The following is a 72089-nucleotide window of genomic DNA, read 5'->3' on the forward strand; positions in this document are numbered from 1 at the left end:
TGTTGCATTAAATTGTTATATGCATGCCATTTTGTAGTTCCTATGTATAGATTCATGTATGAAAGCCAATTGTTATATGTATATCATGCTTTATTGGATGGACTTAGCCTATGCTCATCTCCTTTGGTAGCTCTTTTGTTGATGGGAGCCAAGGAGTTGATCATAGTGTTTTGTAGCTAAGTCCCATGATTTGTAATTAAGACATGTTACAATGATGTAATGTTGCAATCATTGGATATATGTAAATGAGGAAAAAGGGCATGCATGTTCCTTTAGATGTGTTTGTATTATGCAAGAACTAAGAACCATTTATGGAGAGGAATTTATATGATAGATTTGGACCGTGGTGTATGTATGGAAGTTGTAGATATTTTTCTTAGCTTTCCATAGAGACCAATATTGTGTAATTTGGACAAGTACAACTCTAGTTAGAGGTAAAATACTAAGACTTGGTGAAACCTTCAGAACTTTGGCGCACTTGGCGCCGTTGTTGGCGCAAACCGCGCCAAGACACAGTGGGAAAACATCATCTGGCGCACTTGGCGCCAACCTTGGCGCACATCGCGCCATTTTTCTCGAAAGCTTATGTTTCGTGGCGCAAATCGCGCCGGTGTTGGCGCAAATCGCGCCGGGATCACCATCTGGCGCCAACCTTGGCGCACTTCGCGCCATTTTGCTTGGAAGCTTCTGTTTCGTGGCGCAAATCGCGCTGGTATTGGCGCAAATCGCGCCGGGACCAGCAGGTTCAACGCTGGTTTCGTAGAAAACCCATAACTTGGGCTACAGTGCTCCGATTTGAGCGCGGTTTGAATCTACGCGTAGATAACGGAGAGATTTATAACATAGTAGGAGAGAGAACTATAAAGTTAGTATAGAATAAATTTGGTAATGAATGAGATGTAGACATTTAACGACGTGTGGTCTAATAAACTAAGAGTATGATGTTAAGCTTAATTCATTTTATTCCGCAATGTAATATGGTTATGATCACGCAATTGGGCATTATCAATTCGGAATGTTTTAAAATGAAAAATTTAACCGGATTTTAATTGAACCCATGTGATTGTAACTGCGCTTAATATCATAATGTGATGTTAACAAACTGGTTCTAGAACGGGGCGTTACATTTTATGGTATCAGAGCAGTTTCCTCGGGAATAATTGTTAGCTATTGTTGTATAGGCTTAGTGTTTGATGCTTTATAGTTGTTTTAGTACTCTTGATGATTATTGCATTTGTGATCACTAAGTGTGGGCCTGATCAACTCACTTCTTTGTGTAACATGTGTAGTGACATGACGAGGCACCGAAACAACCCCGGACAATCAAACACCAATGCTCAGCCAGATCCTGTTTTGGCTGCTCTTGTGAGGCCCAGAAGTGTTCGTGGGGCAACGGGCGTACAACCTGATCCCGTGGCTGAAGCTCTTGCAGCCGTTCAGAGGGAGTTGGCTGCTAGCAGGCAAGCCAATGAAAATCTAATGAAAACAAATGAAGACTCGCGAAATGCTATGGCCGCGATGATGACCGAGTTAAGGACGTTGAGGGGTCCTAGTCCCGTGAACCGGCAACCCACTCCTCCTCCTCACACTGCTACGCCTTCTCCACCTCCTTCACAAGAAGAGGGTGTAGCGGGTAACAGTGAAGGTGAGGCTAGTCATCCTTCTGGAAGCCACAGTCATCACATAGAAGTTCGTCAACCACGTGTAGAGCACGTTGATGAACATGAAGCGGAAGAGAGGAGATTGACGGCTTTTAGGAAACATAAACCTCCTACTTTTTTAGGGGGGTTATGATCCAATGGCTGCAGCAAAGTGGCTCCAGGCGATGGAAAATCTTCAGGGTGATGAGGTGCCCTGACGCAATGAAATTAATCTACTCTGTGTACATGCTGGAAGAAGAAGCGAAGGATTGGTGGACTAATACCGTACAGCTCCTAGAAGCTGAAGGCCGGGAAATCACCTGGCGGTTGTTCGAGACATTGTTCTTGGATAACTATTTCCCTAGAGAGGCTAGGGAACAGAAGCAGAATGAGTACAATGACCTAAAGCAAGGGTCGATGTCGATTGACCAATACTTTGCAAAATTCAATGAGTTGGTGAAATACGCCAATTATGGGAGAGCCTTGCCTACTCCAGCTGAAATGACCTCCAAGTTCCAATGGGGTCTGAACCAAAAGATGTCTCGGAAGATGTCAAACTGTGACATTCGAGAATTTAGTAGATTTGTAAATCAGTGTCGAAAGGTGGAAGAGGTATACAAGGGGTCACAGATCAAGAAGCCTTCTGAGGCCCAGACACCGAGTGCCAATAGAGCAACGGGCTCAAGTTATTGGAAGAACAAGAAGATGAAAGGCAAGAAGCTAAATGTGAATAGTCCATTAGACTTGTTTAAAAAGCCCGGAACTCCGAAGACTTTTGTTGATAGGGGACCTCCTCCCAAGTGTAAAGGTTGTGGTAAGGAGCATAGAGGCCCGTGTTCTATAGGTGAGGTCATTTGCTATAAATGTGGAAGGTCTGGCCACTACTCCAGGCAGTGTTCTCAGAATGAAGTGAGGATTATGGCAGTTCAAGCTACTGTTGTTCCTGTCTCTGTTGTTCCACCTATGCTAGAGTCTCAGACGGTTGGTAGAGTATATACCATGGACCGTCAACAATCGGAGAAGGCTCCGAATCTAGTGAAAGGTACAATTTATATTGATAATATGGATGTTGAAGTGTTGTTTGACTCAGGAGGTACACACTCCTGTATGTCCGATTTTATGGCCGTTGGGCTAAATTTGCAAATGTACGACATTCGCCCTCCAATGAAAGTGGTTACTGCTACTGGAGAGGAGTGTTATACATCCGTGTTGTGTGAAGATGTTGAGTTCAAGTATGAAGGCCGAGATTACGTGCTGGATTTTATTTGTTTACCTATGATCAGCCTTCAAGTTATCTTGGGAATGGACTGGTTGTCAAAGAACTGTGCTATGATAGACTGCTGTGGTAAAAAGATTGTGCTTGCTGCTGATGATTCTGCTACTAGTTCTTCCCCATATCTATCTGTGTTGCAGGTTAGAAAGGCTTTGACGGCCGGGGCATTGGGATATGTCTTTTTGGGGGGTTTAGTAGGCGGAAGTCATGAGGAGATTGACACTATTTCCGTGGTGAAGGAGTTTGTGGATGTGTTTCCAGATGAAATTCCGCAACTTTCGCCTCATAGAGAGATTGAGTTCACGATTGATCTGTTGCCTGGTGTGGGGCCTATCTCTCTGGCTCCGTATCGGATGTCACCACCGGAATTAGCCGAGTTAAAGAAGCATATTGAGGAGCTTTCGACTAAGTAGTTTATCAGGCCAAGTGTGTCCCCGTGGGGAGCACCAGTTATATTTGTTAAGAAAAAGGACGGTAGCATGAGATTATGCACTGATTATCGTCAGTTGAATAAGGTTACCATTAAGAACAAGTATCCTCTCCCTCGCATAGACGATTTGCTTGATCAGTTGAGGGGAGCTTGTGTTTACTCAAAGATTGATCTGAGGTCGGGTTATCACCAGATCCGAATTAAGCAGGAAGATATTCTGAAGACTGCCTTCCGATCTAGATATGGACATTATGAGTATCAGGTAATTCCGTTTGGACTCACTAATGCTCCGGCGGTGTTTATGAATTATATGAATCGCATATTTAAGCCGTTTCTGGATCAATTCGTGATTGTGTTTATTGATGATATCCTGATATATTCCAAGAGTAAGGAAAGAGCATGAAGGTCACTTGAGAATTGTGTTGCAAATTCTTAGAGAGAAACAGTTGTATGCAAAGCCTTCTAAATGTGAATTTTGGCTTTCTCAAGTGCAATTTATGGGTCACGTCATTTCTGCTGATGGAGTGGCGGTTGATCCTAGCAAGATAGAGGCAGTGATTGATTGGGAGAGACCCAAGACGGTAACGGAAATAAGGAGTTTTCTGGGTTTGGCTGGTTATTACCGGAGATTTATTAAAGAATTTTCGGCTATGGTTTTGCCATTGACCTATTTGACCCGGAAGGATACTCCATTCATTTGGACGCATGAATGTGAAGAATGCTTTCAGAGCCTTAAGGAGAAATTGACGACTGCTCCAGTGTTAGTACTTCCCGATCCGGAAGGTGAATTTGAGTTATACAACGATGCTTCTAAAAAGGGACTGGGTTGTGTGCTGATGCAGGATAGGCGAGTGGTAGCGTATGCATCAAGGCAATTGAAACCGCATGAAGAAAATTATCCGACCCATGACCTTGAGCTTGCTGCAATTGTTTTTGGATTGAAACAGTGGAGGCATTTCTTGTATGGAATGAAGTTTGCCATATTCAGTGATCATAAGAGCTTGAAGTACTTGTTTGATCAAAAGGAATTGAATATGAGACAACAACGGTGGACCGAGTTCCTAAAAGACTATGATTTTGAGTTGAAATATCATCCTGGCAAGGCTAATGTTGTAGCTGATGCACTGAGCCGTAAATCTGTGAGCTTAGCAAGCATGATGATTAGAGATTATGATGTGATTGAGAGGTTCAAAGATATGCAATTATCTAAAATCTTTCCATGTAGAATTTGTGGCATCGAAATTACAAGCATTGAAAATGAACTGATGACCAGAATTAAAGAAGCTCAATTGCAAAATGAAAGTGCTAAACGACTGAAAGGTCAGAGTGGTGTATCCTGCAATGATGAGGGTATACTATTATATCAGGGTCGTGTTGTAGTACCTAGGCAGTCGGTGGAGGAAGTAATGACAGAGGCCCATAAGGGTCATTTCACAGTTCATCCGGGAGCTACAAATATGTATCAGGACCTAAAGATTAATTTCTGGTGGCCTGGTATGAAGAAAGATATTGCCGGATTTGTCTCTAAGTGTCTCATTTGTCAGAAGGTCAAGATTGAGCATCAAAAACCTTCTGGTATGTTGCAACCTCTGGATGTTCTTGAATGGAAATGGGAGAGTATTTCCATGGATTTTGTAGTGGGATTGCCGCGAACACAGGCTAGTTATGATTCTATATGGGTGATTGTGGATAGATTGACCAAATCCGCACACTTTTTGCCAGTTCGGGTAGATTTCTCTGTTGAGAGATTGGCTAGGCTCTATGTGAAGGAGATTGTGAGGCTTCATAGGGTGCCTGAGAGCATTGTTAGTGATCGGGACTCGAAGTTCACTTCTCGCTTCTGGGGAGCATTGCAGGAGGCTCTTAGCACTCAGTTGAGACTGAGCACTGCTTATCACCCACAGACGGATGGTCAGACTGAGAGGACCATTCAGACGTTGGAGGATATGTTGAGGGCTTGCACCCTGGAGCAGGGTACTGCATGAGATCGATATCTCCCGCTGGTTGAGTTTTCATATAATAATAGTTTCCATGCTAGTCTGGGTATGGCTCCCTACGAGGCCTTGTATGGTCGCATGTGTATGACACCTACTTGTTGGTCAGAGGTTGGAGACACAGAGCGGTTTGGATTGGATTTTGTTCAGGAGACTACTGAGCAAATCAAAATGATTAGGGATCGTCTGAAAAAGGCTCAGGATCGTCAGAAAAGTTATTATGATCTCAAGCACCGGCCTCTAGAGTTTGAGGATGGAGATCATGTATTCCTAAAGCTGTCACCGGTTACAGGTGTTGGACGAGCCTTGGGAGTGAGGAAGCTAAGTCCGAGATTTATTGAACCCTACCAGATTCTTCGTAGGGTAGGACTGGTTGCCTACCAGCTTGCCTTACCTCCGCAATTAGCAAATTTGCACGATGTATTCCATGTTTCTCAGCTGAGGAGATATGTAGCTGATCCTTCTCATGTGGTGCAACCTGATAATGTTGAGATCCGGGAGAATTTAAAGACTCCTGTTGGGCCACTAAAAATACTCGAAAGAGATGAGAAGAAGCTAAGAAATATTCCTATGGTGAAAGTCCAATGGGAAGGAATGACGCCTGAAGAGTCCACTTGGGAGCGGGAAGACGAGCTTCTCCGGCAATATCCTGAGTTTAAGGACAGGTATGTTCTTGATTTTGCGGACAAAATCGCTAAAAGGTGGGGTGACTATAATAGCCCTAACCTAATTAATTAGCAAATTACATGTAATTAAATAATTAAGCATGTTTTAGTGAGTAAAATTAAGTATAACGCTTAATTAAATGAATTTGAGTCACTTTGGAGTTAAAAAGTGTACTCAGTGAAAATTAAGGAGTATAAATGGGTGTAGGCAAAAGTACCCAAAATATAAAAATAAAATTAGAAATATTCCTAAAATAATATTCCAGACTTTTGGGTAAAGTTTGGTAATTAATGAAGTTGAATAGATAGACGAACCAATACCCGCATTAATCCACTTAACAAGTGTTAAGTGATAAAACAACAAAAAAGAACACCATTTCCCACCCCAAACCGTTGAGCAAACAGAGAGAGGAAAGAAGAAGAAGAAGAAGAAGAAGAAAGGGAGAGAGAAAAAGAGAGAGAGGAGAGAGGAAACCTTGACCGTTTTGAGTGATTCAAAAGCCTAAATCGCTTAGAATCTCGCCCTCATCATTAATCCAAGCTTGGTTCTTAGTGGGGAGCTTTGTGTGGTGAGATATTGCCCCTCAAAAATTCGACCCTTTGTGAAATTTTGGGGTTTTGAGAGCTTCAACCTCCATTGAAGCTTGAGGAGCCATCAACCCTTGGTTGTGCAACCATTGGTGGTAAGATTCTACCCCTCGAACCTTATTTTCATGGAAAATTGCATGAGTTAGGGTTCAATGAATAGTAAATTGAAGTTTTGATGAAATGTGGTTAAATTAGCTATGTTCTAGGAAGAATTGAGCTTAATGTATGTTGTGAAAAATGCTAGGAATGACATTTAATCGGTGGAAATGAGCTTAGATAGTTATATGACTATACTTTGAAAATGGCAAGATTTAATGCTTGATATTGGATTTTCTTGCATTAATGATAAATGGTTTGGTTTGGTTGATTGATGATTGTGTCCTAATGATGTCTAGGATTGAGGCATTTGGACCAACCGTAAGTGATCAACCATCGGAGCAAGCAATGGAGCTTGATTAGCTCTTTGGGATAGGTAAGTCCATGCCAATTGTGGTGTGGTATTGTTGTATTGGTAATGAATATATGTAGATATTCATTGAATGGCATGAATGATGTTGTGACACCTGGATGTAGGTGTGTGCTGTGTAAACCATAGCTTGAAACCAAAGTTGATTGATTGTGGAACCGGTTGGTGGGAACAAAGGTTGACTAAAGCTTGAGGTAAGCCTTCGGACCTTGGGTGTAATTCCCTTGATTGTTCCACCAAGCCCTGAAAGGGTAGTGGTAATTATAGTGTATATAAATGCAATGAAATAGTGTAATGCTTTCTTATACGTATATGTATGCATTTGGTGTGGCATAGGATGGTGTTTCCCTATGTGGTGTGTTGCATGACGATGCGTAAATCATACTTGGTAGTTTAGCTGGCCAGTAGGACTATTTGCATCTGAGTTTCCTTAGGACAACTTGAGAGCTCGAGGGATTTCTCCTAGAGATGTTATTGCATTTTGCATAGATATGTATTTACTGCATTATTATTGTTATTGCTATTACACTGATATGGAACTGTGGGGTGGAGAGATGCTCCAAGGACCCCTGGTTTACTGGATATATTCGTATATCTCACCCCGTGTTGTGGGGACCCCCTTTCAGGTAAGGATGCTGCAGGAGCCTCGGGTGGCAAGTGGCCATACTTGGATTAGTTGATACATGAAGATGTTGCATTAAATTGTTATATGCATGCCATTTTGTAGTTCCTATGTATAGATTCATGTATGAAAGCCAATTGTTATATGTATATCATGCTTTATTTGATGGACTTAGCCTATGCTCATCTCCTTTGGTAGCTCTTTTGTTGATGGGAGCCAAGGAGTTGATCATATTATTTTGTAGCTAAGTCCCATGATTTGTAATTAAGACATGTTACAATGATGTAATGTTGCAATCATTGGATATATGTAAATGAGGAAAAAGGGCATGCATGTTCCTTTAGATGTGTTTGTATTATGCAAGAACTAAGAACCATTTATGGAGAGGAATTTATATGATAGATTTGGACCATGGTGTATGTATGGAAGTTGTAGATATTTTTCTTAGCTTTCCATAGAGACCAATATTGTGTAATTTGGACAAGTACAACTCTAGTTAGAGGTAAAATACTAAGACTTGGTGAAACCTTCAGAACTTTGGCGCACTTGGCGCCGTTGTTGGCGCAAACTGCGCCAAGACACAGTGGGAAAACATCATCTGGAGCACTTGGCGCCAACCTTGGCGCACATCGCGCCATTTTGCTCGAAAGCTTCTGTTTCGTGGCGCAAATCGCGCCGGGATCACCAGCTGGCGCACCTGGCTCCAAACTTGGCGCACTTCTCACCATTTTGCTCGAAAGCTTCTGTTTCGTGGCGCAAATCGCGCCGGTGTTGGCACAAATCGCGCCGGGATCACCAGCTGGCGCACCTGGCTCCAAACTTGGCGCACTTCGCGCCATTTTGCTCGAAAGCTTCTGTTTCGTGGCGCAAATCGCGCCGGTGTTGGCGCAAATCGCGCCGGGATCACCATCTGGCGCCAACCTTGGCGCACTTCGCGCCATTTTGCTTGGAAGCTTCTATTTTGTGGCGCAAATCGCGCTGGTATTGGCGCAAATCGCGCCGGGACCAGCAGGTTCAGCGCTCGTTTCGTAGAAAACCCATAACTTGGGCTACAGTGCTCCGATTTGAGCGCGGTTTGAACCTACGCCTAGATAACAGAGAGATTTATAACATAGTAGGAGGGAGAACTATAAAGGTAGTATAGAATGAATTTGGTAATGAATGAGATGTAGACATTTAACGACGTGTGGTCTAATAAACTAAGAGTATGATGTTAAGCTTAATTCATTTTATTCCGCAATGTAATATGGTTATGATCACGCAATTGGGCATTATCAATTCGGCATGTTTTAAAATGAAAAATTTAACCGGATTTTAATTGAACCCATATGATTGTAACTGCGCTTAATATCATAATGTGATATTAACAAATCGGTTCTAGAACGGGGTGTTACATCATATATAAAATATCTTTTGTTTTAGCTATGTCATGACTTAATAATTAATATATCTTTAACATAGTGTAGACACTATCAAACCAGACAATGAGGTATATACTGATAGAAAGCCAATGTCAATGCTCTGAAAAGACAAGAAAGATTGTCACAAGGGATACAACAAAAATAATGTTACTAATACGTATATAATTAGTTTTTCACTAAACTCACGTTATCAACACCATTTATTTCCTTTTTATTCTTGCACAATCTCCCATATATACACATTATAAGTGCACATTACACAGGAATTGCTATGAATTGAAATACTGATACAATTCCAGATATGACTTTAGCCAATTATTCACACTGATCAGGAATGCTGCATAATATAATTATATCTAGGTTCATAGTGCCAGAAAAGAAAAATGCATAGTTCATAATCAGTGGAATAGTCCAATACTCACAATGAGAGGAAAAGGACATTTATGTCGGCATATGAGCCAAAGTTTGGACACAATGAATGTTCGTGGTTGATCAAATATCTTAACGTTGCCTCATTTTCAAGTATGTTACGATTCAAGGCTCAATAACTGCCAAAAGCCACTAAATCCTTTTTGGTTTTTGCGCTTGGAGAAATGAACTGGGTTTTCTTTTGAAGTGGTCTTAGATATTTTGAAGCGCCTATGGTAAAAAAAAAACAAAAAAAAAATGTGATTTTCTTTAACGGAGATACTTGATAATGAGACTTCTGATTCCTAGTTTGAAGGGTAGTATGATATCCGTTGATTCTATAAGTTTGACCGTCGGTTAGTACATGTGTTCATTGTTCATGCGAGAGTATACGTTGACTCTCTTTTTTATTTTGGTATGAAATTGATGTCACAGTTTTGTCCTCAAGAAATGTAATGGAGGTTGTCTCCATTAGTAAAAAACTCCAAACTATCCCAACTTTATTTTATTGCTATATGATTTCTTAAATTGAAAAGTGTCATCGGCAGTATTTAAACAGTTGTTAATGATTGGATTTAATTGTTCCACTTATGAAACCTTGGAGAATAAGTTTACTGGGCTATTTTTTTATTTTATTTTTTTGAATTACTGATTAGTGTTATTAAATAGAAATTAATTTGGAGCATATTATGCAATTGCTTTTAAGCAAACTAATATGAAAACACGGGTGATGATAAGCAAAATCATTGGCAGTTCAAATGAACCAGAAATAAACACTTTAGACTGTTCTTATGGCCTTTGCACATGAAAAATAAAAACCCTTTATCTTGTGTCCTTGAGAAAAGCAAAAGCAACCAACCCTTTACAAATAATTGTACATATAGTAATAGATGGATGAGATTTCAACATGGTTGTAACATGCAAGCAATAAAGTAGCTGCCGAATGGCCAAAACCAAACGAAACGTTGGGGTAGGAGGCACAATTGTGATTCTCTTCAAAACTATCCCCACCAAATTTCAAAGTTACTACATAAGCTCTCGGGCCATTCTATCATCAAAAGCTAGCTTATGTTGCCACTTCCATTTCCATTTCCTCATATCATATTGAAAAGAGAATATACCAGCATCGAATATTTTCAGTATTACGGAGGTATCAATTACTCGGTACATTTTTTTATTAAATATAAAAAAAAATAACATAATTATATTACTCTTACATTTATCATTATTTCCTTTTATATTCTTATTTTTTCCATTTTTAATAAGAATATACCTACATTTATTGCACCAAAAATTTTCTCCAGGCCCAGCCCTCGATAATCATCAACTTGTCCATTTTGTGATTTGATGCCCATCAACCATGCCTATACCCCCCATGATAATGCTGATTCACGGGTCAATCAATCCTGCAAATAGAATTATCTATCTTTCTCAGGGTGAATGACACTTTTGTTGCAATTTAAAAAAAATTAATGTTTTTTATATTATAGGAGATAATTTTATCTCCTACACACACATAAAAGTACATTCTCATATGAAACTATATGAAAAGAAAAGAGAAAAAAAAATATGAGCTCTACACACTTTTATTTATGTGTAAGAAATAAAATTATCTTTTACAATATAAGAAGGGTTTAAGTTTTCTTATGTTGTAGGATTGTAGGAGAGAAAAAAAGTAGAGAGGAGTTAAATGTGGGTCTTATATTTTATATTAAAAAAGAAAAGAAAAATTAATTAGTACGAAAAACGAATTTGTGTAAGAAAATGATTTACTCTCATGTAGCATGAGAATATTATTTACCATATAAGAAACACTAAAACCGTATATTTTTCCAAAATAAAATTGTTTTAAGGTAGCATGAGATAAGAGTTACCGTGTGTTTAATAATCAACTAATATTTTGAAATTATCTGACTAGTGAAGTCAAAACAAGTAAAAAAAATTACAAAATTAACTTAGATGAACGGGAAAAAGGTGTGTCATTTTAAATGACACATCTTACATCCTTTCACTCTCACAAAGATGTGAGATCCACATCTTTTAAAAAAAAAATTCCTACCTCTCTCTTTCATGATTTATCTCTTTCTCTCATTTAAAATGACACAACTTTATATTCTTTAAGATGATAACATGTTTCCCCTAAATGAATTGATATAAAAACATTAAATTCCTCTTTTACTTTTCTTCTCCTTTGTTTAATTTGTCTTCGTCACGATAGGTTTTCTAATTCTTCTTCGTAGTGTAATACTTTAGGGTAGTGTTTGGTTGGGAGCTTTTCAGCGGATATCTATGTTTCTCAAGTATGGCTTTTAGAAACACCATGTTTGTTTCAACATATTTTCACCAAAAATCCATCTATCCAATTTGTATGGATTTATGAGAAACATAGATATCCGCACTGTTTAGAAACCCAATTTGAAGGTGGGATTTTTCGGAAAACCAGTTATCTGGCTTTTAATACACTGTTGATTTCATAAAGTTACCTAATTTTCCCAGTAAAATTTTTTCCCACCAAACAACTTTTTTTTAACATTTTTCTACCTATCTCACTTTATCTATCTTTCCAATCATTTCTCTATCTATTACATTTCCCTACTATTCCAAAAAAATTTCTTCAACCAAACGCCCCCTGGAGGTTTTGTTCCCTTGAAAGAGTGTGTGATCACCTCCAAGGTTTAAGTCAATGTTTGAACTAGATATTTAGATATGGAAGAAGGGTCAAGTTATATTTACAAACTTTTTTGTTTACAAACTCTTACAAACTACACTAAGTATGATCGATCATACTTTAATCATGCAGTGTACGACCGATCGCACTTTGTGTAATTTATAAAAAAAATTATAAACAAATGTTATCCCATAAAAAAAATATGTGTACATGAGTATTGAGGCTTTTTGACCTTAGTAGGTTGATTTTCATAAGGTTTTACCGGAATAATTTCTTGATCAAAAGTATTACCTATATAATGCATAACGACGCGGTACCATGGGAATCACGTTAGGACGTGACACTTTAGCAACCGCGTTCTTTGCATTTGTTCCTGACGACTGGAACGTGATACCCTGGAAATCACGTCCTATTCCCAAGACTACTAGAACGTGATACCCTGGCAATCACGTCCTATTCCCAAGACGCGGTACACTCTCAGCCGCGTGTCAGTGCGTCCCATCCCAAAAAAAATTCAATAGAAAGCAGTAGTGTATATGTCGCGTTCCAAGTTACAAGTCAAGTCGGAGTCAAGCACATATATATGTTTCACCTAAAATGTAGGCATATTGATATATTCATTGTAAAAGAGTTCATAAAATCCAATAAATCAAATAGTACCCAATCTTATACCCCTGTTTTGTGTTTGGTCTGCTTTCCCGATTTCCAATATGTGAAAGAAACAATTTAATCCAAAATTTTAACGTGATGAGTGAGAGTTTTTTTAATGATTTATATTAAGGTAAACAAAAAAAAATAGAATCTATGCAAAATTCATACTTCAAGCCCAAAGGGCTTTCGTATGAGTGAGTGTGTAAGTGAATAACTTGTTGCTTTTATTGAATTTTTGGAACTCTTTTACCGTGAATATATCAATATGTCTAAATTTTAGGTGAAATAAATATATATGCTTGAGTCTGACTTGACTTGTAACTTGGAACGCGACTTATACACTACCGCTTCCTGTTGAATTCTTTTTGGGATGGGACGCACTGACACGCGGCTGAGAGTGTACCGCGTCTTGGGAATAGGACGTGATTGCCAAGATATCACGTTCCAGTAGTCTTCGGAATAAGACGTGATTGCCACGATATCACGTTTCAGTCGTCAAGAACAAATGCAAAGGACGCGGTTGCTAAAGTGTCACGTCCTAACGTGATTCCCATGGTACCATGTCGTTATGCATTATATAGGTAATACTTTTGATCAAGAAATTATTCCGGTAAAACCTTATCAAAATCAACCTACTAAGGTCAAAAAGCCGAGTATTGAGCCCCTGTATTTATAGTGTAGGAGGGACATGCTTTGGAACTGCCGCCTCCAAATGAGTATGTGTCAACATCCTTCGTACTTGACCATCCTTCCATCAAGTGATCTAAGCGTACTTCACTAGGGTAAGGCTGGATGTATCATGGACTTTCATGGGTTGAGCCTTCATGTTCGGGCCTTCAGATAGTCGTCCAAAATAGTGCGTTCACTAATTAAGGCTCTTGCACCGAAGATGAACGGGCTAAACGATGGAATATACAAATAATGAATAGATAGAGAAGCGTTTGGAACAAAATAGAACAAATAATATGTGATTTCAAACTATTTCAAAACTAAATTTTAGACGAAGAAAATATATTATAAAATAAATTAAATTAAATTCGAAACTAATTTTTGAGTTTGCCAAAATATATTCTACGTAGAATGAACCAGTCTACGATGCACGAACACGGACACGGGACGAGACACGACACGACACTCCGATACGTTAATTCTAAAAAATACTAAAATTCGACACGCTGGGACACGTTTTGATATTAAATAATATTTTTAATATATATAATATAGTTTACATTTAATACATATATCAACTCATAATAAGTCATATAACTAATCAAATATTCAAATTTCATAACACAAATATTAAGCAAAAATAATAAAACATCCCAAGAGTGTAGAGTGTAGACCACTCACAAGTTCAATTATTTCCATCTCCATCTTGAATAATCATGGCCTCTATCTCTAGCTCATCAAGTGAAAGGCTAGCAAATTGAAGATCTCCAACATCATCAAGTGAATCGAATGTATCTCTAGTAATATCCCACATTTGATTTGCTCCTTGTGCATAACTAGGAGTCTTTCTTGATAAGAGTCGAAGATTGCTATGCACATAAACTAAGTCTTTAGCGCGTTTTGGAGTGATTGTATTCCTCTTGATGGAATGAACAAAAGAATAAGTGTTCCAATTGTGTTCAAAACATGATGAAAAGGAGGGTTGTTGCACAAGTCTCAATGCTATTTTTTGAAGCATCGGTGTAAAAGTACCATAAAGTAGCCACCAAGATTTCAGATCCATAGTGTATTGAGTATTGATGGCATCAAAATCGCCAAAGGTTCCACTATTGCTAATAAAATCTGCATACTCCAAACTAATTCGGCTTCGATCCTCCATGCTAGGAAAGAATCTCCTTAAACATTTTTGTCGCTCTTGCGTAAGCTCTAAATCCATGTGTGGAGGAACTCGACTAGAATCTTCCTGAAGCCATTGTTGACTATAGTATATAAAGGAGAAGCAAAAAAAAATCAACAAATTGTCAAATTATATCAAGAGGAGTATTAATTTTAAACTGAATCATATTTTAAAACTTACTTGGGATTCAAAGCATGTGCCAAACAGTGTAGTGGAGCTGATTTTAGAAATTACATAATTACACATCATAATTACATGACATAGTTTTACATTACATAATCACATTTTCTCACACAATCACCTATAATGTTAGAATATAGTCATCTAGAAATTCATCAATTAGAAAAACTAAAAAAACTCTGCAGGCCAATGTCGTCACAGCTTATAAAATTTATTTGGACCTTGGAGAAGGAAACCCACTTCGGAGTCAAAGCAAAATAAGTTAGATGGGAATACTTTAAATCAAAATGATAGCCATGTCTGAAATTCTAGTATTTCTTAAATTGAAATTGATAATGAAATTAAAGTTTAAGAGTAACTTAAATGCTCCCAAGCAAAATAGTTTGTACTTTATGTTCCTTGTAACACCTCGTGTATACCCGGTTTGTTAACATGTCATCGTATTAAGCCACGCTTAATTAAATATGCGGAATATCTTTTTCTTTTCAATTATGACGGCATTATCATTACCAAGTTGAATTACTTAATTCATTTCCAAAACAATGCTTGTATGTAAATTGCAAAAGACAACTATCTACACTGAATAACCTCATATATATAAATCATTAACTGTGTCTCTAGTCACGGCACTACAACACGTAGGCCGAACAAAACCTGATAGTTTATACAACTCAAGTCTAAACAACGATACATAATCAAATGTGGCATGGATAATATACATGCTCACCAAAAAAGGCAACAAGGCCCAACAGAGTCTCAACAATAACAACATAATCATAAATATAAGATATCAGCATCCAGCATATAATCATAACAGCAAACATCTAACTCAGCTCCGGCCTCCTGCCGCCCGAGGTCTCAACCCCTAGGTTACCTGAACCTGAAATATGTGCCCCAAACGTGGAGTGAGATCTCTAAACAGAAATCTCAGTAAGACAAGGGGTCCTCAAGGATTTTCCACCCCAAGCTCACTTACATGTGCAATATAAGTTCCAAAAGCAGTTTAACAGTATAAGTTCCAAAACAGTGCAATGCAGCAGATAATCATGTCATGTGTGTTATAACTAATCTACTGGCCAGAGAGATGCAGGAATACGTCTATTACCCACATAGTACGCGCCCATGTCGTACCTGCCCACAGGAACTTAATCCCGTCTAGGCGAACACCACATACATATCATAGGCATTTGCACTTAACAGCTCAATAGCATTTCAATAAAACAATACATGAAAACACATCATGCGTATAAACCATCCCCCCATGGGATATGGTGGAACCAACAATGGCTAAACCGAGGACACGAAAGCTTACCTTGCAAGCTAACTATCCAAGCCATGAGTCCACACAAACTCAAAGTCCACACACAGCAGAATCACAATCTGTTTTGGACCAGCAATCAAATCAATATTCAAACACAACAAGCATAAGACATAAAGACAACGTCTTTCCTTTACGTTTCAAGTTTTTAGGCTTCTCACAAAGCCATAAGCCCTTACCCCCTTAGGTTCTGACTTAAATTAATCATACAAAAATCCACATTAAACCCACAAATAGCATTCTGTATGAACAGTACCTCACTGTTCTCAAAAACTCAGAATATCCGGATGTCGGGGCCATATCCGGATATCATATCTGGATATCCATATTCGGATATCTCAAGACCCCATATCCAGATATCAATATCCGGATATCATATCCGGATATTTCGCGACAGAATACAGTTCTGCATTTCGCGAGATATCCTTCCCAAAGGTGGTTCTTTTCACGGTTCTAGAAGCTTAAACATGCATTTTTAGGTGTGTTTAACCTTACCCAACCTCAAGTTATTAACTTTAGTTAGTTACATGCATCAAGAATTCATTTTTAACTAAGAAAATCATGCTCAAGGTTGATGACACTTACCCAAGCTTAACACAGAGCAAGAAGGTGCTCTTGGAGCTCTCTCTTCAACTCCACAGGTGCTGACTTTAAAGAGCATGGAAATATCAACAAGATGGGTCCTTTCTCTTCAAATGTTACTCCTTGGAGCTCCCATAACCAAGGAAATGGTGACTTCTTCACTCAACCAAAGCACCAGCACTTTCTCTTCCCAAAACAGTGACACAAACTCAGAATGTGGCTGACTCAACCCTCCCAAACCACTCTACCAAGTGTTTACAATGTATAAAGGGGAAGAATCAATGGACAAGAGATGACTAGAGAGCTTTCCAAGCAAGAAGGCCATGGAGAAGGTGACAAGGAGGCTGCACACAATACTCAGAAAATCCACGTAGAAGAGGCTGATTATGGCCTAGGGTTTTGTGCAAAAGTTATATTTATAGCCGGTTTAAACTTAATCGTATTGTATTAGCGCTAATTGCTACGCTTAGCATTTTAATCTCAAACTTAGGATTCTGAACCTACTCATTTTTCTAAGATTTTTCATATTTTTATTTTATTTTTCGCAGCACCTTTTCGGTACGCGCTTTTACATAGCCAGTATCAGTTCTGGCACCAGTTCTCATTATTTCGACTTGAAACTTGTTATGCCAGTCCTATGTATTATTATAGTGACATATACACACTTTTCATAATTTTCCGGGATACTTCACCGGTACGCATTTATACCGTGAGGCAGAACCGATATCTGCATTTTTCGTCAGAAAAGCAACTTTCAGCATTCTTAATCACTTACCATAATTATTTAAGCCTTATTATAATTATTAGGATCAATTATGAAATTATTTCATAATTCTCATATTTATTTAATTAATTTCCTAATTTAACGGTGAAGGTCCTTACATTCCTGGTGCCTGGCTTGATATAGTTGAAAGCATAAGTATGTAATAGCATTGATGAGCAGAGGAAGTGAAACACACTGAGGCACCAAACAAGAAAAGAAGAAATCCCTTCATTTATATGTATGTCATGACATGATAAGCACCATATTATATGCCTTATAATATAGTTCGCCATCTTATAAACAATATAAGTGGATGAGAGAATGTTAACTAATTAATTTGCAACTGATTGAGTGCTGACAAATGCCATCATTTTCTTCTTAAGATTTTGTGGTAGAATAATATAATAGATTAAGAAGTATAGCATTGGAATTGGGCTTAGTGGCTAACAACGGACATTTGGTTGTGTAGATTAATAATCCACTTATCAGTCACACAGTTTATTGCTGGCTTCAAATTCTTCAATAAACTATGAGGTTGGTGGTGCTAAATGTATGTTACACAGGGAGTTCATAGCACCTCGAACATCTGCTTCCTTTATATGCTTAAGCTTATCATTGGCTATATTAAAAAGTGAGCTAATGTTAGGTCACCTAGATATCGAAGGAAAATTGAACTCTGCTTCAGATAGGAAATGAGTTCTTTTAAATCTGAACTTATATTATCCAAGCTTTTAACCACTGATATATTATGGTGGAGAGGTCTTGCTCAAATTTTGAAAGTTAAAGGATACATCAGGGAGGGATATATGACAAGGTATAATTACAAAATATGTTGCTTGCTAGTAAAATTTTCTAAGTTAATTACAAAATTAACTTAAAAAAAACCAGAGATTCAGCTACTTCATATTTATGGGGGGGACATATTTTTGAGACCAAAGCCAAATAACATACATCAGCAAAAATTAAAAATACAAATAAGAAGATGCCACTGGTGAAATATATAATGGAAGGACCAACAAGCAGAGACAACAAACTATTGAAATCAAAATCAAGGATGAAACAGTTGAAATCAAGATCGAAAGAGACTTACCTTAAAGAGTTGCAATCAAAATCAAAGGAAGGAACGGTTTTTGATTCAGACCGAAAACGAAGACGACGAACAGAGATGAGGCGAGAAACAGCGGGTCAGAGATGACGAAGAAGAGAAGGAGTAGCAGCGTCGTGAAGACAGAACATAGGGTTCTAAACTTTTTGATTTTTATTAAATATTTTTACTTTTTTTTAATTGTAATTTTTTTTATTTTTACAAAAAATGCCAAAATGTGTCCAAATACGTTGACCGCGTGTCGGATTTGGTCAAAATCGCATGTCCCCCTAGTCAACGTGTCCCAAAAAGTTGACCACGTGTCAGACGCGTGTCGGAACGTGTCGGTGTCCGACACATGTCTGACAAGCATTTTTCCCCAATAAAGTCGTGTCTATGCTTCAAAGGAACCAGTAAAATGTGTAGGAAAATGGCATAGCTGGTGAGTTGGTCAAAAAGTTTCCCTGTGGGTTTTCTCAAATTCACCTAAGGTTCCTATAAGCATAAGAATATAGCACTATCAAATATTCTATTGAGGCAAACAAGCGCCAAGATAAGCAAATTTCATCATTGCTTAACGAACAGAGATAAAAATGACCTAAATTCAAACAATGTGGTGTAGGAAGCAAATGGCACCATGACCAATCTGTAGGCAGAGATGGTCACTACTACTCACATGAGTGTCTATTCCTTCGAAGTATTGTTGTTGATCGGAACTGATTACATGAAGCATTATATTTCGGTACAAAATAAAAGCGCGATGGGGATGAATTTGCACCGGTGTTAGCTAACCTATGCCTAGCACGTGTGATACAATGTATGTTGCATCGACATCGAGATGGACACGAGATACGATACCGACATGGGACATGAAATATGATACGATATTCTAACATGTTAATTCTAAAAAATATTAGATTGGGACATGTTATAACACATTTTGATATTAAATAATATTTTTAACTTATATGGTGTATATTATATTTGATATTCAATAATTTAACAATAAAATAAAATTAAACTTATAATATCCATCAATTTTGCAAAGAAATATAAGATGTAAATATTTACTATTATATTTTCAAATTAAAAATCTCTTATACATTCCAGTGAGATTTATTCAGTATCCATTTTTAATTTTATTATATGAGTTTGTTAAAATATTGATCAATCTTTTCATGATATGTAATAAAATTTCAAATATTATAGATGTCGGAGCGTATCAAAGTATCGAGAGTGTCGGAGTATCGGAGAGTGTCACAGAAGATACGTCCAAATTTTTGAAATATAGGTGCAAAGTAGGATACAATGACTTGCAAATCCAATAATGGAAAAGCTAGTCTCCGACATCTTAAAGTTAAAGGATATATATGTTGGAGTTATTGGGTCATGCGGAAGCGTTTAGACCATTGCAGTTTGGATGTAAAGGATCATCATTATTTATAATGACCTCTTAATGCGTAGATATCGTGTAGAATCTTCCCTTGTATAATTCCTCTTCTTGAACTACTCACCTCAGCGTCGTAGCACGAACAACCATCTTGAAGCTGGACTGTGGCAGATTTTCCAGACTATGTCTCAAGGGGAAATAGGAAGTGAGTGGGCACTCTCTCACTTTCAGGGAGATGACATTACCTCAGCCTCTACAACTGCCAAGTGAAGACTAGAGAGGTTGATGACTATAAGTGTAGAATATATATGGGTTCCAAGAAACCCTAACCCTAAGCTGAATGGGCTTTAGGTTTCTTGGGTTTTTCTTACATACTAGGCCCTATTGGCTTTAATGAAAGAGCAAAACTCAACAATCTCCCACTTGCTCTTGAGTACAAACTTGAACCCAAAGCCCAAATCCATGTATCCCACTAGTCTTCATCAACTGAAATTACCCCATCCCTTATCTTGAGCTAGCCTGGGGATCTACCATTTGTTATTAATCAAGGCTCTTGATAATCAACGAATGATTATCTAATTCGGTGCTACTCCACTAAAAGCCCAAACTTGAACTCCAAGATTAATAACACTTATAACACGAATATGCATCGCCCCTTTGTAGAATGTCTATAATTGATTGACAAATTTTATGTAACTCAATCAATTATTTATTCACTTGACTATGATAGTTTCTCTAATGGATTACATGCACTGGCCAGTGTCTTTAATATCCAAGCACCGAAACATATCAAGGGGACATATCCTACAAATTCCATGTTGTTTATCTCATAAATATCGATAATCAAATAATCTCACTCCCAAAATACCGAGTTATTGGCCATCAATAGATTGAACCTCACCTGTTGGTAAATCAAAGAATGAAAATTATTTGATTACTTATTTATAATAAACTCAGGATTAAGAGTAATCACATAACTATAGCTAACTGGAGAATTGATACCTTATGATAGAAAAACAACATTAATCAAATCTCTTCTTGATCCTTTCAATGTGAATGTTAATTCACACCAATATTTTACAATGATTCGGACAAAACCATTTCGTAAAATATTGCAACCTAAATAAAGTGCCTAACTTTATTTAACTATGAATCTATTCATCAATTGTGAGAACATATGATCATGCCCTCCATGAACGTATTCATATGATCATATACTCCACAATTGATCCGAACCTTTATGTTTTGTAAATAGTGCACAAAATAAATAAATAATATCTCATTTATAAAATTCAGAAAATGATTACATTATTTCATTGTCTTACTCCAAAAGCACAATGAACCCAATATCTCTTACTCGCTTAATGCAAGTCTGGGATCCTCCTAAGACCCAAAGAAGTAACATACCTCTCGAACACAAGTTCAGGCAAACTCTTAGTAACTGGGTCTGTAAGATCCACCTCTAATGCTATCTGAGTTTAGTGAAAAACTCATAGCTCGAGGTTGATTTCTTAAGTGAATATCCACTTGAAATAACTGAATGTGAAAACTCAGCTTTTTAAGACTCCCACTAAAATATACCAACATATAATCTCTCGTTCTCCAAAGATACTTAAGTACATGCTTAACAATAATCTAGTGTTCCTCTAGGTTCAGAATATTACCGTCTCACTACTCCTACTGCGTGGCAGATGGCTAGTTTAAGGCCCAACAGGATATGCATGAGACTACCTTTTGCCAAAGCATAAGGTATCCAACTCATGCATTCTTCCTTCTCAGGAGTCTTTGGTTACTCCTTAGGAAGATGAATTCCACATCTGAGAGTTATAATTCTTCTCTTAGAATTCTCATATTGAATTTTGGCAAGAGTTTTGTCAATGTAAGTAGTCTAAGGTGATGCCAACAACTTCTTCTTCCGGTTTCATAAGAGTTTTATACCAAGAATATAATTGGCTTTCCCAGTACTTCCATACCAAAACACTAACTTAGCCAACTCTTTATGCTTGATATTACCTCCACGTTGTTTCCAATAAGAAGCATATCATCTACACAAAGTATCAGAAAATCTACTGTCTTCTGTTGGATCCTTTACATATAAATACACATCATTCATCAAGGTTCTCTCAAAATCAAAATTTTGATAACCTGATAAAAAACTGATGTTCCAAGACCTGGATGCTTGCTTAAGTCAATGGAATAGACTTTCACAACTTGCATATTGTGTGTTCCTGCCCATTTGCTATAAACCCTTTTTGGTTGTTGTATGTAGATATCCTGACATCCAACTCTCAAAATAAAATCTCATAATTGAGACATATAGCAGCAACTAAGAGAATTTGGCTAGACTCAAGCATGGCTTCTGGCAAAAAATACCTCCAAGCTAGCTTTGAAGGTTTTCACCTTCCTGTCCATCCTTTCTTTACTTTTTAGGTCCACATGCATCTAGTGGGTCTTATCCTTCGTGATGCCTTTACTATGTACCTAACAAAGTTGAAATACAAGTATTACATCTCATATTTTATAGCTTGAGCACACTTGAACAACTGAACATGATCTTCACCAAGTCCAAAAATATTTGATTATTGTATACTACAATTTCATTCAACTAACGTGTTCTTAGAGTTTATAGTTATGAAAACTATCCCCTCTTAAATACGGTTAGACCTGAACTTACCAGACAAGTAGCCAACATTTTAGTCAGATCAAAGTGCTTTGATTTGAACATCTAGATGCTTTTCTGCCTCAGACTCAAACCTCTTGGAAATTTCCAAAAGCTTTAGACTTATGACGCACTAGATTCATCTATCCAAATCCAGAGTAAACATTCATATAATGAAGTACTCGTCACCTCTTCTGGCTTGAACGCTAATTGGTCCACATACATTAGTATGTACCAGTTCCAATTCAATAGTTGTGCAAATCCTTTTGACCTTGTAGGATTGGTTTGCCATTTTACCTTCCAAATAGGACCAACATATACCTTTTAGTTAAAAGATTCTTGAACTTTCAGTCCCTCTTTTAACTAAATCATGTTTCCTATTTGAGGTAATCTGACTCAATTATAAAAGCCAAAAATATGTTTCATTTGAAACTTTTATTTATTTGGTGAATGTTCTTGTTCATCATCCTTTCCATTCAACATAATAAATTTAAGGGGGTATAAGACATAGGTAATAAAGACTATTTAAACAATATACCAAAACAAACAAGACGAAGATGAACTTAAAAATGTAACTGAGGAATCAATTGCATTGTCAAACCATGTTTTAACCAAAACAACTAACAATAATTGAATTCTTCTTGAAATCCGGAACAAATAAATAGTTACCCAAAACCATAGTATTTTAAATAACTTGTCCTACTGCAAATGCAGACACAAGTTCCTATTTCAAGCCTAAAATATCTTTGTCCACTGCTGACAGGCATGCCATATTTGAACTACTACAAAGAGTAACAAACATAATCAGTGGTTCTTAAATCAATGATTCATTCACTAATCAGGCCTTAATATACCCATGTCTGGTTCTTTTCATCACCTTTGGGCAATTTTCCTTTCAGTGTCCCTTCAGTCTGCACTTGAAGCACTTGCCTTGTGGCTTCTTCATAGCAATTGGTTTGACAACTAATAACCAAGTTATTTTGTTCTTGTTACCACCACCATTCGGTTTTCCCTTTGATTTAACAAGACTTTTAGCAAAATCTGCGCTGACTGCATTTTGTCTAGCAGATCTGCTAGACGCAACAAACATGTCATTAAGAGTGTGAAGCATCTCCACTCCACTCTTAACCATGTACATTTGCTTATGCAAGTGTTTGGAAAGACTGACAAGAACATAATAATGAACTATCATATTTATCTTTTCCCAATCTGAGTATTGCATCTTTGTTTCCGTAGACGCATCCTCTGCAGGTTGCTATGACCCTCGTATTGTTAGGACAAATTTTAGCTTTCATGTTTTAGAAAAATATCAAAATTTGTTTTGCACTTATTCATAGTTGGTATCATCTAGACATTTTTGACTCAAAATCATTTCTAAGATATTTTCTGAAAAGCATATAAGGCAAGGCACACTATTACAAACAAATAATGCAATAAACAAAATTTTAAGTGCAAGTAGATTCTCATAACTACTCATGTTTATTGTTAACAATCCTTCAGTTTTCTTAACAAGGCTTACGATGGGCAAGTCACTTGTAAAAATTAAAATTGTTATTTAGACCTTCAGTGCCATTGCTAGAGCCTCGATGGGAGGGCTAACAATTTTACCAAAGTTGAATGTAATTAACCATTGTTTAATTTCAAAATTATCCTTAGTGTCCAAGCATTGCTGACGATGGGCCGTACAATAATTTACTAAAATTTTGAAATTATTAAGATTTAATCTAGTGAAATCTGATTATCTTTATCCGATGGGGCTTCAGCAATAACCAATTCAATAATAAATCCACAAATGGAGCCCGCAGATTTTAAAATTAGTTAATTAATTTTTTTTGGTAGGCAATTAATTAATTTTTAAATATTTACTCATTTAACATTTTTATTTGAGAATTTTTATAAGCTTTGTCGAATTAATTGTTTAATTTTAAAATTGTCTTTAGTAAATTAGTATTGCCGACGATGGGCCTTACAATACTTTATTAAAATTTTAAAATTATTAAGGCCTATAAAATTCAATCACGCTTATCCGTTGGGGCCTCTCATGATTATTTTATTGATAGGCCCACAATACATCTGGAGGTTAAATTAATTTCTTAATTTAAATCTCCTTCCATTCAACATAAGCAATTTTTTCAATTTTCAAGAATTGTTTAAATGAGAGTAACCTTTGTTTAATTTCAAAAACTATGTAAGCAAGAGCGCCGATAAACGTGCATCACTTAGCTTATCTGAATTTTGAAATCATTAAGGTCCTAAAATTCGGTCATGATAGGCAGTGTGTGCTTCACACAATCATGATACCTAATTGTGGTATACAGCGTGTGTTTAACACATGACCATTTTAGAAGACCCACAAATTACTCACAAAATAAACTATTCTCTTAGGAAATTTTCTTAATTATTTTTCTAGATTTAAATCATCCAAATAACTGATTTCATTATTAATCTAAATCTCAGCAATCGTAATAATTATCATTTATGAGGATAATTTGAAATCAAAATAATTTCCGTAACGATCATTAAATTATTAAATTCATTATGCACATATTTCAAAATTATTTCTCTAGATTTAAATCATAATTGTTGGAGTTATTGGATCATGCAGAAGCGATTAGACCATTGCGGTTTGGATATAAAGGATCATCATTGTTTACAATTACCTCTTGGTGCGCAGATCTCGTGCAAAACCTTCCCTTGTATGATTCCTCTTCTTGAACTACTCATCTCAGCGTCGTAGCATGAACAACCATCTTAAAGTTGGACTGTGACAAATCTTCCAGACTATATCTCAAGGGGAAATAGGAAGTGTGTGGGTACTCTCTCACTTTCAGGGAGATGACATTACCTCAGCCTCTACAACTGCCAAGTGAAGACTAGAGAGGCTGATGACTATAAGTGTAGAATATATATGGGTTTCAAGAAACTCTAACCCTAAGCAGAATGATCTTTAGGTTTCTTGGGCTCTTCTTACACACTAGGCCCTATTGGGCTTTAGTGAAAGAGCAAAACCCAACAATATATACAGAATATGAGTGATACTATCATCCAAAATCGATTGTTGTTGAAATTTGTGCACTTGCAAGCTACTACGTTGCACCAATATCAATACGAGATACACACGATACTTCAATACGTTAATTCTAAAAATGTTAAATTTCAATATGTTAAAACACGATTTGATATTAAATAGTTTATATTTAATACATATTACAACTCATAATAAATCATATAATCAATAAAATATTCAAATTCTATAATATAAAGCAAAAATTATTTTTTATGTCAAATTTCATAACAGAAAATATTTATTTTATAAATTAATTTTTCATGTTTAGTTAAAAATATAACATAAAATAAAATTTAAATCTGCATAAATGTTGACCACGTGTCTAACGCATGCCGGAATAGGTCAAAACGTTGATCGTGTGTCCCAAAATATTGACCACTTGTCGGAATATGTCAGTATCCAAAACGTATCCGACACGTATTTTTTAGAGAAAAAAAGTACGTGTCGGTGCTTCATAACTTGCAAGTACGGAAATTCAACTTTGACTCCCCAACCTGCAAGGGAAACTATCTTAAGCTTTGGTCCTCCACTCTCTTCCATCCTTGTCCTCCTGCTATACCATCAGCTTCACACGCTGCAGCATTCTTTACCACTATTAGCATAGCTTCATTCCATGCACTCCTTATGCTCAGATCTGTCTACACTGTATTCTTTGAATCCTGATAAAAACAAATCCTCAAATGCTAAGATGTGGGAAAATTTGGCAACATCAGACTGTCTTAAGAATTCAGGATCCTTTCACAAGATAGTTTGAATTACAAACCAGATCCTCTCAAATGCTCCTGTTAGTTTGAATTTCAAAACTAGTTCACAAGATAGTGCTATAAAGTGTCTTTATTCCTTTCTATTTTTCTTGTGGGTGGTGATGTCATACCAGTGTGCCAGTATTAGATCAAGAAGAAACCAAATAATAATAATAATAATAATAAAACTATTTTGAGCAAAGGGCCATAAAAATGAAAAATTATTCAACATGTCCAAAACTGTAATAAATACATAAAAGAAAAAATGAAACATTTAAAGCTATTTCTAAGTGGTTTAGCCTCAGATTTTAATAATTGCAGGCCAAACAATGTGTATCGAAAGAATGACAGAGAATATTTTTTGGTACAAGTAGTTTAGGGTGAGGTAGGCTCTCCCCATTCTAAGGTTTATGCAAACCCCCAACCTCAGCAAGGATTTACAAAGGGATTACTGACTTCCTACCAATGAAGAGATTCATGGATTCAAACTCAAGTCATGCAATTGTCACGAGCGGAAGGTCAACCAGGTGAGCCAACCTCCTCAGTGAATATGAAGTAGGTAAAAGCTACACAGCCAGAATCCTTTTTTCAGAAAATTTGACAAAATGAGTTGGCATGTTTCTTGTCTCTTTGATGGATGAGTTGTCACAGTCATTTTATCCTCTCCAACAACCATCATTAAATTTAACTGAGTTATGTCAAATCTAGCTATTTTTTTCTGAATATTCAGCACTACTCTATGAAGTAATTCAATATAGAATCTTCAGTGCAGAAAGCTTTCTGTCATCCCCAGATATTGTGAAGTCCTGAAGGGTACTATATAGACCACAGTTATGGTCATTGACCTAGCAAATTTATCTCCTAACATGGTGGAAAATGTCTGCACCAATACGGTGCTTCCTCTAGAAATGAGGTCTTTTCACCTTTCAAATGAATGAGATGCAGATGCAGAGTTGATGAGAACTCGGCCTCCTACCACATTACAAGCCACAGCTTGGCAGATGTCATCTAGCTTCTTCAAAATCTAGCCTGAGTTTGGTAACATATACAGCATATTACATGAGTTTGGTAACATATACTGACAAGATTGACAACATCACCCTTAACAGTTATAGAAGGCAACCCATTTAGCTGCTCTATGAGCAAGAAAATTTGAGTATCTTCTAACTTGAATTGCTTCCCAGTGCTCAAAACTTCCAAGGTTTTAAGTGACATCAAACATAGTCCTAGTGAATCATTCCATACAAGCCTCCAAGTCAATCAAATCTGTCATAACCACGTCACAGTCCTCCCATCCTCGAGACAGATGTGGGATTTGGGTATTACATCAGGAAAAACCCCATGCACTTTCTTTGATCCCTTGAATAAAAACTACATTATGAAGTACATCCAGCTTCCTTAACAAAAGAGAATGAAACTCAGGAATTTCAAATATGGTGCTTATGGATGAATAGGCAGGAGCATATATGGCTATTATCAACCTGTAAATCGTTCCAAGAAGAAATGATTCTTTCTATGGCAAATTTGGCTTGAAATTGAAGCATCAGGACATGGCTGCCGATGGGTAGTAATTAAGGTTTGAACCAGCAGTTCCACTTTGCATTTAGCAAAATTCATAAGTATCAGGCAAGAATTTAATTAAAATCTGCCAGAATATGTGATCCAAAAACTTTAAAGAGTATTCCCAAAATACCTCTGATCAAGGCAGAGTACGGGTTGAAGAAATTCCTTCTTCTACCATCTTTTCTCTCAATTTAGAGGCTTCATTAAGATCGCCAATCCTGCAGTAACCACTGATTAGTATATTATAGGTAACAACATTAGGAACCAAGCCCTTGAGATGAAGTTTATGGAAAAGTCTCTGTGCTCGATCCATATTTCGTAATTTGCACAAACCATTTATTAATGCATTATACGTAGTAATATTGGGAATAAGACCTCTCTCCAACATCTCATCCCTTAAGTTGAAAGCATCATCCACATTGCCAGCAACTGAACAGGCATGAATTAAGGTACAGTACGTGAAATTATCTGGAAGAAAACCTCTAGACAACAAAACTGAGAGAACATTCCTTGCTTCATCAACCTTCCCAGACTTACATAGTCCAGCTATAGCTATGTTGTATACAATATTATTGGGAAGAGAATTACATATAGCAGTTTTATCAAGGGAATCGGCAATTTTCTGAGCTTCTAGACTTACGACATCATTTTTGACAAACTTATCAGAACGCTTATGAATTGTAAGAAGATCAAAATCCACCATCTTGTCTAGGATCGCAGTTGCTTCATTGATTCTAGCATCCTTATAAAGGCTGCTGACAATTTTGCTACAGACCACCAAATTGGGAGTGAACCCTCTTTCAATCATCTCAAAATATAAATTAAAAGCTTTGTCCAGCTTCCCTTCATTACACCAACCAGAAATAAGGGTTCCGTAGGTAACAGCATTTGGTGATAATCCTCTTGTTTGCATCTCAACAAGGAGATCAGTGACGTCAGTTGACTTCCTAGACTTAAAAAGTCCATTAATAAGAGAATTGTACATTTCAATGGAGGGAGAGATTGCTTGTCTTTCCATGGCATCTTTAATTCTAATAGCTTTAACAACATTGCCAGTTTTACAATATCCGTCACTCAAAGTCCTATATGTTATTTCATCTGGCAAGCATCCAAGTTCCTTCATCCTATCAAAAAGAGTCTCTGCTTCCACCAATTTCCCCATTTTAAATAATCCATTGATCATCGTATTGAATGCAACTGTGCTCTTAGTAAAACCCCTGCCCAAAATTTCTTTCCACAGCATCATAGCCCTGTCATAATTTCCCATTTTGAAAAAACAATCAAGCAGAGTACAATAGCTGAGCTCATTCGGAGCCACACCTCTTTCTACCATCAAACGCCAAAGGCACAAAGCATCCTCATAGGAAGCCGCATGAACTAATCCCTTGAGAACAGTATTATAGGTCACAACCGATGGATTAATTCCTTCCCTTAACATCTCCTCACAAAGCATAAAAGCTTTGCTAATTTGCTCTTCTCTGCAGTATCCATCTAACATCGTGTTATAGCTATACAAATCCGGCCTTAGATTCCAATCCACCATTTCCCTAAACACTTGCTCACCTTTCCAAACCTGACCGTGCTTACAATACCCATTAACCAAGGAGTTACAAATGAACAAATTCATCTTCAACCCTGCCGTCAACATCTCATCTCGAATCCTAACCGCATCATCCATTCTCCCCATTTGACAATAGCCACCCACCAGCACACCATAAACACGCTCATCCACAACAATCAACTCATCTTCCTCCATATCCCGAAGCAACTTCTCGGCTTCATCCATCCGGCATTGTTTACAATAACCTTTCAACAACAAAGTGCAAGTAACCACATTCCTCAAAACCCCTCTTTGGGACATCAAACCCAACACCCTCTCAGCAGCTTCCACATCCCCCTTGCAAACATACCCATTAATCAAAGCATTGTAAGTCACAACATTAACCTCAAACCCCATCTTCTCCATCTTTTCCATAAACACCACAGCCATATCCACTCTCCCCAATTGACAATGCGCATTCACAACAATGCTACACATATAAACATCAGGCACAATCCCCATTCTCTCAATCTGCTCGAAAACCATCACCGCGGTCATTGATTCACCCTTGTTAACCAACTTCCCCAACAAGCAATTGCAGGACCTCAAACTCGGGCTCCGACCCAACCTTCCCATTTCGTCGAACACGTGCAGTGCATGCTTAGTCATCCCTTTTTCCGCGAAAACCTTGAGAACCATGTCGAAAACCGTGGCCGAAAACCCAAACTCTTTGTAAACGCTAACTATCTGATCACAAACGGCGAAGGCGCGGTAATTGTTGGTGCAGTGAAGGGTCACGAGCTGGTGCAAAAACGACCTCGTTTCAGGGTACATTCGGGCTCGGGCGAGGATGTGGAGGAGGATGCAGTAGGAGTGGGAGTGGGGGCGGTAGGTTTGGTGATTGGAGGCGAGATGGAAGAAGGCGAGGGAGGCGGTGGGGTTGAGGCGGAGGCGGCGGAGGAGGGCGTCGGTGAGGTGGTCGGAGAAATGGAAGGAGAGGCGGTTGAGGGCGTGGTAACGGTGGAGGATGAGAAGGCGAGAGATTCGGTCGAGGAGTTCGGGTTCGGGGAGTTTTGATTCTTCTCGAAGCTTCCATTGGAGGTGAGGAGTGAGGTGAAAAGATTTGTGTTGGGGGAGAGAAAGTGCAGCTAGATTGGGTTTGCGAAGGAAACGAAACATTTGGACCAACATTACTTGGCAAGTGCCAATTCCATGTTTACTGAGATTAACGTTGAATCTATGATCTTACATATACTAGAATAGGTAATTAACATGTCCATAACTCCATATCAATGACTGAGAAAAAATATATATAAAAATGAAAAATTACAAGATTATTACAGTTAATTTAATTATTAATGATTAAAATTCTTTCATATCACATAGTCACATTGATCCATTTCCACTAGAATATCAACATTTTCACAACCTACCTTATATGGTAATGGCATTAGAAGGATTATGTTTTTGTCGTATGTCCTAAATGGCATTTAAAATTTCCCCTCAACATTAGAAAATAGAAATCCACATTAAAAAGGGAAGGACTGTGTTTTGCTCTTTATGTAATGAGGCCGGAACAACAAAAGAGGAAGAGGTTAGAGGGATGGGGGGAATTATATTAGGAGTGGAGAGGGAAATATTCCAAGTTTTTTTTTAAAGAAGATTTAATTCGGAGCGGTTTTTCTAATATTATTTTTTTCATTCTCAAACTCGAAAGTACTTGTCCTTTGAATTGTCAGTTATTAATTTTAGGGAAAAAATTAAGAAAAATTATAATTTAAACAGACATGGCACTGAGTTATGAGTACTAAAAATATTTTTCCCTTGCAGAGCATGTGATTCCTTTTCAATGTCACAAATCGGGATATAAATGAGTTAAGTCGGCCTACAAAGGCCTATTATCTTACCTATATTAGACTAGACTAGACTTGACTTATTAATAATAGTCAAATAAAACAGATCTAAATTTTAAAAAAAATTAATTAAAAAACAGATCATAAATTTTTTTTGTACATGTCGGACCTATAAGTCTACAGGTCGGCCTATATCATATTATTTATATTAAATAAAATTATTATTTTAATAATTTTGAATAATAAAGTAATATTATTTTAATTATTGAATGTTTAATAGGCTTAAACAAGCTAACCGGCTTAGACCAAAATTTTTATTTTTTATATATAGGCCAAACCAGACTTGTAATATGACCTACGCATGCTAAAAAGTCAGGCCAATCTTGAGAACTTTTACACATGCCTAATTTATTTAAATTAAAGTCTAGCCTACAATAGCCTATTTAAATTCCTAGTTGTGAATCTTCTCTCGTTACAAAAATATTTAAATATGTACTATTTATCATAAACAGCCAATCAAATTTCAGCAATAGGTGAGACCTACCAGGTCTCATGCAATATAAAGACAGTTTCCTTAACTCAGTTCATTTTCCCATGTCATTCTTTTCTTCTTATAGCTGCAGTTATCTGAAACGTATTGTGCATCTTGTAGGACCCTTCTCTTCTACTTATCTTGATAGATACGGCATTCTAGGATCCCCTCCCTAGCTCTCTTCACAAATTCATAGCTTGATAGGTGGGCATTGTAGGATCCCTCTCTTCACAACTTCATTGCTTGATAGACACATAACTGCAAGTATCCTCTTAATGCAGCCAAGTGGCCATATTCTCTTACATATAGCCTTTTAACCCACACGGGTTCTTCAATTTTCTCATTTTTACCGAACTAACGGAAGTTCACATTGAAGGTAGTAGCAATCAAGCGTGATAACCACGATTCCACGAATAGTTTGAATCTCTCCAAAGGATTCTTTTTGGAATCGAGCGCTAATAGCCTTTAGCATCTAAAATATTCCTTGGTGCTAAGTAGAGGTGGCAAAGAGTGCAGTCTGTTTCGTCCCGCTATCAATCCGTCAAGAAACTAGACAGTCCTTCTTGCTCTACTTTTGAGAATGAGCTGAAAAACTCGGCCCGTCCCATTTGACGGGCAAGGCGGGTTGGCTCACTGGCTTGACACTGACTCGTCCCGTCCCTTCCCGCCATCAACCTGCTAAAAAACGAGTCAGCTCGACCCACCCCTCTTTTGAAAGTGATCGGTAAAACTTAGCCCATCTCGCCAAACCGAACATGTTTTGCTGCGCCTAGTGCTGAAATACACCCGTAATGTGAACAAAGATTATCTTATATGATTACAATATCAACTTTGTCACAACCGAGCTTATATCAGTACCGTGGCTAGCATTAGAATCGAATGAACATGAACATTTGACTTACCAGTTCAGAACCTGTTGATATTGCCTGGTGCAAATCTCATGGAAATCATAACACACTACCATACATCTCGTAGTCTCACATGTTCTTACTAGTTGACCACGAACTCTCTAAAAAAACCCTGTAAAGGCAACCATAGCACATAATTAATTCGACATTACCTATAATTGCAGCAATTAAAGATGGCTTACTTTTTTCTTTCTTTCTTTTTTTCCTCTCTGGTTCAACAAAAACAAAATTCGTAAACAAAACTCAAAAGAACTTAAATTTGATTAATTTAAGTAGAAATCATCAAACGCTTGCCACATTTTGGAAGTTAGAGAGAAAATATTTGAAAAGAAATATATGCTAAAATTAAATAATTAATGGAGGAGATCAAGCTAGCTATATGATCAACTAGATCAGATCTTAATTTGGAACTCAAATCAATATTACTGGTCACTAGTGACATGCCTCAAATCTCGAGGGCATGAGATCCACTCAATGAATTACCTTCTAATTCTAGATACTTATTTAAGATTTTCCCGGACACGGATCAAGGATTTTTTATAATAGGGAGAACAAATATCAAATTACAAGTGTTATTAATTAAGACTAATAGGAGGGACTAATTATTATAAGTGTTGTTGAGAAATGTAAGATCCAAATTAAGTGTGGCTTTAGGTGACATGATCCACAGTTCAGAGCCTATCCTTGATCAAAATCGACCTAGTTTCCTCTCTTAATACACTCTTAAAAAGAGGAGAAAAAAATCATATTTTATGGTTATCTTGATTTTTTTAACCTAAGAGATTAGTTTAGTGTAACACAAACATGCAACGGTGTATATAATCCAAGCACAATGAAATTTTATATGGAAAAGCATCCCTCATTTCTAGATCATGACTTAACTTGGAAGACATACGAATTGAAAACAACTAGTACAAACATTTAAAATTTTGAAAATCTAACATATCATAATTACAAATTTAGAATGCCACCGTAGTACACTCAATATTCTTGATCCACGAGATCTTACGTTTTGTTTAAAACAAAGGGAAAAGGAAAAATGGGCAGCAAACACCTCCAGTTTGAGACACATAGAATTTATAAGAATAAAATTAAAGCATGGAGACAAGGTAACTTAAGAAAGACATATTCAAGCCAAGGTCTTGTTGGAGAAGGCAGCAACGGTACACCTAGAGAATTCCCCAAAAAGGAAACATAGTTCCTAAGTATTCCACGGGAAGTATTTATTCATACGAAAAGAAAACGGCTTGTGTTCATACGTATAAGGGTAGATGAATAGAAGGGAGACAGTATTGTTCTTTACAAACCCTAAAAGGCAAAAAGGTACAAAACCACAGCTTATCAACTTTAGCTTTTGGCTCAGTCCCATGAAACAGTGGAAAAGAAGCACAAAAGTGCAAGGACATGGCGCAGGTACCACCATCTAATTAATTATATATATTTCAGCTCCTATGTATCAGATTTAATTCTAAGCAGATCACCCTTTTGCCTTTTACCGGCATGCACCTTTTTCTTCTTTTTTTGAACCTTCTCTTGCTTGCTAATTTCAACTATCCAATACCTCCTTTCTCAAGTTTTCTTATATTCTTTCTTCTCTCTTTGATCCAAGAAAGTTATGATTCTCAAGTTTTCATAATATATACAAACCATGTAGACTAAAAAGATAAAATTCTCCTTCACAAGAATACCGTATGCGCTTCTCTTGTTTAATAAATCTAAGCTTCTCAAACATTGCTCAGAACCTAAAAAGAAAAATCACAAGCCAAGCATAGAAGCCAACCTGAAGATATGGGAGATAGAAGTTGGCACCTTGTGTTATTCTCGTTGTGTATTTTCTTCAGTTCAGGTGACTTAATTTTTGTTGGAACTCTTTGGTCCTTTTACCTATGATATATATAGATATGTTCTCTTAGTTACATGCATTGCTTGACAACCAAAATGTGCTTGAGGTGTATGACCAAGATATAGAGCCACACAAGCTGACCATTAGTAAAGAGTAGCAATGTTTGATTAGAAAAATACAACATTGAAGTCACGAAGAACTGTAAAGTTGTGCACAGAATTCATCAATAGCCAAATGATCAAAGTTAATCTTCAGGCATGAATGATGATATTTTCCCATTCCACGATCATAGCCACATAAACTTTAAGAATCAGTTGCGATGAACCGGATCAGGTTGAATGTGGATGAACTTACAGTAGCTCTAGGAAGGAATATATAACTCATAAAACATGCATGAAAAACTATTCATTGAATGGCACAGAAACCACATCAGTTCATCCATGCTCTGCCTGCCACCTTGGGAGCAATCACAGAAGAAATTTGGGTTAATTTATTCAGGTTTACTAGTTCAATTTCAGCAAATTCTTTTCACTTGTCTTGCTGAAGAGTATTAGTTTCTTTTACAGGTCTAGGAACAGCCATAACATTAAGAGAAGAAGAAAAGCAAGAAATCTCATCATATGAATTTAGTACTAAATTGGATGCAGTTCCTATCGTCAACCCTACAACTCCAGGCACAGCAAATCCATATCCTACGATAAACCCAACATCTCCTCAAACACCTGACACAATAGGGCAAACCCCATCATCCCCCACAACCCCATATACAAACCCTACAACCCCCACAAACCCATACACAAACCCTACAACCCCCACAAATCCATATGCAAACCCTACAACCCCCACAAACCCATATGCAAACCCTACAACCCCCACAAACCCATACACAAACCCTACCACCCCCACAAACCCATACACAAACCCTACAACCCCAACTACAACTCCAGCCAGTCCAACTGCAACTCCTACAACCCCAACCACACCCACTCCTGCATCAGCAGGTGGTCAATGGTGTGTGGCAAGCCAATCAGCTCAAGACAGCACTCTAAAGGTGGCTCTTGATTATGCTTGTGGGTATGGTGCAGACTGTTCAGCAATTCAACCAGAAGGAAGTTGTTATAACCCAAATACTCTGAAAGACCATGCTTCCTATGCATTCAATGACTACTACCAGAAGAATCCAGCACCTACGAGCTGTGCATTTGGGGGAACAGCAACACTTACAAACAAAGATCCAAGTAAGACTTTCATAAATATTACAGCCTTGGTACCTCCTCTTAATCATTGAGCACAAAAAGAAAATATAAATTATTTTTTGTGTGTCTTAATATTAGATAAGTGAAATTTTTCACTCGAAATAATCAAGGCAATAACATGTTGGTAGTCCAGAAATTATGTCGTAGCCTTACCTTACCTGATAAGCATCACATCCCAATACATATGCATACCTTTCGGTAAAAAAAAAAAAAAAAGACATGCATTTTTTATGCAGAATTTATCAAACACATAAATAAGGAAGGAGGGGTCCCTCCTATGCAACACAATAGTTTGGGTATCCTCTCCCACGTTTCTAAGTCAAATATAACTTTTTCATGCTAGCAATCTCTGGCAGCTTTCCATTCAACCACAACTTATATGATGCTTCGTCTAATTCAGACCTTTTTATTTAACATATATATAATTATAAATTCAAACAATCTATACCAAATATCTAGCCTTACCCATATCTAAGACTTCCAAATTTCTACATCCCACATATGGTACCAGGTCAGGAACTCATAATTGCATGAGTGAAATATAGCTTCAAGGCATCACTTGATGTCATTTCATAGAATCTTATGGGTTAAATTTAATCTCCCATCAAGTTATTTGACTTGCTTTCAACGTGCTTCCATGTGGTTCGAACCTTGTTACTTTACCCTTTGTAGTTTGTTCTGTTAACATATGACCACAATATATTCTAAACAAAAATAACATGTGAACGACAAACCTCAAAGGGGAAGAGTAACAAAATTCAAACCACAAGGTGGAAAACTAAATTTAACCCTTTATTTATTTATGAACAGAATAATACCCTTCCATCAAACCCACTCCAGTCATATATCTCTTTCAGTAGCTGATCAAGGTCCAGTCCCTGACTATTGAATCCCTTTGTCAGTAACAGATGAATCTCATGAAAAATTCTCCTCTTTTTTTTTTTTTGTATATAAAAATTCTCCTCTTTAGCATACATAGTTTATCACAAAATTAATTCATACCAATGTCAAAATTCATGACTCCAGGGATAATGAGCTTCCTTTACCTACTTCAGATTTGGGATTATACTGTCAAATTGTCAATAAAATCCTACTATATCATGTCTGTTACATGATCTTCTCTACATTGTTTCAGGTAATGGGAACTGCCACTATACATCATCCAAATCACCAAGGTGAGAATTTGCAACACCTATATCTTATTCACTATATTATGAATAAAACATGATATGTTAATCCTACACACTCTAATATACATTGTCCATGCAGAATGAGTACACCAACATCTGTAAGCCCACCGAATCCACCAAGTACTATGACCCCAACTACACCAAGTTCGACAATTCCTGGAACACCAAGCATGACAATTCCTGATGGAACATCGGTCTATGGTGCACCACCGACAGGAAACCCCAATATAGCCACATCTGCTTCTCATTCGATAATGCTGCTACTTACTTCATTTGGCCTCTGGGTATCACTTCATGTAGAAAATTACATCTAGACTAAAAACATGGTTCAGTGATTTGTTATGTGATAGGCTACAATTCACTCAGTCTTCCAGCAGCTTTTGCAAGACTTCAAGGAGGCAGAGTCAACAATGCCATACTTGTCATCTGAATTCTAGCCATTAAAATTATACTACCTTACATAAATGTATCCCCTTAGAAAGTGGTAGAGTTAAAGAGATTTATAGGTTCTTTTAGACAGTTTTTCTACAGCAATAGCATAGCACAATAAATTATTACATTATCTACTTCCACAGATAATCCCTGAAACAAAATGTCAGCAATACTCAGAAGGCTACTTCAGATAAATCTACCTTATCCACAATAGTTGTATATAAACATATGATTGATGATATTAGTTGCAATCATCTCGACAGAAACACACAAAATTTAATGCAACAGATAAGATAGAAGCTAGCTTTTAAGTAAAACCTATTTACACTTGCCCCAGTTCAAGTGTAATACTCATTTATTTTATCATATTTTTCAAAATGATTTAAACAAAAATTTGTTAAGCCCTAAGCAATAAATAGTGTTGGGTATTTCTTCATTTCAAATTCTAAGAAATAGACTATACCAAACAGATTCCAAACTAATCAGAATAAAGATGAAAATACCTTACAATTTCTTTGTTAACTATACATTCTAACACTAGTAATTCCACAAAGAAAGTACATATCTTCCTATTTCTGCACCAAAAGAGTAAAGATATTTTTACATCAAAACGATATCTGCAAACAACTCAGCTTTTAAACTCTTGTATAAATATTAAACATAAACTCCAATAACCCAATCAACGTTGAGATTACAGCACCTTCTTTTGTTCCCCATGTTACGAGTAGCATAACCGAAACCCCAGCTTTTATCGACTTCGCAATTCATTCACATTCATTCCTCCTTCAGGTTGAAGGAGTAAGAGACTAGAAACCAAACTTTTTGGACACTTTATGGGCCAAGCGAGGAGTTCAAAGGCCGAAATGGGCCAGAACCCAGATTGTAAAGGCCCAAATGAAGCCCAACGAGAGGTGTGCCCGCATATGATGCTCAACTTGCGAAACGACAAGTATTACGCATCGATGACGTCATCCACTTTATGCTGATGTTGAAACTAAGCTCCCAACTTGGACTTCTTGCTTGCGTGTACAACAGGGTTTGATGTTTACGCCCTTTCTTCTTTTTTGAGTGAAGACCCAAATAGATTCCTCACAAAAAATTCGATGCTCAAATTAGTTCCTTACAAAAATAAACTCGATAAATAGTCTCCAACAAAGTGAAACAGTATCCACGTTAGTCCTTCTGTCAATCCAAAACTGATGGTGATGATGTGTAACGTCAAGTGACATGCTGAAGGTCACGTGGGTTGAGGAACGACGCCGTTTTGAGAGTCTCATACACCTTGGACAGACCATTTTTTATTAAACCCAAAATTGTCCCTCACCTAACCGTTGGACACTTTACCATTTCCCTCTCTTCTAACTTAGACGCTCCATTGTTGAGAAGGAAGAAAGAAGACCGTGGAGTAAACACTCGCCTGCGTTTGGAATACTACGAACTTCTTCAACAATCGGAGGGAACCAGTGGAAGACAAAGAGAACTTGGGTTTAGGGTTTGGCTGAGCCTTCCGTACAAAAAGGTAAGAGTATTTATATGTTGAAACATTTTTATATTGTTCTTTGTCATCCTTTTGCTTGTGGTCCCCATGTTGTTCCCCTTTGTTTAGAAGTGGACATTGTGGTCCATGTTTCCATTTAGGGTTTTGTGTTAAAGATTGTAACTACCGAGGTGGTGCGGTTCCTGTTTTAGAAAAAGGGACCATGGTTGACCCAGTATCAATTAAAAACCCCATGGTAATATATGGAAAAAAAGTCAGCATCCATAAAAAATGTTGGTTTAGGGTATTGCTTTGTATTGTTTAAGTAGTCTACAGTCTGTGGTCGTGGGATTAATGATAGGTTTGTTTTTTTGGTTTTGACAGATGTCCGAATACATAGTGATTGTTTATCATCATGGTGGTATTTTAGTCAGAGATGAAGATGGAGTGATGACCTATATCCATGGAATGGTGGACTCATTGCCAGAGATGGACATTGACTACTGCAATATCTGTGACCTTGACACCCTGCTTAAGCAATATGGGTATGAAAAATGCAAGAGGATGATGTGGCTACAGCCTGGGGTACCCGATTTGGAACAAGGGCTCAAACCTCTTAGTACAGATTCAGATGTGTGTTCCATGTGTGAGGCTACTTTAGGGAATGGCAATGAGATACATGTCTACTTTGAGGGTTGCATCTCAATTCCCGAGTTTGCTTCACCTCAACATGGCAGTGAAGAGGATAATGTCATTAATTCAGCACATAATGAGGACCATGAAGAGGTTGATGATGGGGTCAATTCACATGAAGGGTGTGCTCAAGGTGATGATGGGGTCAAAGAAAATGAAGACCATGCACAGGCTGCTGATGACCTGAATTTACATGATGGGATCAAAGAAAATGAAGACAATGCATAGGCTGCTGATGGCTTGAATTTACATGATGATGGGATCAATTCGGACCATGATGAAGAAAGTGCAGAGGATGCAGGTAATGGTTCTGAAGATGATAGTGCAGATGATGACCATGCTTCCTCACACTCAGATTCATATGAGAGTGTAGAGGATGAGGATTACAAGCCTCCCCCACCTGGTGTTGAGGATAATTCAGAAGATGATGATGAGGTCAATGTGCCATTGGTAGAGAAAAAAGGCCTGCAAAACAGACCCCAATGAGGAAGGCAGTCAAGAAGGATGCCCCAATTCAAGACTCTGAATCTGAAGAAGTTGATGAAGAGGAAGACATAATGTCATTTGAGGAAGGGGGATATACCTATCTGTCTAAGGAGTTGAGGACTCCTCCTTCAAGTGATGATGATGACAATGCTAGACCTGTTTTGCCTAAGTTTAATGAACAAGCTTCTTTTGGGCATGTATATTTAGAACTTGGTATGGAGTTTATGAATCTGAACCAATTTAAGTGTGCAGTAAAAGATTATAATATCAGTCTTGGGAGGAACTTCATCTGGGTTAAGAATGACAAGGTCAGAGTAAGGGTCAAATGCAGTGTAAAAGACTGTGAATGGATGGTGTATTGTGCCTGGAACACCAAGCAAAGCACATTCCAAGTTAAAAAATTTAACGACACTCATACATGCTGCAGAGTCTTCAAGAATAAAAGGGCTACACGAGATTGGGTAGCCAAGAAATTGGAGAAGAGAATACTAACACAGCCCAAGATGACCAGGACAGAGGCATTTGAGCACATGAAGGAGGAATACAATGTTCATTTGGATATGAAGAAAGTAAGCACGGCTTTGAAAAAAGCAAAGGGAACCATTGAAGGTTGTGAGAAGGAACAATATGGAAGACTAAGAGAATATCTGGCTGAGCTGTTGAGGAGCAACCCTGGCTCCAGTTGCAAATTGCAAGTCACCCCCCTACCTATTCCACAAGCATTGCCAATATTTGACCGAATGTACATCTGCCTTGATGCTTGTAAGAAGGGCTTCAAAGCTGGATGCAGGCCCTTAATTGGGTTGGATGGTTTCTTTTTGAAGGGCTATTATGGAGGTCAATTATTGAGTGTTGTGGGTGAAGATGCAAACAAACAATTTTATGTGATTGCCTATGCCGTGGTTGATAGTGAGACAAAGGATAATTGGAAGTGGTTTTTGACCTTATTACAGGAAGATTTAGGGGATCATGGAGTATTTGGTTGGAACTTCATATCAGATCAACAAAAGGTAAGGCTTTTTTTCTTGTGCTTATTACAACAACCTTTTTTTGCTTTTTTGACCTTATGCTTGTGCTTCCATTCATTTCACATCAATGACAGCAATGACAAAAACCAGAAATGTATGTATATAGTGATGATTGTTATGAAATGAATGGAAGATTGTGTTGGTCTTCATGACTGTATTCAATGCTTAAATTTTTAAATGTTGCTCCAAACTATGTATCTACTTATACACTTTCTGGTTTTTGTCAACAATGGTATGTTTGTTCTGTTTGCTTTGTCCATTTACGGGTCATGTGTTGCTTAACTGCAATTGCCATCCATCTGCTTTTTAAGTTCCCTTACAAGTCCTCCACAATGTTTATCGAGGATCATTTCAGTCCTTGTTTTTTAACAGAGGGGACCATTTTGGTCCCTCACAATTTTATCAGGGTCCTTATTGGTCCCTACTACAGTTCTGTTAACACCAGTGCCACCATGGGCACTTACCACACCAGCAATGTCATGTCCCCTTGTACATGCTGATATTAGTCATGCTAATATTTATTTCACATTATGTTCATATGAGATTGTGTTTTAACTTTTTGTTTCACCTTCACACACAGGGACTTGTCCTAGCCTTGAAGGAAATTATGCCAGGTTCACACCACAGGTTCTGTGTATAACATGTATGGAAGAACTTCATCAAGCAATGGAAGGATAAAGAGACAAGAGGCATTGTGTGGGAATGTGCTAGATGCACCACTGTTCCCCAATTTGAGAAGGTCATGCTAAAGCTGAAGACTCTAAACGAACCAGCTTGGAAGTATCTTGACAATATACACCTTTCATGTTGGGTTAAGGCCTACTACAGTCACTGGCCTAAATGTGACAATATAACGAATAATATGGCTGAGGTGTGGAATGCAAAGATTGTAAATTATAGGTCCAAACCTATAATGACATTATGTGAGGAATTGAGGTGCTACATAATGCGAAGGATGACAGCACACAAGAGGATTCTACAAACCTTTAGGGGTAAGATTGCACCTGCACAACAGAAGAGGCTGGACCAGTTGAAGGTTGCAAACAATTCTTGGACACCAACATGGACTGGAAACTTGGTCCAAGAACTGTATGAAGTATCTGGAAAGGGTCAACGTGTTGGGGTGAATTTAACTCAACAATCTTGTAGCTGTAATGTTTGGCAGTTGACTGGATTGCCTTGTGAACATGCCATTGTTGCCATTGCACACAAGAATGAACCTGTGGAAAATCATGTTCACCAATGGCTGACAGTGGATGCTTTGCATGCCACTTATGAACACACACTTAACCCAGTCAATTCCCAACAATATTGGCCAGCTTGTGATGCCCCAAAACCACTTCCTCCACGCTTGAAAAGGCCTATTGGACGTCCAAAAAAGCATCGCAAGAAGGATCCCACTGAAGAGCTTATGAAGACCAACAACAAGCTTTGAAAAACTTACACAGTTCAATGCTCCAAGTGTGGTGAGACTGGTCATTACCCGAAGACATGTAAGGGACCTACTGGTGGCTCAAAGTCAAAGACAAAACCGATTAATGTTGAAGTAGGCCAGTCAAGGAAAGTTGAAGAAATCATCATTAGCATAAGTCAGGGCTGCCCTGCACCAGAGACAAGTAGCCAGCATGCAACAACTACAGTTGAACCAAGAGCTTCAAGAGGTAGCAGCCCACCTCCATGCACTCCTGCTGAGGTAGTGACCAGTGAGACAGCAGCTGCAGCTGGCAGTGGCACCAGAGCCAGATTCATGAGCTTCATGTCTACACCAGGATTCAGGCCACCTAGGCCAGCCCCACATAACTGATTTCGAATTGTAATCACTGATGTTAGGCCAGTTCAAATGTGACAGTTGGCATTTTTTTGTTATTAGGCCAGTAGCTTGGAATTGTAATTAGGCCATCTTTTTGGTATTAGTTTGGTTTTGGCCCTGTTCAAATGATTCACCAATGGCTTTTTTTGTATGCCTCTGGTTATGGCCATATTAAGTATGAACACTTTGTTTTTTGGGAAGACAAAGTGTTCCTACTTAATGGTTTATTATGTCAGCTGGAATTGTAAGTACAAAGTGATGATATGAATGGAATATATTTTTTGGATTACTATATCTCTTATGTAATTACTATTTTTCATTGTTGTCATTGTTGTGAAATGAATGGAAGATTATGTCAGTTTGGTTACTATCTGTCTTCACTGTCATGACTGTATTGAATGCTGCAATTTTTAAATATTGGTCCAAACCATCTATCTGCTGATACACTTTCTGGTTTTTGTCAACAATGGTATGTTTGTTCTGTTTGCTTTGTCCATTTGCGGGTCATGTGTTGCTTAACTGCACTTATCATCCATCTGCTTTTTAAGGTCCCTTATAAATCCTCAACATTTTTTATCGAGGACCTATTTAGTCCTTGGTTTTTAACGAAGGGGACCAATATAGTCCCTCACAATTTTATCGGGGTTCTTTTTAGTCCCTGCTAAAGTTCTTTTAACACCAGTGCCACCATCTGCTATTAACAAACCAGCAATGTCATTTCCCCTTGTACATGCTGATATTAGTCATGCCTAACACAATCAACTTCTGCATAATTCACCCATCACATTCTTAGTTTAGTCTTTATACATTGTTTCCATTCAAATCTCAACAGCAGCAAATCTCAACAGAACCACATTTTTTATACAATCAAAGTTTGCATAATTCATTACACAGCAAATCTTTATACAATAAACTTCTGCATAATTCATAATATAAAATATGCATACTACTTGCAAATTTTCCATTCAAGTCTTTATACAATCAACTTCTGCATAATTCATTACACCAGCAAATCTCAACAGAACCACATTTTTTATTTCACTCCAACCTCCTTGCAAGATATATACATACTAGAAACACAACAATAATGGATCCAGCAAACACCCTAGCACACCTACACACTTGCATCATTTCCTTCTCAACCCTTTCAAAGTCTGCTTGCATCTTCATTGATATGTCTTCAATCTTTATACAATGCTCATTAATCTTATTTTTGTGGTCATTCACCTCCAGCTGCAGTTCCTCATTGACCTTCATGTCCAAAAAGTTCAACTCCATTTCAGCTACATTCAACTCCAGCTTGTTAATTGTCCAATCTTCCAGCTCCATGGTATCAGATGTAGCATCATCCACCCATGTAAAAAAGTTACAGTGTGGCTTCTTTTCCTAAACCAAATTTAACTATACAGTTAATAACATTAACATTACAAAAATAACGCATGAAAAAATCAACCTCACCTTGAAGTTGGGGCACCCAAAAAATGATCTGTTAGGGTTTCTAGGTGTCTTGGAGGTGTAAACAACATTGTGCCTCCCACATTTACACAATGGAGCAGCTATCATTCTTACACTTCTGGACCCAAATGAACTACTTGAGCTCCCTCTTCCAGAAGAGATATTCATGTCATAAAAACTAAGAACAACCTTAAATCGTACAATATAAACCCACCTTCACAATATCGTCAATCAATTCTCCCCAAATTCATGTGTTCAATCTTCGATTCAATGTCATGCTTTCTGGTTTAAGATTGAACCCTAACAAACAAACGACGACGTTCCTTGGATGAAAGAGAACAGGTCTGTCCAAGGTGTATGAGACTCTCAAAACAACATCGTTCCTCAACCCACGTGGCCTTCAGCATGTCACTTAACGTGACACATCATCACCGTCAGTTTTGGATTGACAGAAGGACTAACGTGGATCCTGTTTCACTTTGTTGGGGACTATTTAACGAGTTTATTTTTGTGAGGGACTAATTTGGACACCGAGTTTTTTGTCAGGGACCAATTTGGGTTTTTACTCTCTCTTTTTTTTTAGAGTAAACACCATTTTTAGTCCCTGACAATATTTACGAAGTCCTTTTCAGTCCCTGGCAATAAAAAAGGACCAAATTGGTCCCTGAAAGTACAAGAAAAGGGCCACTCTACATATTTGGGAGTTGACATAAGGACTAACATGATCCTTTTTATGTAATTTCAGGGTCCAATTTGGTCCTTTTTTATTGCCCAGGACTAAAAAGGACTTCGTAGATATTGACAGAGACTAAAAATGGTGTTTACTTTTTTTTTAATTCTCTAAGTTGGCTTATACAGGAATCTATATCTTTTTAAGATTTATGGTGGTGTTTAGCTTTCCATAAATCAATGGCATGCTCGCGTCTAACATGGTGCAATTTCGCCAATCATGCAGTAATCCTTGTCAACAGCTTAAAAGGGTTCATAGATCCTACCAAACCAAAATTATGGAACCCAGCTCATTCAAATAAAAAACCTCATTTCCAACATGTGAAATATTTTACAAATTACTATTCCGGAACCAAATTATTTTTTCTTTTTTTGGGTAAACAACCAAATTCTTTTTAAATTACTCTGCTCATTGTTTTAAGTTTTCTGTACACCAGGTCACGCACTTGATTTGTAACCCCTAAGATAAAAATAAAAATATTAGAAAACTTTGGAAGCTTGAGGAGTTGTAGTTTTGTTTACACTTTTTTTTATTTTTTGGGGTTCATTTTCTGTTTTCTAATATATATATGTTCGGTGCAGTAGTTGTCGGAGATTTGACGCCAATTAGACAGAAATCCGAGACGACAAAACCAACAAACAGACCGACCCCATCCATCACCCATCGTTATCGTCGAAACAGAGCAGTGTCCACAACATTATGGTCCCTTTCTCCTCTTCACAACACAAACTCATAATCAGCAGAACCAAAAAAATACCTAACTCCTCAGTCTCATCGCATTCTAGTAGAGTAGTAGTTACACAATTACTTGAGCGGTTAACGTTGCTCACTCTATCCTTTTCTACCAAACTGCCAGACATTTTAGGCCATGGCTGTCCCAACCTTCACTCCTACACTTTTTTTCCACTTATTTCTGATTCAATTAATCTGATCGAACCCGGCAGATATATATATATATATGAGCGAAAAAAAAAATTATTATTAAATTGTTAATAGAATTTTATATCATTAATTTTTAATAGAATTACAGGACTCAAATTTAGAATTGAAATAATTAATTACGTGCTTGATTTTTTTTATTTTTTTTATACAAAGGTTGGCACTAGATTCGAATCGAGATTCGATCTATAATATCATGTTGTAGCCTATCGAAATACCTTGATCAATCCTAATGACTTCGCTTGATGGTTCCTTTTAAATAAAATTCATTACTTAAAAAAAAAAAAAACAGTTCCATTCTATCAGTCATTAAAATAATTTCCAATTTCCACTGAAACCTAAAAAGAGTAGACAATTAAAATTAAAAAAGGCAAAATCAAAATACGAAGGAAGAGGATACTGATTTACGTAATTTACAATTAAAATTTTTACAACGCCAAAATTTCTCTGTGAAATCTAAATTGAAAAGAAGATAAAAAGAGAAAAAAAAAAAAAAAAAAAAAAGATAACAGTTACACTAATCCATTCGGACCTCACTCATCATCAACATAACCATGTTTCAGCCGTAACGTGCGCGGCGCATGTTAGCAACCAAAGCATCTAATCCATGTCCCAGTCACAATCCGAATTCTCGGGCTCGGGTATCTTATTAAGGTCAACCCGTACCGCAAATTCCCCAGCGGCGGCGGCGCGTGTGGCGGAAGCATGTGGAAGCTGGCGGTGGAGGGTGGCCTGGAGGGCATCGACTCTGGCACCGACCTCCGTGGCTTTCTTCCTAACAGAAGCTGCGGACATGTCGCAACTGGTAGCGCCACCTTCTCCGGCTAGAAGCTCGGGGAAGTTAAGGCGAGCGGATGGTCCCCGGAGATAGAAGAGGGCGGTGTCGTAAGCACGCGCCGCAGCAACGGGAGTGGAATAAGAACCGAGCCAAATCCGAGAACGCTTGTTGGGTTCTCGAATCTCAGCGACCCACTTGCCCCACTTCCTCATCCTGATACCTTTGTACCTTGTTTGACCCTCTGACTCTGTCCCTCTCTTCCTTGTGGTTCCTCCTTCACCATCACCTTCCATCTCTGCAAAAACCAAACACTCTCTCTCTCTCTCTCTCTCTCTCCCAATCAAAGAGCGAGAGAGTGAGTCTTCATGAGAATTACAAATTCAAAAGGGGTATTGTAATGTGGGGTTTCGGTGAGACACGAATGCTACTCAGACTCGTGTGACTTGACCACTCACCTTTGTCTTCTGCGTAAAACATCCACGTCGGTATCTTCGAACCCTGTTCTGTTTTATACCAAATTAATTCTAACTGCTTAATTAAAAAAAAAAAAAAAAAAAAACCCTCACCGACAAGCTTCTCACGCCTCTTCCTTTCCTTAATGGGATCTTAGGAAAAATAATATTTCTTAAGAATAAAGTTTTTGAGCGATAAATTTATTTTTTTTGAAAAATTCTTTAGATGAATTTCTTATGTGATTAATTGTCACTAATTGGCTCAATCAATATAAATATTTGTTCAGACTCTTGTCTTTCCCTAATAAAAATGGTGAGGAAAATGTGAGGGTTGCCATGATAATTTAAACTTTTATCATATCTTAGGTGAGTTGACAAATATTTGGAGTTAATATTCAAATTACTCAAGTTATGTTAGTTCTTCAAAATTTATAAATATCAATTTGGTTTCTCAAAATTCGAAATGAATATTGATTTAGCTTCTTCTTTTTTTGGTAATCTATTGATTTAGCTTTTAATGTATATGTTTTACATTCAAAATAGTGTAAAATTTATTTAATATACTAACTAAATGTTTTGTATACCTTTTGAACTGATTTGAATATTTATTTCAAATACTTATTGGTTACTATTTTTTTACAATATTTACCGTCAATGTGCAACTATAATTAACGATTGATCACTGAGTGTTGCTTAGTTGCTATCAATATTAAGTAAGCCTCAGATATTCTTAAGGCCAGCTATAAAGAATCTTTTGAGCTTAAAGCGTGGATTATTATATAGGCTCAATTTTTGGTTTACTTTATGTTTATTTAATTCCACAAGTGAAGGGCGGTGAGGATCGAACTCGTGACCTTGTGGTCACTGAAGCTCTGATACCATGTAAAGAATCACTTCAACCCAAAACATTAAGGTGTTGGGTGAGATTATATTATTCTCTAATAATACACCATGGAAAACACTTGAGTATGTATTAGTTGAAAACTAAAAAAATATAAAATTCATTAGAGGGAAAAAATAATTAAAATAGTAGTAAACAAAGTTCCTACTGGATGAGTATTAAGTGAATGTCATGATAACATTGCCAAGTTAGAGTAAACAAAAAAGAAAAACAGTGAAGTAAAAGTAATGTCATATACTTATAAAAAGATTTTCAGATAACTTTTATCATTACTATATATCTACTTCTTTTTCTCTTTTCTTTCTCTATCTTTTGGGAGTTATGTAATTATTTTTTTGTGCAATAGATAATTTTTTTTTATAGATAATACAAGACAATGATATCACATGCAATTGAATGATTCAGTGTAAAACGACAACTTTCTCTTATAACCCTAGTGGACCGTTCTTTTGAGAATAACATTGGAGAAGCTCGATGTTCTTTCTTTTTTCAACTTTGAACTGATCAGCATGTTTTTGTTTGGGATTTTCTTGGCAAATAATAAAAAAAGCTAAACCTTTGATTAAAAAATAATGTAATGCTAATATATTCTTATTCCTAACTTTTAAAAACCGTTTCTGAATTTTGTATTCTGTATTAATTATGTATTATTATATAACTAAAAGATAGTTTTTAAAATTCTATATTATTATTATTATTATTATTCAAACATTAATTAATAAAATTCTTTTAATAACGTAACAAATTGCACAACAACGATCCTACAATCACTGAAAGCAAAGAGAAATGCTACAAGCTACGAATAATTTTTACCAACCACAGTTTAAGGATGGTGTGGCTCATAGCATTTACCCGTCTCTCAGTTAAAATCTAATAAGTATTTACACAAAAGAATAGCACAATTTAGTTACTCTAACTTATCATTGTAACTTTTTCATGATAATTAGCATTTCTCGAAAGCAAAATGTATGTGGAGTTTGTATGATTCTTTAGGTAAGCCATCCTAAAAAAATTTAATTATTTTACAATCTTACTCATATCACGTCTACTTACATTTTTTGGATTTGTTTCTGAATGATATAATATAAAAAGTTATACTGATAATTAATTAAAAATGAATTTGATAGACTGTTTTATAAAGTTTAATTTGATTTTAATATTAATTTTATACCATCATTAAATCATATATCATTATATTCATGTTTGAATTTTTAAATAATTATATTTAATCAAAGACTTTTAATAATGCATATAATTAAATATTAATTTCAAAAACTCTTAATTTACAACAAGTGAAAACTAAACTCAATTGATTTTGATATATTAAATATATAAACATACTAGTAAAAAATATAATCATATGATGCCATTTTTTTAAAAATGTTAAAAGTGTTTACTTTTAATAAAAAAAAAATTATTATAAGAATATGTTAACAAAAAATAGACTTTTAACATAAATCAGTCGAGCTTGATTGTGACGTATTGTTATAATAATTTTTAATTATTATATAATTTTATGTTAATATGTTATTTAACAAATTTTATTACATAAAACATTAAAATTATTAATGAATAATATGATAATATATAATTAGATATAAAATGTGAATTTTTAATATAAATAGTACTGTATCAAAATTAAATATAATTTTATCGCTTGATCAAGATTTAACATTATTTACTATTTATACTAGTGTCACAGGAAATACGATAATCTAATATATATGCTATGAGGTTAGTTGGTGTCGTTTAGCGAGTAAGTGAAATGGGATTCAAAGGCTATTATTACCTATTAGCCTATTAATAATTTCATATTTGTTTTTGAGTATTATTGATGTTGTATTTTTTATAATTCTGAGTGGACAGAGGAGTGAGTTGGTGGTCGGTGGATATTGACTTTCCGTTGGATAGGCAAAAACAATTGGATTTAATTTGGATAATAGTTTTCTTATGTTGTAGAAGATATGTATTATCTTCTACACACTTATTGGTGTAGGTGGGATTCATTTTTAAGGGAAGAGAGAGAAAAAGTAAAGTGAGACCCATTTTAAGTTTGTGTGTGTAGGAGATAGATTATATTTTATGCAACATAAGAGTAATAAATTCCATTTAATTTACCAAACGAAAAACAATTGTATTTTATGGTCGATTATTCTGTTCTAAAAATTTGTTGTGGCCAAAGCAGTAAAGTTGGCCGCCCAAAAAATATATTTCGAAAAGTTTGGATACACTTTCACTGGGGATAAAAAAAAACCCTTGTCACCTACGGGATTGAATTCTGTCAGGTTAAAATTTTACATGATTTGTTCATGTGAAATTTTTATATCTATCTCTTTTCTTTCATATATCCAATTATTATTAATATAGAAAGAAATAAATACAAAAATTTTATATACCCTTTCATGTGAAATTTTAACATGAGAATATCTATTTTCTCTGAACATCACTATGCCCACACCCCAATATGTGTTTCTATAATAACAACATAATTAAATTACATTAATAACAACATCACTATTTTCTCTGGAAAAACTTCACTTTCACTCATTGTGAGTACAACAATTATCATTTAGCCCCTTGTGATTTCAAATTAATCACTCAGACCCACTGTGGTTACAGAATACATCATTTAGCCCCTCAAATGTCTAAAATATCCTTATTTTTTAAAATAATGATAAAACCTTTACTCAAAAAATTACAAATTATATTTGAAATGTCAAAAATACCCCTAATTAAAAAAGCAATTCTGATAAAAATACCTATTCTTTAAAAAATTTACTTTTAATCTTTAACATTTTACCTAATTTGATCCTATGGTTATAAATAAATGCACTAAATAATCAATAATTGAAAAAAAATCATCTCACAGGTAAAAAAAAGATAGACGGATGGTAAAGCCCATTATTCCCATGTGATATACCTAAGGGTGTGTTTGGTTGGAGGTTTTTGAGGAGATTGATAGGAAAATGTGAAGTGGGGAAATTGGGTACCCATGTTTGGTTAAGAGAGGTTCCTAATTTAGGTACCTAAATTCCTTTGCTAGCAAACCACCTTGCCTAGCATTTTGAAGCGAGATTGCCGGCCAAAGAAATCCTTTTCTGATGTGGTTTTTCTGGTTAGCTATGCATTTGGTTATATTGTGTAATAAGCAAAAGACAAGTGTACCCTCTATTCAAGGCGAAAGGAAAATGTCGTAATAAGCAAATCTCACTGCATTTCTTACAACTAATGGAGCTCTACAACTTAGAGACCTGAGTTTCAAAGCTGTTTGGAGTGTGTTTGGAGAAGACCACAATGATTCTGTGAAGTACTGGTTTCTTAGGCTAGACACTGATGGCAATCTCCGCTTATATTCATGGGTTGAAACATCACAATCATGGAGATTAGTGTGGCTAGCTGTTGAGAATCAGTGCAAGGTCTTTGCAACTTGTGGTCAACATGGTGTGTGTGTGTCTTGACTGCTTCAGGTTCTGCTGATTGCGTGTGCCCTTTTGGGGTAGCAGAGAATAAGAAATGTTGTTGTTCCATATGAACAAGAGTGTGAATCTGGCTTTTTTGAAAAACAAGGTTATTTTCGTAATAGCACATTTTTTCCCCATCTATATTTTACCAAAAACCAAACACAGACTTTTCAAAAGTTACCTAATTCCCCCGGTAAAATTTTTCCCAACCAAACAACTTTTTTTACATTTTCCTACCAAACTCACCTCCCAACCATTTCACTACTAATCACATTTCCCTATGATTCCTAAAAATTTCTCCTCAACCAAACGCCCCCTAATGGTTTTCTAAGATTAGGGATTGAGATCGCCGTTTTTTATGTCTTTCTTGACTTTTTCTTTATGCAAAGGTAATGAAGTGTGTCATTCTTTAGTTGTCATTCTTTATATATTAAGCAATTTATTTCTTATTTATGTAGGTATGTACCATATGAATTGGGGTTACTAGTATTAACATAATAGTTGGTGAAGTTGAATTTTACCTTCACAAGGTATATGATTTTGAGCATCTTTGTTTTATTGTCATGTTAAACAAGAAATCTCATGTTTTTTTTCTTCTAATTTGGGAATAATTACCCTAACCTCTCATTTAATAGCATTAAGTACACTATCCTTCTTGTTTGGTAATTAATAGTTTTTTAGTTTTTTTTTGTTTAATTTCAACTGTCCTTAGGGCTTAAAGACAACAAACTCCTGCTGATATAGTTTTTTAGTATACTATAATTTCTGTGTTTTATTTTTTCTGATTTCATAATGTATGTCAAAAAGATAAGAAAATCAAGGGTTTAAATGCCCAAATGTATTCAACAACAAAACCTTATACATTATTGCTTTGTGACAATAATTATTTTTCTTATTTTCTTTGGATATAGAGAGCATAATCTCATTAATGTTGGACAATATGAATGATGACGAAGAATATGAAGTCCGTCAAGAGCACCATGAATTTATAGATGAGGCAAGAGTAGAGGCATTAAGTGAAATTGATACAGACGAATTTATGGATGTTGGTGAATTACAATCATTGGATGAGAGTGACTTTGATGAGATGTTGAGCGAGTCTGAATACCTTGATTTCAATATAAATACTGATATGAGTGATCCTAAACTAGCAGTTGGGATGAAATTTGCAAATGTTGGTGAATTCAGGAAAGTGTTGAGGGAATGGGCTATTTCAAAAGGATATGACTATGAGTTTGAGCACAACGAAAGAAAAAGAGTCACAGTTAAATGCAATGTACAACCTAATCAATGTCCATTTAGAGTGCATGCATCAATAATTTCAGGGGAGAAGACATTCCAAGTCAAAAATTTCAAGCCTGAGCACTCATGTCCTAGAAACTCTAGGAATTCTAAGTGACTTCAACGTATCTTGCAGAGAAGCTTTTAGAAGATTTTAGAGCAAACCCAAAAGAGAGTATAAAAGGAATCCAAAGCCGACTTATGAGGACCAAAGGTTTTGAAGTTAGTACACAACAAATTTATAGGGCTAGGAAAATTACAATGAAGATAATACTTGGAGACTATTCAAGTCAATTTTCCTCAATTCGAGCATATTGCGAGCTTATCTTGCAAACAAATCCTGGAAGTACAGCTGTGCTTATGTGTGAGCCCCAACCACCAACAATGGTCAATGGTATTGTGAAGGAGCTTCTAGGTTCCAATGAATATATGTTAGCTTTTATGCATGTAAAGCTGGGTTTATCACAGGTTGTCAGCCTATCATTGGTCTTGATGGGTGCTTCTTAAAATCACACTTTGGAGGCCATTTACTTAGTGCAGTTGGAAGGGATGGAGATGATGGCATGTTTCCTATTGCGATGGCAGTTGTTAAGGCAGAAAATAGAGAAAGTTGGACATGGTTTATACTTCAACTTCTTAATGGAATGGGTGGAATAGATCCGACCAATTTAGTATTTATTTCAGACATGCAAAAGGTAAGTCTACTTTTCTTTTAATTAATATCACATTTAATGCATTTTCAATTTTATGCTTATGTCATGATTAATACAGGGGTTGGTCCAAAACTTTGAAGACTTATTACCAAACATAGAACATAGATTCTGTTTGAAGCATTTGCATGAAAATTACAAAAAATAGTGGAAAGGAAAACATTACAAGGATATGCTTTGGCAAGCAGCAAATGCAACAACAATTAGTCAATTTGATAGGATTATGAAGAAGTTAGAAAAAAACTGAAGATGGAAAGGCTTATCAATATCTAAAACGCCTTAAGCCTGGTTCTTGGACCAAATCACATTTTAGTTTCAAAGCTAAGACTGATGTGTTAGTGAACAATATCAGTGAATGCTTCAACGCATATATTCTACAAGAGAGGGAACTACCTATAATCTCAATGATTGAAGGCATTCGGACAAAATTGATGAAGCGATTATATATGAAAAAAACTAGTATGGAAGCATATAGTGATAAAATAACTCCAAATATTTTGAGACGTTTAGAGAGAATCAAGACCAATTCAAGAGATTATGTCCCAACACCAGCGGGTGACAAAAAGATTGAAGTAAAATGTAAGGGGAAGAACTTCTCGATTGACTTGGAGGCAAGGAGTTGCTCGTGTAGATTATGGGGGTTTACTGATATTCCTTGTGAGCACATAATACCGACAATTAGATATTACAAAGAAGATCCAGAGAATTACGTTGATCAATTCTTCTCCAAGATCATGTACTTAAAGGCATATTCATAAATGATAAACCCTATGCTTGATATCGAAGAATGTGAAGAAAGCACATGTGAGGTAATTGTTGCACCAATAATAAAGAAACCGCCAGGTAGGCCAAAAGACTTAGAAGAAGACAACCTGATGAGCCTAAAAATCCTTGCAAAGTTACTAGGATGAATAAGCCTATTAAATGTGGAAATTATGGCAAGGAAGGCCATAATGTGAGAAATTGTAAAGCTTCCTTGATAGGAGAAACAACATGGCAAAGAAGGGTCAGATTGCAAAAAGAACAAGATCAAATAAGGGCTTACCATTCATCACAAATATCAACAATAAGAGCACAACAGGTAATATTCAATTACATTAGCGAACAATATCATATTTTCCATTTTTAATTAGTTATTATTGATTCTTTTGTGATTTTGTAGATGGTTAGAGATTCAAACATGCTTAGCGTTGGTTCAAGTGCAACTGAAATTTCAGATATTTGTGGGTTTGAGTCAAGTGTGGCTGGAAGTTTAGGCATGCCTCAGGTTGATTCAAGTGCAGCTGGAAGTTCAAGTGTAGAAGAAGTACAACCATTGCAACAGTAGTATTAGCACTTAGATTTAGCATTTTTTTTGTTTATGGTGACATGCTTCAAATGAAAACAATTTCAAGTTTTTTTTTATCATACCAGATGAGTTTAGTTCACTTAAAAATTATGATATCTATGATGTTTTATGTTGGTAACATATTTTGATATATGTGGCCTTTTGCAATGCATTTTTCAGAATAATTTATTTGCTGCTTGGGTTCACTAGTGATGCAGGGCAAAGATTGTATAGAACTGGTTAAGGTGTTTTAATTGTTGTAAGATTAAGGTGCTTCTTAATTATATTTTTATTTTGGTTCAGATATTGGCCAGGACTATATGCAGGGTTTAAATGCTTATATAATCTATAACCATCTCTAAACATTAATCTTAATAAGGAATCTGAAACCTTTTTCAAACAAAGCATGAGACTGTAAAGTAATGCTTGTAGTAGTACTATAGCAATAGACCATTTGCAAAACACAATAAGAACGTATACTGCACCAAGGTGCTCAGATTTTAGGAGAGCAGCTATATGAATAATTCCCATCAAATTGGAATATCGCAAATCCTGATACAATTTAGGATATGGAATGCAATTATGTGATTTTGCAAAAGAGTGATTCATGGTACGCTCCTATACATACAATTCGTATAGTGTTTTTATCTGTATCAAATCGTCTCGTTCAATAATAATTATCAATTTACCATGTTCTTAATCACTATCTTTTTAAAACTAATTTTTTCACTTAGGCTACAAAACAAATGACATATAATCTCATATTCATCTATGTATCACAAATACATTTCAGTGTCAAATATGAGCATTGATCTGTTTACAAAAAAAATATGAACATTGATCTTGAACTTTTTACTCAGAAGAAATGAACTTCACTAGCACAACTCTGAACCCAAATAAATAAAAAAGAATTCACAAATGTGCTTGTTAGCTTTATTTACAAGCCCAAATAAATTCACATTTTTTTTTTGTTAAGCTAAGGAAAAATATCCACAACACAATTTATATAAAAATTCACATATTTTATTGATAAATCATGAAGCGCTGTCAAACATTCTTCTCTTTTTAATTAGGGATATTTTTGACATTTCAAATATAATTTGTAATTTTTTGAGTAAAGGTATTATTAGTATTTTAAAAAAATAAGGAAATTTTAGACATTTGAGGAGCTAAATGATGTATTCTGTAACCACGGTGGTTCTGAGTGATTAATTTGAAATCACAGGGGGCTAAGCGATAATTGCTATAATCACAGTGGGTAAAAGTGAAGTTTTCCCTATCTCTTTTGTATATATTGGCTTTGTAAAATTTGTATGATGATTATTGTGCAATCTATAAGTATCAGTAAATGATAATCTAAATTTTAATATAGTACAATAAAAAGTTGAATTACCATCTTTTACCTCCAACAAAAAAATTTACAATGTGATTGCCTGAGATACGGAGTAACCCAAATTTTTATCCTATAGAGGAGCTGTTGTACAATAATAACTCATGCAATAAATATATATGATATAGCCTACTAATATATATATATATATATATATATATATATATATATATATATATATATATATAATGTATCTTACCAGAAAAAAAATATATAACATAGATCAAGCACAACCCACTTTCTCCAACAAGATGGGTTAATGAGTCTTGGGTTTATAATTTTGTTATATGATTTTTGGGCTACAGAGGGTAAGATTGGGGAATCATTGAATCGGTTTAGATTGGATCGGTTTTCACCTACTAAATCGAAAATTGATCCAATCTAATTAAATTTTGTGATTTTTTTTTCAATTTTTGATTTCTCAATTTTCGATTAATTTCGTTTTTCGATTCGGTCACCGCGATTTAAATTGGTTTGGATCAGTTGATGAACACTCCTATCATCTTGTGCCTGCTTACCTATTTTCTTGCTGACTTGCTTGCTACAACGAACAGTTCAGCAAGTGGACTCGTGAAATTGCAAAAAAAGGATAAAACTCTCTTTCTCTCTCTCCTCATTTACACAAACCCTAAATCATGAACTGCCCATCCATCTCCTTGTTTTGGCCAAAGATTCCTTCTCTCTCTCACCATCTTAAATGCTTCTTGACTCATGAAGCTAGGAACCACTATATCCTTCATCATCCCACTCATCTTCTCCATTTGAACCACCTAGAAACTCATAAAGAACAAAATTATTTCTCTTCCCAAAAACCCCATTTTTGTGCATCTATAGGGTTGAAGAAACAAAGGGATTTTCCTCCATTTTTTAAGCTTAAGAGTCTTGATTCTTCAAGCCCTTGGGATACCTAAGAGGAGTTGGTGATTTTCTATGGGTTTCCTTGAAGTGTTGAGCTTTAAGGTTAGGGTTTTCATGATAATTTTGGGTTTTCCAAAAATCATGCATAGTTATGTTGTTTGATGCTTAGATATATGTTGTTGTGTATATGATTGTTGGTGGTGGTGGTTATTTTGGAGTAGAACCACCTTTAGCCCAAGTTCTTGAAAATTTCAGCAAAGAGGAAAAGCCTTAAGCCTATTGTCTCGATGATTTGTAATTTTTGTGTTGTGATATTTGTTATATGTTGTTATTGATTGGAACCACACACTTTGAATAGGTGTTGTTCGTGATCTTGTTGTTGTAAAGTACTTGGATTGTTTTGGAAAGCAAGAGGATAACACCTTGAAAGGTAAACTCTTGGACCTTAGGGGTTTTTCCCTTTGTTGTTCAACCATACTCTGTTAGGAGTAATGATTTATATAAAATGATATGTATTGGTTGTTAAAATTGAGTGTTGTGGCTGAAATATGCATATATAAATATGTTATGTATGAATGCATGATTGGAGAGATTCTCTGTATAATAATTTGAACTAGTGAAAGGAGTAATTAGGAATTATTATGTGATAAAATTGGTATAATCGATTAAAAATCTAATTTTGGGATTTTAGACATTTTTCGGGTAAAATTGGAATTGTGCAAAATTTACCGAAAACTTGAAAATAAATTAGTGAGTGTTTATTTATGGACATTGGTGAATGTTAAAATCCATGATAAATGATTAAATTCATGGGTTATGAGTTAACACATACATATGAGAAAAATATTAAGTCATTGCTAGTGTGAGTAAATAAAATAAGTTAAAAGAGCATTTTTACCAAAGAGATTGTGGGCCAAATCAACCCAAGTTTAAGTAGACATAAACTAAGTCACTTACTCACTCCAAAAAGACAAGACATCAGCCCATTATTCATCTTTCTTCTCTCATTCCCGCAGCCACCATAGAAGGATGAAGGGAAAACTTCACAAAATCATAACTTGAGTTCTAGGCCACCAAATTGAGTAATTCCAAAACCAAAACCAATTAGAATCTCGTCCTCTACAAAACCCATAGCCTATTTTCGTGTAAGGAGCATCATAAAGAGAGAAATCACCTTTCAAAGATTCCAAAAATTTGGATGATTATGGTGATTTTGGAGCTTTTCAACCATTGGAAGCTTGGAAACTCATTCTTCTTTCATTCTAGGGTTAATTGTGGTAAAAAAATCTCGACTTAAATCAAGTTTTCATTGAGATTAATAAAAGTTAGATTTTTCATGAATAGTGCCACAAAATTTTGGAGATTTGATGTGTTGGAGGTTGTTTTATACATGTTTCCCTTTGTTAAATGTGCTTAGGATTGTTTCTTGTTGAAGGAAAATCATTGAAACAACCATTTGGCTCACTTTGGAAAATTTGAATTTTTGGAGACATTTGTATTTCGAAATTTGGATGGTTTGACGAGTTAGAGATTGTTTGGTATGAGTCCATTTGTTAAACATGTTAGGAATTTGTTCTCGTAAAAGAAAAACCAAAGAAATATCCATTTGCACCACTTTTATGTTATAGCTGAAAATGACATGAACAAAGTGTTGAAATTTCGGTTGTTGCTCCATAATAGGTGTAGTGTTGATTAGATTAAACTATAACCATTCGAGAGCTTGAAATGTGGATGAATCCACCTAGGTGTGTTTCGGCCATTTCAAGGAGAAATGTGTTGGAAGTATGTTGATCCTTGAGTGATGTTCGGAGGCCATTTCTTATATTATTCCAAGTTAATATAAGGTGTGGAAACCTTGTTTGGCCTAGTGTTCATGTTGAATTAAGAGTAAACACCCTTTTTAGTCCTAAGCAAATTTCACAATGCTCGATTTAGTCCCCAGCAAATAAAAAGACTATTCGTGGTCCCTAAGAAATTCAAAATGGATCCATTTAGTTGAAATCGTGTTCCCTCACAAATTCAAAAAAGACTCACATTAGTCCCTCAAAAAGACTAAAATGGGTTCACTTTGAATTTTTTAGGGACCACGAATAGTCTTTTTATTTGCTAGGGACTAAAGCGGGCATTGTAAAATTTGCTGGAGACCGAAAAGGATATTTACTCTTGAATTAATAATATGATCAATCTAGGATAATTTGGTATAATTGACTATGACTTAATTGTAGCATGAATTGGCAAGTAAAATGTGTTAAGGAAGTGTGTGACATGAAGGAAATATGATTAAAGCAACATGTACACTATATTCGAAATTTTTAAGATTAAGTAAAGTGTTGAAATTTGGCATTTAACACTTGAAATATATATATATATATATATATATATATATATATATATATATATATATATATATATATATATATATATATATATATATGGTATTGGTTTTATGGGTTGATAAACTAGGTTTGAGCCAAGTGATATTAGGTTGAGAGATCAAGCTTTGGAAGTGGGGGATAAGCTTTCTTGGATTGCAGGTTACTTTGGAAGGAAAGCTTTAAGAGGTAAATTTATGATTTGGAGTTTTCCTCCTTTAAGTTGTTCCACCAAGCTTCTACAGAAGTTATGATTTTATAATTGGATGATTGAGTGGTGTGTTAGTAATATGGTATGACTGCATTTATGTAGTACTATTGTATCATTGGTGAAAAAACCAGTGGACAATTACTAGGGGCTAGGTTGTAGGATCAGTGAAAGAGCTTATATACAAATGAAGTTTGAGTGATGAATTTATTGTATGTTCTTTAGCCATTTGAACTGTTAAGGATATGCCTCTAGATATATGTTGTTTTCGTACCATGTGGATACTAACTTTTCATGCAGGAAGTAAACTCATGAGTGAAGGCTACTCCATAAACTCTGAGTTTAATAAGATGGTTAATTTCACCCTATGAAGCACAGACACTTCAAAATTCCTGACGTGTCGTGTCCGACACTTCCCAACACTCACTGACACTCTGACACTCTAATACTCTTTGAAAAAACTCAAAAAAGATTCAAAGGTTGTGTTTCGTTGCATTTTGATTTCCAACTATTAGATTCGTTGGATTACGATTACTATTTTATTGTGTTTAATATAAACATTTGGGATATCTTATGTTTCTTTGCAAAATTGATGGGTACTTTTTTGTTAAATTATTGAATATTAAATATAATATACACTACATAAATTAAAAATATTATATAATATCAAAACGTGTCCTAACGTGTCAAAATTTAACATTTTTTAGAATTAACGTGTTGAAGTATCGTGTCGTATCGTATCCCATGTCCCGTGTCGGTGTCAGTGCAACATAGATTTCACCCCATTTTTTGACATGTTTCAGGTACTCTAGCAGCAGTAAGAAATCCCTCACAAGGCAAGAGGCCCACTCAGGGTTAGAGCATTCATAGCTATTGGTGATTTGTGATATATTTTGGATTACTGTATATTCATTTTGTGGAGCATGTATATGATCATGCACTATTGTATAGCTTATATATGTTCTGAGAGACATGTATGTATATATGACGTATACAGTTTGTATTTGGGGCATATATAGCCTTTGTGTCATTATATGCTATCAATGTTGATATGTATGTGAATATATACAAGATATGTTAGATCATATGATCAATGGCACAGAGCCAAAATTCTATGTGAATCCATGGGTGGATTCTGGGTCCATATATATTGGACTCTTTTGTATGTGTTTGGCTAAACTTTTCTGGATTTCAAGTACTAATATGTTGTGGAAATTATCCCTAGATTTTCCAATTTTCAGCTGTTATGTTATCCGTAAGATTATATCTGGAATGGTACATGTTATCCTATACGGATAGTCATTGACCATTAATTATAGTCACAGGATTATGAAAATGGAATTCTATACAGGTATGAGACTGTACAGTTTATATAATGAAAAAATACAATATGCATGGATATACGTAAGAAAAATAAAAGGAAAAAGTTCAGTCACTTAATTATATAAAGACTAGTGATACTTTTTGTTTAATAACTACTTTATTTTAGTAAGATGCGCTTTAAATACCATATTTCATGTTAATTAACCGGTTGCAAACGGGGCGTTACACTCTGGCCAGTAGAATAAATATGGCCTTCCCTTAGAGCTAAAGTTGCATGGAGAAAACTCCTTATGGTTAACACCTGAGAGCAAGAGCCCATTGGGACTTCAATCGTAAGGGCCATATGAGTTGCATTCGTATATGTTGGCAAGTTGGTCAACATAATGACTCGTGTATTAATTATTGGTATATACACTGATTAATATGAAAATATGATGCATAATGTTGTTTTAATGCCTATATATCATGAAAGTAAGATCATGGGTGGAGAAGTCTCTGAGGACCCTGAGTTTATTGAGATGGTATATCACCCTGTGTGGGGAATTATATTCAGGTACACCAAGTGGTACACATGAGGTTTCCTGTGGTAAGAGGCTGGAGTAGGGATAGATAACATGACATTATGGTTTTGATTTCCTTTTGACTTAGGAACATATTATGACTTCATTTTGAAATATTCAGTTGATCTATTGTATATGGTCATGTTTGTAACTAGGTCAAAAGGAAAGGTCAAATATAAGGCATGTATGATTTTGGAAAAGTTAATGCATATATGATTACCGTTTTGTATAGGTAATCAATCGTTTGAGTAATTGGATCATTGCATGTCTATTATGTATTTTGAAGGGCTTTGTATGCCATTTTGTAATCCCTAACACTGTGACACATAGGAAAAGATGGAATTATGTACAATTGTTATATTCTTGGAGAACATATTGTAAACATTGATTATGTTAATTTGGTGATATGTATGTCATGAGATAAGTTGTAATATGTTGATGGCTTGAAGCCTAAGAGATATCCATGAAGTATTAGTTATTTGAAATGATGTAATGGCTAGATGCCAAGATTATTATGTGTATGCATATAAGGATATTGCATATTATGTATGTTGAATTAAAATGGATAGGTTTGGGTATATTATGCTTAAAAGTGGATTGAATGACTTCTAGGTGAAGCCTTGCACACTTGGAGAAGTTTTGGGGACCAATTTGCAGCAAGGAAGCTATCATTTTTGGCCTCCAGAGCTTTTTTACTCGCTGACTTGCTCGCTACAGCGAGTAGTGGTCTAGCAGCACTTTCACATAGCGCAATCAAACACGTATATCTTAAGCTAGAGAGCTTCGAATTGAGTGAGGTTTGAAATCATGTAAAGATAGTTCAATGGCCTTTAATCCTAAAAAGAAAATTAACCATATCTAGTAAAGTGAACAATTGACTAAGGAATTAGATACGAATGAGAATGAATAGGCTTAATATTGTTAAAGAAAAAGTTTATTCGTTTTTTCGTTGTATTAATTAAATAAGCTAGCTGAGCTTAATGCCATAATTAATGTTAATACACCGAGTGCACACGGGGCGTTACAATTTCTAAATGATCTTTTTATATTTTGCCGAATCTCAAAATTAGTTTTGTAATTATGACCAGCAACTAGGGGTGTAAATGAGTCAGGCAGCTTGTCATAGGCCTACAGCTTCACCTGGTTTAACTTGGCCCGTTTTAAAAATATTATAGGCTTGGGCTCATTAAAAGGCTTGCTTAGAAATCAGGCCACAAGCCGATTTTAGCAAACTTGGCCTTTAGGCTCGTCTTGTATTTTTAATAAAGAATATTTATTTTATTTTAATACAATAATATCTTATAATATTTTAATAAATTAATATCTTATGATATTTTTAATTTTTTAATTTTCGCAATCTTCGCTCTTCTCACTTAGCAAACATATATTTTCTTAACCCTAAATTTTTTCGTCGTCACCGCTTTTTTCCCTCCTTTCCTTCGTCAAATTTTGCTACTCTTCTACCCCTTTCTTAACTTTTCATCCCTTCCAAACCATTTTTCGCTTACCATCGACTCTCAAGACTTTCCTATGCAGGATGAGTCAACATCACATGCTATCAATTTGTTCATATGAAGGTGCCTTAATTGATCAAGACATGTGAATTGCAATTATAATCTTTTGGTGGTGTGGATGAAGTGCAAGAGTCAACAAAATCTAAATCTCTTAATAAAGTTTTGATGATGTTGTTTAACAATTTATTGTGTTTAACTTTTGGCTTTTGTCATCATCATGACTATCATTTTTTTTAGTGGAATTTTTTAATTCATGAGTGAGTGAATATATATATATATATATATATATATATGGCAGGATTCTTTGAAATCGGTGTCAAACTTTAAAATTTGATACCAAATCCTAACCGTTGATTTCCGCCAATCTACGGATATCATTTATTGAGAATCAAACATATTAATTAATTATTAATTTCCAAAAAATGATAATCGTTGATTGGCGGAAATCAACAATTAGGATTTAGTGTCAAAATTCAAAATTTAACACTGGTGTCAAAGGATTCTATCTCTCTCTCTCTCTTTCTCTCTCTCTCTATAAATATATATATATATATATATATATATATATATAGATATATATAATGTAATTAAGCATTCTACTTCCTTGCCATTTTTTGTTTTTGATTTCTAACATAGATAAATTGTTAATTTTTTGGGTTGTTATGTGCATAGAAAAGAAATATATTCCATTTAAACATACAAAAGAAACAAATAATCATAACCTATATTTTACGTAGTATAATATGCCATTTTGAAGGCTTGATAGGTTTAACAAGTCCGGTTAAGCCTTGTAATTTTGAAAAGCTAGTCAGGCCAGACATATAATTTGGCTTGTATAAGGCTAACAAGTCAAGTCAGTTTTTAAATAATTTATACAAGCCTAGCCCAATTTTAGGCTAAAGCTTGGCTTGGTCTGCCTCATTTACACCCTTACCAGCAATAAAAAAAAATCAATGTAATAATTAAATAATGATACTTAATGGGTTTTGTGTTTTTCATGTTGTAGGAGATAATATGAACCTATTGTACCAAAAAACTATGTGAGCCTCACACATATTTATGTGTGTATGAGATAAATTTATCTATTACAACATGAGAAACAATAAACTCATACTTAATATTTGGTCAGCCATAAACTGTTTGCTTTTCGGAAGGTGCCGAATAAATGATTATCAAAATCAAGCAATTCAAAATAAATTAATTGAGTTACAGAGGAATTGATGGAAAAATAAAAAAAAAATACTAAATTAAAAAAATAATATCACATTTATAAAGATAATTAAAAAATAATTTAAGGTTTTTATGATTTTTATTTTAAAAAATATGTACTTAAAGTCTTAAAGTAAAAAATAATCCTCCCCCCATGTTTTTCAAGACAGAAGGTAGGAGAGCCCAAAATTTATATAAACTCCACACTAAAACTTTATATTTTTAAAGTGGGATTCCAAGTGTCATAACTAGGAATAGAATCGTAGCATTTCACTATGCTCCACAACCCTTGAGGTTGGAAAGTCCAAAGTCCATATAAACTCCACATCATAATCTTATATTTCCAATAGAGAACTTCAAGTCTCCTACATTGAAGTATAATCATAACATATTTATACAAATTTTTTATTGGGATGTCCAAGGTATAAAGTTATAGCGGGAATACATTTTCTTTTATTATTGTTTATAGTACAATGAAAAACTTATGCTCATGCAGCACTTATTTGAGTACGGGAGAAAAGTTATGCAAGATTACATCAACGCACTTGAATACATGCACAGGACGTCGGGAAATAAAAAAGAAACAGAAAATGTTAAAAGTACAAAATAAAATTTTCGATACAACTATTTTCAACGGTACAACAGAAGTAGTATAAGTAATTAAATAATATTTAATTTGAAAAATAAATCCTCCCTTTACCTCTTTATTCAGAGAAATTCTTAGTTTACGCAAATTATATAGGCAAAACCAATTACACATTGACGTATCGTTACTTTGCATTAAATATATGTACAAGACGTTGATGTGTCAATTTATAATCTAGTTTCCACAAATGTCTAAACAAGTATCTTATACAACAAGCTTGCTCTCCTTGAGAAGTTCCAATCTGGATAATAATAATAATTATATAAACAAACTCTAATCCCTCCGTTTTGGGGGAAGAATTCTTGGGTTTTGAAAGGGAAAGCAGGACGAATCCATCCTCCTTTTCCAATTTGGTTAGGAAAAATTTTTGGAACAGTAGAAAAATGAAATAGATAGAGAAATGATTGAAAAGATAGATAAAGTGAGATAAGTAGAAAAATGTAAAAAAAAGTTGTTTGATGGGAAAAAACTTTACTGAAAAAATTAGATAACATTATGAAATCAACAGTGCATTAAAAGCCAAATAACCGGTTTTTCGAAAAATCCCACCTTCAAATTGGGTTTCTAAACAGTGTGAATATCTGTTTCTCATAAATCCAGACAAATTGGATAGATAGATTTTTGGTGAAAAAAGTTAAAACAAACATGATGTTTTTAAAAGCCATACTTGAGAAAGATAGATATCCGCTGAAAAACTCCCAACCAAACACCACCTTATTGAAGTTCATCTAAACGAGGGTAATTGTCATTTTTCCTTTCCTTACCACCATCTCAACAGTACAAAAGGTTGACTGTAACGAACAGCCATACATCTCACCAAGAGGGACATTTACTACCATATGTAACATGATGCTGGGGGCACTTCACCACGTCTATCATGTAAAGGATGCAAAATCCGAAGCTTTTAGTATTGAGATTAGTCATTTCCTCCCACCCCCCAAATATATTTTTCTTGGGTCAATTAAGCATCAGTCAGCGAATGTCACTGAAGCACATTTAAAGTAGCAAACGTTTCAACGATACTTTATGCAGCCATGGCACATGGGTAAAGTTGTCCAGTGACATGCAAAACAAATGGCCAATAGGGGTCTATGCATGATCTCCAGAAAGGAAACAACAAATCCAGAAACGAACAGTTCCAGAGAAACCAGTCACGTAATTTAATTACAGTAATTATCCATTCATATAGAAATGTAGCAGCGAACATCAAGAACAACATGTGTCACCAACAAGTATTCATTGGTTGACTTTCACATTGTTTACATATTAACACTTCATCCAGATGTGACAGTAAGCATAGATGGTTAAAATATTGATGACTGCATATTATGGCAGCCAACAATCACAGATGACAGGAAAGTTTTAACTTTCAACACAGAACAAGAGCAAACAACATTCTACCATACTAAAAATAGTTTCTAAAGTGAGCTGATATGGCACTAGAGAAGAGGTGGGTATTGCTTTGCCTGCAGCCGAACCCTTTTCTTATACTCTGCTGTATCCTGTAAAAAGTATCAAAATGTAAAGAGTAAAGACATACCTTTGATGATAAGAAATTAAAATCCCTATTTCACCTACCTAGAAAAAAAGAGGTAACCATAAAATTACACATCAGAACCATTTCTCAGGACGTATTCATAATACACCATGTTCAAAGACCCAACATTCAAGCATGTGAGCAAACATTGACAATCCTCAGGAAAGAGGGCTGATATATGGAGCATGGGCACTTTGAAAAGCATATTACTCCCTAAAACTTTGCCTTGATTATATAAAATCAGACAAGCTTTACACTTTGAGAGTGACTATTATAAATGAAAAATGTTGGATTTCTTAGGTTAAGTACCTGGATGAATAGATGATAGCCTTCTGTCTGGGCAGGATCAGCAGGATTTGGCTGGTCAAGCAAGTCTTGTATGCCCACAAGAATTTGCTTCACTGTTATGGCTGGTCTCCACCCCTACATGTAACAATGAACCTATAATCTGTTTGCTCAGCATATAAAATCACACTATATAAATCAGTTTCAACTTTCAAGCAGCCATGTAATTATCAAGAGAGATGTGCTTACGCTATCCTCATTAAGTATAGACAAGCAAACAGTTCCTGATGGATAGACATTAGGGTGGAAGAAACCTTGTGGAAATTTACACTTTGGAGGCTTGCTAGGGTAGTCTTCACTAAAGTGCAGTGTAAGTGGGAAGTAGCCACCCTCCCAATCAGTCTGCAGCAAATGATATGTAAAATTAATATGAAGTAAATGACTGACTCACTATTCAACAAGCCGCTTTATTCATTTGCAAATTCAACCAAGGCATGAAGTCAGAAAGCAAAATATGATTCATTTATAAAAAGCTTTCAAGGATAAAATATTCAAGTAGTTTCTACATCCTTACCTATGTCAAATGCAAATGATCGAAAAAAGACAATGTTATTGCGCGCTTTGATGGATTTTTTTTTCACTTCCAAACCAGATGTCCTGGTGTACGAATCTCATCATACCAAAATCTTCATTTGCACATATTGTTGATTTTGTGAATTCATTGCTTAAATGTATAACCTAATGAAAACCAAAACCACTCCCCATTAAACCCAACTAGTAAGGTAGGGATGAGGGTAATCTTTGTACATAGCTATCACTTGTATATTTGCAAAGAAGCTATTTCCCGAATTCAATCCAGTTTTCTTACAATTTTCTACAGAGTAACCATTATACTATTTATGACTTATGAGTTTCCCCAGTAAGAACTAGTATCTGAAATAAAGAAAAGAGTACTTGACCCGGGATGCACTAGCATATGTTTTCACTTTAGTAACTTTGGTATTTCTTGGTCTTGAGTTGTAACTAGCTCAGGTTTCTTAGGTGTCAATAGGTTTTCTTATAATGTAAAGTTCCTTTGTGCGTTTAGTGGTAATGGGGAGTCTCAATCCTCAATGAATCAACACTCTACTCTCTATCCTTATAAATAAGTTATAGGAGGTCCATTTAAGTAGTTTTAATGATTGATTTTAGGAGAAGATCAGGTTTAGGAATTATAGAGGCATGTTGCTTTGTTCTTGATTGTTTGATGCAATCACACATTAGATATGATGCCTAGTTTATCTTCTCAAATCTGCTTCATTTCATTTAATTTTTCTACCGTACCACAAGACCTAAGTTATTTGGCATTGGCAGGCATCATCAAGAATTCACGCCATTAAATTCCTAGTTGATTATTTGTCCAACTTATCCAAAAACCCGACCATCAAACCCAAAATCTCGCCTCTTTAGTGGATCAATTAAATTTTAAGTTCAATTGATCCAGTGTAGTAGTCAAAGGAGCCAGAAGGGATCAACACCGCTGATTATTGGGGTGGTTCCCCTTCAGTAAGACACGCCTCTGGTGCTTGTGCCTTAGGCACACCTTTCGGGTTCAGGGGCACAACATTAGATAATTGTAAAAGACCAGAAAAAAAAAACTTTAGCCACCTAACTTGGTAACTTTGATGCTAAAGGGGTAAAATAGTCAGAATGATAAAAAAAGTAACTAGTCAGTTAATGCAGCAAGAAATTTTTATTTTTACTATTAAGAAAGTTATGCTTGATTAGTTAATGAATATGCCAAATTAATGCAAAATGGTTAAATATTTACTGTTTTCTACTTCTAATGAGGCACACACTTTTTGGCGTCTCTCTCCTCAAGAGGTTAAAACGCCTAGCGCCAATTTACCGGCTTCTTCTAATATTAGCATCCTATTTTCTTATTTTTCAGTGGATAAACAAAATTTTGATTTCAAAATTCTTCCAATAACATCCCAAAAGATAAGAGGCAGAAGGACAACCAAGGAGAGACATTAACACATAATGCCACCAGTAAAAGAATGAGCACATGAAAAACTGTGTCTACAACAGTGGGAGTCAACAAGTGTTGGGTTTGACCCAAATTCCTAATTCATATCTTGTAATGATATCAAGAAATGTGATAAATAAGAAAGATATGTGACAGATATGCAAGATATGAGAGATGTTTGTTTTTAATAAGAAACTAGGAAAGTCATAAGAGGGGTAATTGCTTGTCAAGCAAGTACTTCTATTGGGGAATTGTTTGAGCCATAAGCCGGGGTAGACTGAAAGCCTAGTAGAGAAGTAAGGATAATGGTGAGGAATTGTGGGATAGAGGAGATTGGATGGTAGACTCTTCTTTTCCAAGGACGTAACAAAGTTAAATTGTGTGTGATTGCATGCAATGTTTTCCACTATCACTCATGTTCCAGACCAGTATGCTAGGCCCACCAACTAGCTGAATACCCTTGGTCCCACCCTATCAGAATCATCACCAAGGATCTTCTAGGAAATCTCCACGATCCCACAATCATGGCAACGGATCATTCCCTCCACATTGTTATAATTATAAGGTCTCCACCACCCTCATCTAGACATATAACCCTAATTGCATTCTTCAGCCTAGTCTGTTACTCACTTGAGCTTTGGAGTATGAAAAGGTACACTATCCCCATTTTGTCATCAGATTATCCGGCGGAGCACCACACACGCACAGGCACAACCCCATTTTGTCATTGGAGTAGCCAGCAGTGCACCACACCACTATCACCCACCATATGAGAAGAACCAGAAGAATAGATTCAAATCGTTCAGGTATCTACACTGAACAACTTGTATTTGTGCAAGCATGTGTTGAAGAGAAAGAGGTATTCCCTCAACTAAAGGCAAATCTAAAACCATAGAAAGAAATTCCCAGTTTTCACACAACTACTTAGCCAATTGAAAATCTTAGCATAAAAGTGGGAGAAAGGGCAATACTCTTCCCACACAAAAAAAAATTAATAATAATAATAATTCAATTTTACCCAAGAAGGAAATCTAAAACCATAAAATAAATTCCATTTAACCCAAGTCCACCACTGATGAACGACGAGTCGCAATTGAAAAACGACCATACATAATCAAAAAATCAAAGGATCCAGGAAAAACACAAAACTCGGTGAATTTCATTCATAATCAGCAAACAGAAAACAGATAAAACAAGAACGCACCCCAGCCTTTCCGGGAATAGTGCAATGCCACACCATCAAATTCACCGTACCATCGGGCAGCGTCTCCGGCTTCGCAACAAAACCCTAAATCACAGAATAATAATAAAAAAAACACCGATCAGAATTGAACGAATCCAGAAGAAGGAACGAATCAGTACAGAAGCACGAAAGAGTAGAAGTAGTACGAACATGGGGATGGTTCTTCCGCCACGATTTGCGCTCCTCCGTAAGGCGTCCACGAGCAATACCAGACATGGTCTCTCTCTCTCTCTCTCTCCTCCGAGTCACGCGCTTCACTCGCTCCGAGTCAGCTCAGTGCTTCCGAGTTGGATAAGCACTTTTTTTTGCCTCTGCGTTGTGTTTGTGGGTGTGGGCAAACGAAGCTTCTTCCATTCTATGTACTGCTTCTTCCATCGTAACGTACGGTCCTGATTCGATCATTGATTCCCGACGTTGTTGTTTTTATGTTTTTTTATTGTTTTACTTTAATTGTCACTGCGACTGCAAAAAAGTCAATGCATTTATTCCGTTTATTTTTCTAACGTCGCGTGAGAATGACGCCGCCGTAGCCCACACGCCTTCACGTGATCAACGCTGCCCCTTTTTCCAAAAATTGACTAAACTCAAATTTCGGTGAAATAGATCAGCAGCGTTTTGGTTGAAGGTTTATTTTCGGATTGATAGAAAAGTGTAAGTGGATATTGGAAAATATCACGTTTGGTTCAGATTTTTCCAAAAAATACCAGGCAAATAGGATAGATGGGAATATGACTTTTGTGTTAATTTTTGGATGAAATTCACTGTTACAGAATACCACTTGAGATGTGGTATTTTGAGATAACTGAAGAAGTGAAAAAACAGGTGCAAAGTTTCTTCTGAACATAGATTTTGCATATTTAAATAAATTTCCCTGGTAATATTTGGGTCAACCAAACAACTTTTTTTATATTTTCCTACCAAACTCACTTTCCAACCATTTTCTTATCAATTACATTTCCCTAGTAAAAAAAAATTTCTCTCAAACTAAACACTACCTAAGGGATGCTTGTTACACGATAAATTTTTAATTTTTTTTTTACTTTGAATAGCAATTACTGAAAATATAGTGAAAAAATTATTTTTTTGAGAATGTTATGAAAAAGTTATTTGGTAAGTCAAATTATTACTTAAAATGTTAGTTAAATTTTCTTAGTATATGTTTAGTTGATGATAAAATATTAAACGAATTTACAAAATTAACCTTATAACACATCTCTTTAGAAACACTATTAGTAACAAAAATAAAAATAAAAAATACACGGTTGCTCAACAATGAACTATTTCCTTGGCGACCTCTTCCAATATCGATCTTCATCTTGCTTCTATTGGTGCTATAGGCAATAGTGAGTATATTGGCAAGGAGAATAAACTGCAGTCCCATGATATAAAGACTCAAGAAATAAACTCCATCTGTAAAAACTATTGAATTGATTTCTTCTAGTCAGCCTTTGCATAGTAACTCAATTGTGGCATCAGAAGCTTTGATATCTGAATTCATTCCAGAGCAACTATGTATTTAACACAACAAATCCAATTTTCCACATAGCTGATAAGCTAGGGCTCACGAAGGTATAATAGTCTGAAAATTGTTTGACTGCTTTCCCATCGCATGTGAAAAAAAATACTATGTCTTGATGGTATTTTGAAATAGGAATCAGTATTGTAAAATCAAATTCTGGAAATAAAGACTTTGTTAGATTTCTGTTTTTAAAAACAGTTTTTTAATTTTCAGAACAAAAAAAGCAAAAAAACTTGTTTGGTAAGCCTGTTTTTAAAAAAATAAAAAATAAAAACTGTAACTATTTTTTTGTTTTTAGAATCAAGTTTAGAGAA

General features: G+C 35.8%; 5 protein-coding genes and 1 long non-coding RNA gene across 8 annotated transcripts; 2 read left to right on the plus strand and 4 right to left on the minus strand.

Moving 5' to 3' along the window:
- Positions 1–26241: 26241 nt before the first annotated feature.
- Positions 26242–30752, minus strand: LOC133286591 (putative pentatricopeptide repeat-containing protein At1g19290). The gene is made up of 2 exons (XM_061484024.1): positions 28152–30752; positions 26242–26374 (listed from the first exon to the last, which is right to left on the minus strand). The coding sequence occupies exon 1, from the start codon at positions 30750–30752 to the stop codon at positions 28158–28160; it is 2595 nt and encodes an 864-aa protein (XP_061340008.1). The 3' UTR covers positions 26242–26374; positions 28152–28157.
- A 998-nt stretch (positions 30753–31750) lies between these two features.
- LOC133286589 (uncharacterized) lies at positions 31751–38359 on the minus strand. Of its 3 annotated transcripts, none has more exons than XR_009748153.1 (3): positions 38079–38359; positions 32849–32966; positions 31751–32621 (listed from the first exon to the last, which is right to left on the minus strand). It is a non-coding gene; the product is annotated as an uncharacterized LOC133286589 (long non-coding RNA). The 3 variants fall into 3 exon arrangements; XR_009748151.1 differs by having other exon boundaries at positions 31751–32624; XR_009748152.1 differs by having other exon boundaries at positions 31751–32721.
- On the plus strand, positions 34643–37457 carry LOC133286588 (uncharacterized). Its single transcript, XM_061484022.1, has 4 exons — positions 34643–34700; positions 35264–35935; positions 37089–37128; positions 37223–37457. Exons 1-4 carry the CDS (start codon positions 34643–34645, stop codon positions 37455–37457), a joined length of 1005 nt encoding a protein of 334 aa, XP_061340006.1.
- A 1868-nt stretch (positions 38360–40227) lies between the features above and the next one.
- On the plus strand, positions 40228–42694 carry LOC133286592 (uncharacterized). Its single transcript, XM_061484025.1, has 2 exons — positions 40228–41241; positions 41912–42694. Exons 1-2 carry the CDS (start codon positions 40228–40230, stop codon positions 42692–42694), a joined length of 1797 nt encoding a protein of 598 aa, XP_061340009.1.
- Positions 42695–46592: 3898 nt separating this feature from the next.
- On the minus strand, positions 46593–47360 carry LOC133286584 (ethylene-responsive transcription factor ERF008-like). The gene has a single exon (XM_061484016.1). The coding sequence runs from the start codon at positions 47262–47264 to the stop codon at positions 46794–46796; it is 471 nt and encodes a 156-aa protein (XP_061340000.1). The 5' UTR covers positions 47265–47360; the 3' UTR covers positions 46593–46793.
- Positions 47361–66326: 18966 nt separating this feature from the next.
- On the minus strand, positions 66327–70648 carry LOC133286581 (SUMO-conjugating enzyme SCE1). Its single transcript, XM_061484013.1, has 5 exons — positions 70407–70648; positions 70218–70301; positions 67255–67407; positions 67030–67143; positions 66327–66685 (listed from the first exon to the last, which is right to left on the minus strand). The coding sequence occupies exons 1-5, from the start codon at positions 70470–70472 to the stop codon at positions 66623–66625; spliced, it is 480 nt and encodes a 159-aa protein (XP_061339997.1). The 5' UTR covers positions 70473–70648; the 3' UTR covers positions 66327–66622.
- Between the last annotated feature and the right edge of the window lie 1441 nt (positions 70649–72089).

Source organism: Gastrolobium bilobum, unplaced genomic scaffold, assembly GCF_033153095.1.
Source record: "Gastrolobium bilobum isolate Gb01-03AN ecotype WA unplaced genomic scaffold, APGP_CSIRO_Gbil_v1 utg6309, whole genome shotgun sequence".
In the NCBI taxonomy this organism is placed as follows: domain Eukaryota; kingdom Viridiplantae; phylum Streptophyta; class Magnoliopsida; order Fabales; family Fabaceae; genus Gastrolobium; species Gastrolobium bilobum.

Excerpts from the sequence above, each read along its gene's own strand:
- LOC133286591 (XM_061484024.1), bottom strand. The coding sequence starts at position 30,752 with ATGTTGGTCCAAATGTTTCGTTTCCTTCGCAAACCCAATCTAGCTGCA.
- LOC133286588 (XM_061484022.1), top strand. The coding sequence starts at position 34,643 with ATGGGAGATAGAAGTTGGCACCTTGTGTTATTCTCGTTGTGTATTTTC. Across the intron at positions 34,701-35,263 it reads GTGTATTTTCTTCAGTTCAG|GTCTAGGAACAGCCATAACA; the intron begins GTGACTTAATTT and ends TTTCTTTTACAG. Across the intron at positions 37,129-37,222 it reads ACATCATCCAAATCACCAAG|AATGAGTACACCAACATCTG; the intron begins GTGAGAATTTGC and ends TTGTCCATGCAG.
- LOC133286592 (XM_061484025.1), top strand. The coding sequence starts at position 40,228 with ATGAGGAAGGCAGTCAAGAAGGATGCCCCAATTCAAGACTCTGAATCT. Across the intron at positions 41,242-41,911 it reads TCATATCAGATCAACAAAAG|AACTTCATCAAGCAATGGAA; the intron begins GTAAGGCTTTTT and ends CATGTATGGAAG.
- LOC133286584 (XM_061484016.1), bottom strand. The coding sequence starts at position 47,264 with ATGGAAGGTGATGGTGAAGGAGGAACCACAAGGAAGAGAGGGACAGAG.
- LOC133286581 (XM_061484013.1), bottom strand. The coding sequence starts at position 70,472 with ATGTCTGGTATTGCTCGTGGACGCCTTACGGAGGAGCGCAAATCGTGG. Across the intron at positions 70,302-70,406 it reads GGCGGAAGAACCATCCCCAT|GGTTTTGTTGCGAAGCCGGA; the intron begins GTTCGTACTACT and ends TCTGTGATTTAG. Across the intron at positions 67,408-70,217 it reads CTATTCCCGGAAAGGCTGGG|ACTGATTGGGAGGGTGGCTA; the intron begins GTGCGTTCTTGT and ends CATTTGCTGCAG.